This window comes from Euprymna scolopes, chromosome 46, assembly GCF_053919585.1.
Source record: "Euprymna scolopes isolate OS-2025 chromosome 46, ASM5391958v1, whole genome shotgun sequence".
Classification (NCBI taxonomy): Eukaryota; Metazoa; Mollusca; class Cephalopoda; order Sepiida; family Sepiolidae; genus Euprymna; species Euprymna scolopes.
Window position 1 is genome coordinate 161,917,405 of NC_136527.1, and position 72,089 is coordinate 161,989,493.

General features: G+C 31.1%; 1 non-coding gene across 1 annotated transcript; it reads right to left on the bottom strand.

Moving 5' to 3' along the window:
• Positions 1 to 44,048: 44,048 nt before the first annotated feature.
• On the bottom strand, positions 44,049 to 44,211 carry LOC145271503 (U1 spliceosomal RNA). Its single transcript, XR_013865914.1, has one exon. It is a non-coding gene; the product is annotated as a U1 spliceosomal RNA (small nuclear RNA).
• Between the last annotated feature and the right edge of the window lie 27,878 nt (positions 44,212 to 72,089).

Sequence of the window (72,089 nt, forward strand, 5' to 3'; positions counted from 1 at the left end):
TTAAATTTTAAAATCTATCAAAATTTTTCTATTGATTCTATTTTTACGATATTTTCAGGGTCAATGTGAAATTTTATGGTCTTTCCAATAAATAGAAAATAATATTTTAGACTATCGTTTTTTTTTTAATTCACGAACCCCCCCCCATGTACATTTTTCGAATACATCGGTAAACACTGTATGTTTTTCGAGCTGAATAAATATGTTACATTGAATAAAAACACAAAAAATATATCCAGTTGCCTTTGATAACATTTATTTGTTATATATTTGTCTTTTGACAACTTTTTTGAATCTACGTGTACAGTAATACAAACCCAAATATTTTTTTTTTAAACAGTAATGAATTTTCCGAACTCAATATTTTACAATTTTTTAAATTTTAAAATCTATCAAAATTTTTCTATTGATTCTATTTTTACGATATTTTCAGGGTCAATGTGAAATTTTATGTTCTTTCCAATAAATCGAAAATAATATTTTAGACTATCGTTTTTTTTTTTTAATTCACGAACCCCCCCCCATGTACATTTTTCGAATACATCGGTAAACACTGTATGTTTTTCGAGCTGAATAAATATGTTACATTGAATAAAAACACAAAAAATATATCCAGTTGGATAGAAAAGTAACTTATCTTGCCTTTGATAACATTTATTTGTTATATATTTGTCTTTTGACAACTTTTTTGAATCTACGTGTACAGTAATACAAACCCAAATATTTTTTTTTTAAAACAGTAATGAATTTTCCGAACTCAATATTTTACAATTTTTTAAATTTTAAAATCTATCAAAATTTTTCTATTGATTCTATTTTTACGATATTTTCAGGGTCAATGTGAAATTTTATGTTCTTTCCAATAAATCGAAAATAATATTTTAGACTATCGTTTTTTTTTTTAAATTCACGAACCCCCCCCCCCATGTACATTTTTCGAATACATCGGTAAACACTGTATGTTTTTCGAGCTGAATAAATATGTTACATTGGATAAAAACACAAAAAATATATCCAGTTGGATGGAAAAGTAACTTATCTTGCCTTTGCTAACATTTATTTGTTATATATTTGTCTTTGGACCGTCCACTAATGGCGAGTCTTTTTTTTTTTTTTTTTAAATAAAACTAATTTTAAAATTTCCATGTTCGAAAAACAGTCCATAATATGTCAATATAAAAATTCTATTTTTGTTTGATAAAAAAAATAAAACAGTTAATAAATACAACAAAAAAGTCCATTAAGTTCAACAAGCTAAACTCTTTTATTTATAATAAAACTCTTCGACAGTTTAAATGCTTTCAAAATCCTATGTAAGTATATCGTTTTTACTGTACACAGATTCGAAAAAGTTGTCATCAAACAAATATATGACAGAGTTGAATAAATATGTTACATTGATTAAAAACACTTCTTATTAGCATTTTCTTTTTATATGACAACGTTAATGTTCATGAATATTTAAATAAAATACATTACTTCACATTTATTAATATTATCTCTCTTTTAATCACTTTTATCGACTATCAGCCAAATAACCGGGGTCTAAAAGTTGGGAAATTATTTTTCTATTCATTTAAAGAATATGCTATTAAAAAAGAAAAAGTCGATAAAAGTTAGACATAAACAGTAAAAAAAAAGAAGATATTATTATTAAATAACAATAATTATTAAAAATAAATATTAACATTTACAATAATAAAATGAGTTAGTATTAAAAATAATTATTAATATTTAAAATATGTGTTCATTAATAACAATAAATATTAATATTTAATATAAAATAAAATGTGTTTATTAATGAATATAAATATTACTATTTAAAATTATAAAATGTGCTTATTATTAACAATAAATATTAATATTTAAAATAATAACATGTGTTTATTTTAATAATAAACAAAAGTAAATATTAATATTTAAAATAAAATAACATGTGTTTATTATTAAAAATTAATATTAATATTTAAAATAAAATAAGTGTTTATTATTAAAAATAAATATTAACATTTACAATAATAAAAGGTGTTTATTATTAACAATAAGTATTAATATTAAAAATAACATAAAATGTGTTTATTATTAAAAATAAATAATAATATTTAAAATAATAAAATGTGTTCATTATTAAAAATAAATATTAATATTAAAATAAAAATGTGTTTATTATTAAAAATACATATTAATATTCAAATAAAATTGTTTTTATTATTAAAAATAAATATTAATATTTAAAGTAGAATAAAATGTGTTTATTATTATAAATAAATATTAATATTTAAAATAATATGTGTTTATTATTAAAAATAAATATTAATATTTAAAATAATATAATGTGTTTATTATTACAAATAAATATTAATATTAAAATAAAATGTGTTTATTATTAAAAATAAATATTAAGGAAGGTCAACAGGTGGAGGAAAAATAGTCAATGCAGGTCATACCACCTGACCAGCTAAAATCGCCTTTTTATATAAGGCAGACAGTCAGACTATTTGCCTTGAGGGCGGGCTAAGCCCTCCTACCCCCCCCCAAAGCTGAGAGCTGGGGAAACTTCTCTCAGAAGGGGTATGGGAGGACAGGGAGACCTTCCCTCTTTCAACTAAGAGATAGATATCCTTTTGTATGGTTGATTGACCCCCCCTGTCGGTTCCGCTTACTCCATTCGGAAAGAGATCAACCTTACACAAAAAAAAAAAAATATGGGGACAGGGAAGCCTTCCCGGGCCCCCTTTCTGGGAGGAGAAGTTCCCCGGCTCCTACCTTTTTGGGAGTGCTCAGCCCGCCCTCCAGTCAACAACAATATTTGAAGAATAAAGATATTTTTGTTTTTGTGTTTTAGGTGGTGAAGGTGATCTGGGGAGTGTTTTTTTTTTTCACAAAAAAGGTACTTTTTACGAATGGGTATCCAAGAAAATTACAGTATTTTGTCAGAAATTAAGGTTTTCATTGACCACTCTCAATACTATCAGAAATGAACAAAGTTAATTAAACAGTCTACACAATATAAACTAACTGTTTTGTTGGCTTTTTATTCTAACTCCAAACTAACCCATAACTACATTTTTCTTTTATTTTGCAAATTTGATTTCCTTTAGTTTATATTGTGTAGCTGAATCAGAAATTGATTTATCTTTTGTCATTTGTAGTTAACATGCTATCAGCGCAATTACTACAGTGTAATCACACATGATCTACCAAAATAAAAACACTTCAGATAAAGTCTTAAATAGAATTCAGTTCCTTACATGACATCTGATGAAGTCAGTACAAACGTTACAAACTAATACTTGAAAAACAATTTGACATTTACTGTACTACAATATCACATTTGTATAGAAGTAGAAATCTGGATACCTATTCTGATACCTAATAAAAGAAAGGACACTCTTTGGGGCGGATTTTGATGATAACAAGTCACTAATTAGAAATTATAATAAACATTGAAATAATTTAAGAATTTTACCAAAATAAAATTATTTGGTAATCACCCAATTTCTGCCACAAAATTTTAATTGGCAAAACTCATAAGCATAAAATATATATTTTCTAATTTCATCTTTTTTTTTTTTACATAATCTGGTTTGATGTTTTCCTAAATATTCAAATCACTATATTTTGCTGCTTAATATTAAATACAGCAAATGAGTTATTTTTATGCATCAAACAATTACATTTTCTCATTCATCCAAACTAATCACTGAACATCAATTTCATATTTTCTTCACTAAATTATTACTGTGCTTGATGTCATCAAGTAGAGCGGATCATTTTTTTTTACATTTGTTTACACATTTTTTACAAATGTTTTTGAGAGTCCATACAAAGTTATAAGTGTTCAACATTTTTTTTCATTTGAATATATTTTGTCTAAGATTCTTAGCCTATGTCATTGCATACCAATTTGTTTCTTGAAAGTTAAGTTCACTGTAAAAACATCTGATACACCAAAATCCCTGATACCTGTTTCTTATAAGCGCCAAATAACTATCACTATTTCGATTTGTGTTTCATGAGAACAATTCAATATTGATACATTATAAGAAACATTTCCAGTGCTTTTCTCTTTTTAGCAATAGTTGGTTGATAATTAGAGGACACAACTAACCCTATACTATGCTTTACTTTGTTTTGTATATATATTTTGTATTGTGTGAAATTAACAAAGATTCATATGCAGGAATCTGTTGATACATTCCAAGAATCCCAATGCGACCAACAAACTTGAAAGACTACAATTTCTTTTTACTATGACCAATAAGAAAGCTCAAGGACTAAGTTGTTGGACTCATCCTGATCACCATTTTAAATTATTGTTAACAGTAAGTTTAACATTTTAAGTACAGAATAATATTTCTTTTGATATTTATAAATTACTATTTTCTGTGACAGATGTTACTTTTTTTTTTTTTGATTGTACCCTCTTTTGTGTTTTTAAATTTTGCATACAATAATATTAAGCACACGATACCAAGACCACTATTTCAGCATCTAATAAACTGCCTACCAAGACCAATGTTTTCAAGTGACAATGGAGAGTATTCATGTTATGTTTCACATTTTTATGTTTTGAAATATTTTGCTGCTTAATATCAAATTCAGCAGATGTTTACTTTGTTTTGTGTATATACTTTATATTAGGTAGAATAAACAAAACTTAATTTCGCTACCATCATTATTTGTAGTGACATGCACTGTTAACATAAATAAAATCACTGGTGACAATCCCTGATACCTGTTTCGTATAAGCACCAAATAACTATGATAATGTGTTATTGTTGATACATTATAATAAACATTTCCATTGACTGGTCGTTTGCTTAGCTTAGGTTTACATCATTTTTTCACAATGTTTCTCTACTTGCTTTCAGCATGAGAGCAGATCATATTCTGCACATGTTTCATGCATATCACAAAAACTTATAATATTTGATCAACATTTGACTAACAATTTTACAAAAAAGACCTACCACCTTAAGGGGGGTAAAGGTAAGGCTCCCCACATAACCATAAAAGAAAGCCGCCCCCCCATACAGTGGGAAAGAGCTCCCTTCCCATTCTGGGGCAGAGAAGGGACAAGGAAAACTCTTAAACATAAATGGTCAACGGACGGTATACACCCTGGGAAACTAAAAGTCTATATGGAATCTGCATAAATTAAAATATCCTGTTTAAGCGTATTGTATGACAGGGATGGAAGGTCAACAGGTGGAAGAAAAATGGTCTACGCAGAGCATACCGCCTGACAAGCTAAAATCGCCTTTTTATATACGGCAGACAATCAGACTCTGATTGCCTGGACGGCGGGCTGAGCAATGAATGTGGAAGCCGGGGAACTTCTCTCAGAAGGAGGATGGGAGGCCCAGGGAGCCTTCGGTCTCCTCCTAAGAGAGGGATATCCTCTTACTCCCTTTGGAAAGAGATCAACCTTATACAAAACAAAAAATATGGGAAGAGAAGCCTTCCCGGGCCCCCCTCCCCCTTCTGGGAGGAGAAGTTCCCTGGCTCCAACCTTTTTTTTTGGGGGGGGGGGCCTAAGCCTGTCCTCCAGGCAACCAAATGAAAAAGAAATTTACCCATCCCACCTTTGTAGGAAGTGTGCTCAGCCCACCTTCTGAGCCACTGTGAAAGTTTCCTTCCACCAAAAGGGAAGGGAACGAGGAAGGAAAAGTCTCTGAGAATCTTCATGCAATTTCTTTGACAAAGAAACTGTTTTCACTTGATTCCACACAAAATTTTTATTGCTTTTTCATCTATTGTCTTATATTAGGATTTCTTTATGCATGTTATTTTATTTAAGAGTACTAAATAGCTTTTCAGTTTCTTGAGACTCTTTCAACTGTCTGGATTCTGCAGCAACGTTGTGGAGTGATATGTAAAACATAAATTGGTACTTTATAACAATAGGTATGTAGAATTCTAACTCGCCAGTGTTGATCGTTTCAATTATTTACAAATTCACCAGGTCCTGGATATGACCATAAACTGTATCCAAACATGGGGCTTTTTGAAGTGTGAAGCCACCATTTAATTGCTATTGCTACCAGGTCCACTCTGATCTGGAGTAGTAGTACCTGTTAGGGTCCCAATTATGAGTTAAATAGAAACCAACATTAAATAAACAAATATATTCTAGGAAAAAAAATGTCACTAGATTGGGCATGAAATAACCTGATATAGTGTTGATATGTCATAAAACAAAATGAACCAACAAATTCACCAATCGACACAATATCAACAAATGTATCTTTCTTTTCCTTATTCTGTGCTTATTTCTTGGTACTAAGCTTATCATTAACTAACCCTGACATTTCTTTTACTTTGTTTTGTGTATATATTTTATTTTGTGTAGAATAACCAAAAAGACATTTAGCTACCACATTTGCAGCGAAATGTTAGCATACATAAAATCACTGGTGACAACCCATGATGTTTTTTCTTATGAACACGAAATAACCAACACGCTTTTCATTGGTTTTTCATGATAACAATTTAATATTGATAAATTATAATAAACATGTCCATTACTTTTCTTTTTTTATCAATAAATATACTTGGTTGATAATTAGAGAACACAATGTTTATTGTAATAAAACTTGTGATCTATAACATCCAATTCTAAAAATTAAACTTTCCTTTCTCAATTGAAACAAACAACATACCCCACACTATGTTCCTAAAAATGAGGATTTTACTATTGCGTTTACATAATTTTTTAGCTATGTTTCTCTTACTTTCAGCATGAGATCATTTTCTACACGTGTTTCATGCATACCACACAAACATTTTACCTCTGACATTTTTAATTTTTTTCCAATTTCCTTTCACCATGAACATTATCATTAGTACAGTTTTCATTTAAAATGAAGCTGTACATGGTTACTATTACTTGGAAAGCAGATATAAAAAAAAAAAATAACTGTTTTCACTTTGAAAATTTACGATTTATAGATCTCGGATTTGGCCCTTCTTCACCTTTTATCTTACATTTGTAAATATTGTATATATAAACTTTTTTCTTATTTCTCCAATGTTATTTCATTCATGCAATTTCATAATCCACCAACATTGTATAAGATTCAATTCCATTTGACACTTGAAAACAACTTTTTATATAGTAAACAGCATTTATTTCTTTTCAGACATATTCTTATTTTATTTTATTTCCAGTACTATGTTTTATTTCATTTTGTGGACACTCATTTAACTCTCTGGGATGCTGCAGGGAACATGTAGAGTGATATATCAAACAAGAAGTGGTACTTTATGACAATAGGTATCTAGGATTTACACATACCAGTGTTGATAGTTTGAAATATTTACAGACTAACATTTTACACAATATAAACACATGTACCTTTTTTTTTCTTTTCCTTTGCTTATTTCTCGAACCTAAACTTATCATTAACTAACCCGTAACTTTGTTTACTTTGTTTTGCGTATATATTTTATATTGGGTAGAATTAACAAAACTTAATTTCGCTACCATCATTATTTTTAGTGACATGCACTGTTAACATCAATAAAATCACTGGTGACAATACTTGATACCTGTTTCGTATAAGCACCAAATAACTATCACTATTTCGATTTGCTTTTTCATGATAATAGGTTCATCTTGATACATTATAATAAACATTTCCATTCACTGGTCGTTTGCTTAGCTTAGCTTTACATCATTTTTGCACTATGTTTCTCTACTTGCTTTCAGCATGAGAGCAGATCATATTCTAAACGTTTCATGCATATCACACAAACTTATAATATTGGATCAACATTTGACTAACAATTTTTTGCCAATTTCCTTCAACATTCTCATTACCATTACTACAGTTTACATTTTGTCGTTAAAATGAAGCTGTACATGTTTCCTATTACTTGGAAACCAGATTTGTAAAAATCCCATTTTTGTTTCACTCTGAGAATTTTCATTATATTTCTTTGACAAACGATTTATTTTCAATGAACTTCAGCACATGATTGTTACTGCTTTTTCCCCTTTTGTCTTATATTTGTTTTGCTTCATGCCAAATATTTTATATATCAATTTTTTGCTAATTTCTTAAATTTTATTTCTTTAATTCTTAGTCCACCAATATAGTATAAGTTTCAATTGCATTGAACGCAATGTTTTAGATAGTAAACATCAGCATATTTCACTTTTCAAGCACTTTTTCATTTTATTTCAAATACTATGTTTTATTTCATTTTGTTGACACTCATTTACCTCTCTGGGGTGCTACAAGGAACATGTAGATTGATATACGAAACATGAATTGGTGCTTTATAACAATAGGTATCTATAATTTTGCTTAATTCTCTAACCTACACTTATCATTAACAAACCGTAAATTATGTTTTAGTTTTGTGTATATATTTTATATTGTGAAGAATAAACAAACATTCATTTCACCACCACATTTGCACTGTTAGCATACACAAATATCACTGGTTACAATCATTGGTAGCTGTTTTTTAAAAACACCAAATAACATTCACGCTTTCCATTGGTTTTTCATGATAACAATTTAATATTGATAAATTATAATAAACATGTCCATTACATTCTCTTTTTATCAATAAATATACTTGGTTGATAATTAAAGAACACAATGTTTATTGTAATAAAACTTGTGATCTATAACATCGAATTGTATAAATTAAAGTTTCCTTTCTCAATTGAAACAAACAACATATCCCACACTAAAAATGAGGATTTTACTATTGCCTTTTAGATCATTTTTTAACAATGTTTCTCTTCTTACTTTCAGCATCAGAAAATATAATTTTCTACACGTGTTTCATGCATACCACACAAACGTATATGTGACCAACATTTTACCTCTGATACATTTTTTTCCAATTTCCTTTCACCATTGTCATTATCATTAGTACAGTTTTCGTTTTGTCTTTAAAATGAAGTTGTACATGTTTCTTAATACTTCGAAACCAAATATATCAAAAAATAATTTTTTTCACTTACAAAATTTTCATGATATTTCTTTGACAATCATATTTGTTTTTAATTGAATTCAGCATATGATTCTTACTGCTTTATCACCTTTTATCTTATATTTCTTTTTCTTCATGCCAAATATTTTAAATATCAAATTTTTGCTCATTTCTTAAATTGAATTAAAAAAATGGATTTTTTTATTCCACCAATATTGTATAAGGCTCAATTCCATTGAACACAGTGTTTTATATAGTAAACATCAGCATTTGTTTCTATTTTATTTCAAATACTGTTTCATTTCACTTTCTCGATAATCATTTACATCTTTGGGGTGCAACAGGGAACATGTAGAGTGATATATCAAACATGAATTGGAACTTTATAACAATAGGTATCTAGAATTTCCACATACCAGTGTGGATAGTTTTAAATATTTACAAACTTACAATTTACACACTATAAACAAATGTATCTTTTTTTCTTTTCTTTGCTTATTTCTCGAACCTAAACTTATCATTAACTAAACCTAAACTTTGTTTACTGCATTTTGTGTATATATTTTATAATGGGTGAAATAAACAAAATTAATTTGGCTAATATCATTTGTAGTGGCATGCACTATTGACATATATAAAATCACAGGTGACAATCCTTGATTCCAGTTTCGTATAAGCACAAAATATCTATCATTATTTCGATTTGTTGTTCATGATAAAAATTTAATATTGATACATTGTAATAAACATTTCCATTGCTTTTATCTTTTTATCAATACATATACTTGGTTGATAATTAGAGGACACAACTAACCCTATACTTTGCTTTACTTTGTTTTGTATATATATTTTGTATTGTGTGGAATTAACAAAGATTCATATGCAGGAATCTGTTGATACATTCCAAGAATCCCAATGCGACCAACAAACTTGAAAGACTACAATTTCTTTTTACTATGACCAATAAGAAAGCTCAAGGACTAAGTTGTTGGACTCATCCTGATCACCATTTTAAATTATTGTTAACAGTAAGTTTAACATTTTAAGTACAGAATAATATTTCTTTTGACATTTATAAATTACTATTTTCTGTGACAGATGTTACTTTTTCAATATTGATTGTACCCTCTTTTGTGTTTTTAAATTTTGCATACAATAATATTAAGCACACCATACCAAGACCACAATTTCAGTATCTAATAAACTTCCTACCAAGGTCAATGTTTTCAAGTGACAACGGAGAGTATTCATGTTATGTTTCTCATTTTTATGTTTTGCCATATTTTGCTGCTTAATATCAAATTCAGCAGATGAGTTCTTTCTTATGCATCAAACAATTACATTTTCTGATATTCATTCAAACTAATTATTGAAAATCAATTTCATATTTTCTTCACTAAAATATTACTATGCTTGATTTCATCAAGTGGTGCGAATCTGTTTTTTACACTAACAATGTGCACATTTTTTGAAGAATAAAGTTTTTTTTTTAAGGTGGTGAAGGTGATCCGGGGAGTGTTTTTTTTTTTTTTTCCAAAAAAGGTACTTTTTACGAATGGGTATCCAAGAAACATTCAGTATTTTGTCAGAAATTAAGATTTTCATTGACGACTCTCAATACTATCAGAAATGACCAATCTACACAATACAAACTAACTGTTTTGTTGGCTTTTTATTCTAACTCCAAACTAACCCATAACTACATATTGCTTTTATTTTGCAACTTTGATTTCCTTTAGTTTATATTGTGTAGCTGAATCAGAAATTGATTTAACTTTTGTCATTTGTAATTAACATGCTTTCAGCGCAATTACTACAGTGTAATCACACATGATATACCAAAATAAAAACACTTCAGATAAAGTCTTCTTACATAGAATTCAGTTTCTTACATGACATCTGATGAAGTCAGTACAAACGTTACAAACTAATACTTGAAAAACAATTTGACATTTACTGTACTACAATATCATATTTGTATAGAAGTAGAAATCTGGATACCTATTCTGATACCTAATAAAAGAAAGGACACTCTTTGGGGCGGATTTTGATTATAACAAGTCACTAATAAGAAATTATAATAAACATTGAAATAATTTAAGAATTTTACCAAAATAAAATTGCATGGTAATCACCCAATTTCTGCCACAAAATTTTGATTGGCAAAACTCATAAACAGAAAATATATATTTTCTAATTTCATCTTTTTTTTTTACATAATCTGATTTGATGTTTTCCTAAATATTCAAATCACTATTTTTTTGCTGCTTAATATCAAATACAGCAAATGAGTTATTTTTTATGCATCAAACAATTACATTTTCTCATTCATCCAAACTAATCACTGAACATCAATTTCATATTTTCTTCACTAAAATATTACTGTGCTTGATGTCAAGTCACTAAATAGAGATTAGCTGATTTCCCGGCATAGCCCAGGATGTAATAAAGATTGACTGAAATACATGTTCTAGCTGGTTTCTAGGCGTTGCCAGGGATGTAATATAGACACATTATGTTGTATATTACCTGTTCTCTTCTCCCTAAGGTAAAACAATTTCATATACATGCTGTAAATTACCTACGCTAGGGATAAAACATGAACAATACCAGTCCTAGGGTAGATAAAACAAATAATACATAGAGATGAAAGATTCCTCTCCCCTAAGAATAAAACGTATATTCAATATCTGCTTTTGTTTTTTCATTGTTTATACGGTCCCGAGCAACGCCGGGTAGCCCTGCTAGTTATAAATAAACGACAATATATTTTAATACAGATATCAATATCATTATAAATAAACGACAATATATTTTAATACAGATATCAATACCATTATAAATAAACGACAATATATTTTAATACAGATATCAAGAACATTATAAATAAACGACAAAATATTTTTATACAGATATCAAGAACATTATAAATAAACGACAATATATTTTAATACAGATATCAAGAACATTATAAATAAACGACAATATATTTTAATACAGATATCAAGAACATTATAAATAAACGACAATATATTTTTATACAGATATCAAGAACATTATAAATAAACGACAATATATTTTAATAAAGATATCAAGAACATTATTAATAAACGACAATATATTTTAATACAGATATCAAGAACATTATAAATAAACGACAATATATTTTAATACAGATATCAAGAACATTATAAATAAACGACAATATATTTTAATACAGATATCAAGAACATTATAAATAAACGACAATATATTTTAATACAGATATCAAGAACATTATAAATAAACGACAATATATTTTAATACAGATATCAAGAACATTATAAACGACAATATATTTTAATACAGATATCAAGAACATTATAAATAAACGACAATATATTTTAATACAGATATCAAGAACATTATAAATAAACTACAATATATTTTAATACAGATATCAAGAACATTATAAATAAACGACAATATATTTTAATACAGATATCAAGAACATTATAAATAAACAACAAAATATTTTTATACAGATATCAAGAACATTATAAATAAACGACAATATATTTTAATACAGATATCAAGAACATTATAAATAAACGACAATATATTTAAATACAGATATCAAGAACATTATAAATAAACGACAATATATTATAATACAAATGTCAATATCATTATAAATAAACGACAATATATTTTAATACAGATATCAATACCATTATAAATAAACGACAATATATTTTAATACAGATATCAAGAACATTATAAATACACGACAATATATTTTAATACATATATCAATACCATTATAAATAAACGACAATATATTTAATACAGATATCAAGAACATTATAAATAAACGACAATATATTTTAATACAGATATCAAGAACATTATAAATAAACGACAATATATTTTAATACAGATATCAAGAACATTATAAATAAACGACAATATATTTTAATACAGATATCAAGAACATTATAAATAAACGACAAAATATTTTTATACAGATATCAAGAACATTATAAATAAACGACAATATATTTTAATACAGATATAAAGAACATTATAAATAAACGACAATATATTTGAATACAGATATCAAGAACATTATAAATAAACGACAATATATTTTAATACAGATATCAAGAACATTATAAATAAACGACAATATATTTTAATACAGATATCAAGAACATTATAAATAAACGACAATATATTTTAATACAGATATCAAGAACATTATAAATAAACGACAATATATTTTAATACAGATATCAATACCATTATAAATAAACGACAATATATTTTAATACAGATATCAAGAACATTATAAATAAACGACAATATATTTTAATACAGATATCAATATCATTATAAATAAACGACAATATATTTTAATACAGATATCAATACCATTATAAATAAACGACAATATATGTTAATACAGATATCAAGAACATTATAAATAAACGACAAAATATTTTTATACAGATATCAAGAACATTATAAATAAACGACAATATATTTTAATACAGATATCAAGAACATTATAAATAAACGACAATATATTTTAATACAGATATCAAGAACATTATAAATAAACGACAATATATTTTTATACAGATATCAAGAACATTATAAATAAACGACAATATATTTTAATACAGATATCAATACCATTATAAATAAACGACAATATATTTTAATACAGATATCAAGAACATTATAAATAAACGACAATATATTTTAATACAGATATCAATATCATTATAAATAAACGACAATATATTTTAATACAGATATCAAGAACATTATAAATAAACGACAATATATTTTAATACAGATATCAAGAACATTATAAATAAACGACAAAATATTTTTATACAGATATCAAGAACATTATAAATAAACGACAATATATTTTAATACAGATATCAAGAACATTATAAATAAACGACAATATATTTTAATACAGATATCAAGAACATTATAAATAAACGACAAAATATTTTTATACAGATATCAAGAACATTATAAATAAACGACAATATATTTTTATACAGATATCAAGAACATTATAAATAAACGACAATATATTTTAATACAGATATCAAGAACATTATAAATAAACGACAATATATTTTCGCACCTGTGACTTAAAATGAAAGCTACCTTAAAAGACCATATTAGTATCCATTGTTAAGTAACAATTTTTATTAGTAGCTTTGTATATTAGTTTATTTTTACAATGGTATGCTTATGGGCATAGAGAAACGTTTGCATCCATTTAGCCTTTCATATAATAGATAAATATATTTTAAGCTACCTTAAAATATCATATTAGTGTCACTTGTTAACTAAATTATATATTAATTATACAAATATATTTACTATTTAAATTAACTTTTCCTGTGTCATTAAATTATTATATTTTTGTATTAGTAGCAATTTATATATAAGTTTATTATGAACAGTAGTATTCTTATGGGCTTACAGAAACGTGAACCCATTTTGCCTTTCATATAATAAATTAGTGGTACGCTCATTGACATACAGAATGTGAACATCCATTTTCATATAATAAAGTATTATATTTTTGGTATACAAATATGTATTATAAGACGTTAATTAAAAAATAAAATATTTTGGTATGCAAATATGTATTATCAGACGTTAATTTAAAAAAAAAATAACATTTTTGGTATACAAATATGTATTATCAGACTTTAATTTAAAAAAATAATTTTTTGTTGGTATATATTATTATAGACGTTAATTAACAAATATACTTGCGATAACAATGCCTTCAAAAGAAATAATTCACTGAATGAAAAAACTGTGTCATCAGAAGTAAAAAAAATGAGAACCCAATTCTGTTGTATTAACACATGTGTAATGTTCGAACAATACACATTTTAATACAGATATCAAGAACATTATAAATAAACGGCGATATTTCCACACATATGACTTAAAATGAAAGCTACTTTAAAAGACCATATTAGTATCCATTGCTAAGTAACTAGATTATATACTGATTTGGATGATAAACTTAAAACGAAACCTACTTTAAACGACTGGTCCTGGATTAGGTGTATCAGAATTTTTGTAGGAATTTTTGACACCCCTAACACGAAACTGCGAATAAAATATAAAAATCTCGTAATTTCTCTGTTAAAAGTGAGTTATTTATTTTCTTTATGGATTATACTTCCAAAATAAACTATTACAGTTGTTTTAAAAGTAATAGAAATATTTTTTTAAAAACAGTAATGAATTTTCCGAACTCAATATTTTTCAATTTTTGAACTTTAAAAATCTATCAAAATTTTTGTATTGATTCTATTTTTACGATCTTTTCAGGATCAGTGTGAAATTTTATGTTCTTTCCAATAAACCGAATATAATATTTTAGACAAACGTTTTTTTTTAAATTCACGCCCCCATTTTCAAGTTTCTCTTAAAAAGTAAATAATTAATTTATGTTGAATAGTTTTATATATCACAAATTGAAGAGAAAAGGTCAATAAATAATATATTCAAATTTAAAACAAAAAAACCCGTTTTTTAGAAATTTACCTGTAAAGTCCGAAGTTTAAAACCTTTTTTTTTTAAATACATTGTTTTTTTTGTTTTTTTTTAATGAAACCTTGGTCCTTGCTCCTTTAATTAAAAAAAAATTAGGGCTTGAATTACATTTTTCGAGGAGTTATAAGCTTGGAAAGATGGGGTGGAATTCACTATTTTCACGAAATTTCTGATACACCTAGTCCTGGATATGAACCTGAAAAGGGTTGCTTTGCTATAAAACAACCAACCAATTTTACTTTATTAATTACAGAATTTCTTTATCTATTACAAAATACTATAAATAGTATTTAACATTTAAACAATATCAATGTGAATTAAGTGTTTTTCTTTCATTTTTAAATGTTTTATAAAGTTATGTTGGTACGATAAAAATAAACAATATTAAAATATCAACTTTAATTTATGTTTTATTTGCAGATGTTCCTGCTTGAATGTTTTCCATGAATATTAAGGGACCATCATTTACCTTAAACAGTATTTTATAAACAATTATTTCCTGACGTGGCAGACAACAAAAACGCCTGCACACAACTTTATTAGGCATACATGTTTGAAGAGTTATTTTATCTGGATTGTTTAGCAAATAGTGATGAGAACATCATATTTCAATTTGTGAAATTCTTGTCTAATGTTTTTATAAATCATAAGATATCGAATTTAACATTTCAGAAATATCTGCTTATTTACACAAGAGAATATTTATACTTTTACACTACGAAATATCCCTTACTAAATAAATGAAAAGTGATACACAATTGAAATTTCTTTAGCTTAAAATCTGATTTGCATCAACAACTCCAGATAAACTGAAAAACTCAGGATAAAATGTAATATTGCTTATAACTTGGTAGTGAAAATCTTGCTACAGGAGCAATTTAATTTAAATATCAATATACACATATGTGTGAAGAGTTATTTTATCTGGATTGTTTAGCAAATAGTGATAAGAACATCACACATATTAAAATTTGTGAAATTTTTGTTTAATGTTTTTATAAATCATAAGATATCGAATTAAACATTTCAGAAAAATCTGCTAATTTAGAAAAGAGTATTTTAACGTTTACACTACAAAATATCTGTTATCAAACAAATTAAAAGGGATACACAATTAAAATTTCTTTAGCATAAAATATAACCTGCATCAACAACTCCAGATTAAAACTTTGTTTATGACTTTGTTGTGATAATATTGTTGCTGGAGTAATTTAATTTTAATATGAATATACAAGATACGGAAAAGCAATATTCTTGTGAAGTATGTGGATATTCTTAGTCTCAGAAGTCAAAATTAGTGATACATATGAGAAATCACACTGGGGAAAAGTCACAATTTTGTGATGTATGTGTATATTCTTGTTCTGATGAATCAAAATTAGTGACACATACAAGAACGCCCACTGGGGAAAAGCCATATTCTTGTAAAATATGCAGATATTCTTTTTCTGTGAAATCATCGTTAATGACACATATGAGAACACACACTGGTGAAAAGCCTCATACTTGTGGAGTGTGTGGACATTCTTGTTCTGAGAAATCAAATTTAATGATACATATGAGAACTCACACTGGGGAAAAGACACATTCTTGTGAACTATGTGGATATTCTTGTTCTAAAATGTCAAAATTAGTGATACATATGAGAACGCACACTGGGGAAAAGCCACATTCTTGTGAAGTGTGTGGATGTTCTTTTTCTCAAAAATCAAACTTAGTTATACATATGAGAACTCACACTGGCGAAAAGCCACATTCTTGTGAAGTATGTGGATATTCTTGTTCTGTTAAATCAAATTTAGTGATGCATATGAGAACTCACACTGGGGAAAAGCCACATTCTTGTGAAGTATGTGGATATTCTTGTTCTGAAAAATCAATGTTAGTTAAACATATGCGAACTCACACTGGCGAAAAGCCACATTCTTGTGATGTGTGTGGATATTCTTGTTCTCAAAAATCAACATTAGTTACACATATGAGAACTCACACTGGGGATAAGCAACATTCTTGTGAAGTATGTGGATATTCTTGTTCTCAAAAGGCAAATTTAGTGATACACATGAGAACTCACACTGGGGAAAAGCCACATTCTTGTGAAGTATGTGGATATTCTTGTGCTGATAAATCAACATTGGTGATACATATGAGAACTCACACTGGGGAAAAGATACATTCTTGTGAAGTATGTGGATATTCTTGTTCTCAAATGTCAACATTAGTGAGGCATATGAAAACTCACACTGGGGAAAAGCCACATTCTTGTGAGGTCTGTGGATATTCTTGTTCTGTTAAATCAAATTTAGTGATGCATATGAGAACTCACACTGGGGAAAAGCCATATTCCTGTGAAGTATGTGGATATTCTTGTTCTCAAAAATCACACTTAGTTACACATATGAGAACTCACAAGCATACCCGGCGAACCAAGTGCAAGTGAAATACAAACGATTGCACTGAAAGTGACGGCAAGAATCCTGAAAAGATCTCTTGGTTGGACTCACTAAAATAGGGGTAAATGTCAGACATCTGGTTTGATGTCCCATCCCCTAGAAGAAAAAGTTTTAGAAAAATGAAAAAAAAGGGAAAAGCCACATTCTTGTGAGGTATGTGGATATTCTTGTTCTCAAAAATCACCCTTAGTTACACATATGAGAACTCACACTGGGGAAAAGCCACATTCTTGTAAAGTATGTGGATATTCTTGTTTTCGAAAATCAAACTTAGTTATACATATGAAAACTCACACTGGGGAAAATATATCAAATGTTCTTCTGACCCCAAAATAAAAATGGGATATGAGACGAATGGATTCGCCAATCATTTTTATAACCAACGGCTGTGCTAAAAACCAATGAAAACGTCCCAAAATTATTACAAAATATTGTCGAATTTTGGATTCAATCAGTTCGCCGTTTACTACGTCACAGACCGCAATTAATTCTTGGCCGCCATCTTGGTTACTGATCTGAACTACGCCGGCATCTTGGTTACTGATCTGAACTATGCTGCCATATTTGTTCAACACAATATCTCAGAACTTTAGAGGTTAACTACGCCACGGACCGCATTTGATTATTGGTCGCCTTCTTGGTTACTGATCTGAACTACGTTGCTATCTTTGTTCAACACAATGTCTCCAAACTGTACAGGTTATGGGCCCAGCCACCGTCTTTTCTTTGACGGATCGGAATCTAAATTCGAATTGTGGCAGGCAAATTTCTAGGATATCTAAGGATTCGAAAACTTAATAGGTTAGGGGCCCATCACGCTTCCACGCTTGAACTTCTATCAATTAACCACCGTATTAAACATGAGAAATCGGCGCCGTCCCCTCCCCCCTTCCAAAATTGGCACAGCTGAAAGGGCATGGCGAACCCTTTTTGAGATGACAAGATGCCTACATATCGAATCGAAATTAGTGCATAGTTTATGGACATACACTTTAATGGCAGCAGCATATATCAGAAATAGATCGTTCAATAAGAGGCTAGAAAAACGCCGTATGAAGCGTTTTGCACTGTAACACCTAAAAAGCTAAAAAAGGTACTTTCATAGGTGACGATAAAAATAGTCCGGCATACTTAATCTACTTTGCAGCTCAAAATACTATAAAAAGGTTTAGATGTGTAAAATTCAATGATGCGTTAAATTTAAAAAATGGCGATCCACTGAATGAAAAACGTGAAATATTGCCTAGCATCTTAATCGATCACAATAAAAATATTAATAACGACGACAATTACAGTACTTCTGACAAAAACAGTAATCAGACACGTCGATACCTAATAAGGGAGCGAAAAAGGGTAGACTTCTTGCAAATTGAAAAGATACAAGATTATGCCGTGGATTACTGTTATTTGTTGAACAGCATACCGGAAAGTTATAATGAGGCGATTAATTCAAAAAATCACCAAGAATGGGAACAAGCTATGGTATCCGAATTGAAAGCTTTATCTGAAAATAACACATACGAAATAGTGGCAAAACCAACAGATAAAAATATAATTTCTTCACACTGGGTTTTTTTTCCAAAAAAAAATCACAGCTTCTAGCAGTTAAACTTTTAAAGCAAGATTTGTGGCGAAAAGTTTCTCACAAATTCCTGGAGTGGAATATTGTGCAACATTTTCACCAACGACAAATTTAACAACAATTAGAATTTTATTACAACTTGCCACTCAATACAATTTAAAAATACATCAAATGGATGTAAAAAATGCTTATTTAAATGCTCTGATTGACTGTGAAATCTACATTTACCCTCCAGAGGGATGTAAAATGAAAAATAAAAATTGGATGTGGAAATTAAATAAATCGTTATATGGACTAAAACAAAGTGCACACAATTGGAATTTAACACTCCATAATTATTAAATAGAACAGGAATTCAATGTCCCGTAGACGTTTGCATGTATACTAAAAATGTAGGTAATAAATTGTTGATTTTGGGTTTTTGGGTTGACGATATATTACTCGCCTCAAACTGTGACAACACTTTAAGAGATGTTAAAAATGAATTAAATAAAAAATTTTAAATGGCCAATCTTGGACGACTGTGATGGTTCCTCGGTATAAAATTTACCTGTGAAAATGAAACTATAACTATGAACCTATCACGATACATTGAAAAATTCTGCTGAAGTTTGGAATGAAAGATTGTAAGCCGCGTTCAACTCCCGTCGAAATGGACATAAATAAAAAATATATGTCCATGGTAGGGAGCCTCATCTACTTGATGACCGCAACAAGGCCTGACATATGTTACACTGTAACAAAGCTATCTCAAAACTCATCGAAACCGACAATTAAAGACCTTAATCGTGCAAAACAAATCCTTCGTTACCTAAAAGGAACCAAGGAACAAACTTTAAGATTTAAAAAATCTATATATCCTCTAAGTTTAGAAGGCTTTTCGGATTCAGATTGGGCTAACTCTGAGAATAGAAAGAGTATAGCTGGGTATTGTTTTAGACTGTCAAAGACTGGACCTATGATCTCTCGGAAAACTAAAAAGCAACAAATTGTTGCCCTTTCTACTTGTGAAGCAGAATATGTGGCTCTTAATCATTCCGCTCAGGAGGCAATTTTTTGAACACCCTTTTAAATCTATTTTAAAACCAGATCTAAGTAAAAAAAAACCTATAGTAATTCATTGTGATAGTCAGAGCAGTATCTTATTAGCAAATAATTCTATGATTCATCAAAGGTCGAAGCATATTGATATCAGATATAATTTTATAAGGGAGGAAATAACAAAAAAAAATCTATTACCCCTACTAATGTGACGTCTGAGAATAATATAGCCGACATTTTCACTAAACCTATAAAAAGAATAAAATTAAGACATTTTATAACCGAACTTTTAGGAATCTAATTATGAATAAATGAACATGAACAGTCCAAATCACACAACCCAAAAAAATTTTTAGTTGTCCCGGGCACGACATTAAACTGCGACCATTTCTAACTTACTAACCAAATTAACCAATTAATACCTAGCATAATGTGTCTAGTTTTTGTTACAAAAAAACACTTGTTAAAACCCTTTTGTAAACTTCCTATTTGTAAAATAGTTCTTTTTGTATCTCTTTTTTTTTGGCAAACATTTGTTAAACCAAAACAAAAATGTATATTTGTGAATTTTTGTGCATATGTTTATATGTATTTGAAAAGTATTCTATTTGTATATTTATATATATTCAAAAAGTGTTTATTTTTATATGTATCCAAAAAAAATAATGGCTTCTTTTTGCACACATTATACCTATATATTAATACTTCTTTTTGACCGATGAGAATAAAGACAAATTCCCATAAAACCAGAAGGAAAAGAAAAAAATACAATAATTTTATTGGTTTATTTTTCTTTGTTCATTTATTTTTATTTACTTTTATTTCCTTTTCTCAAGTGAAACAAAAATTGAATCTTAAAGTATTTTTTCATTATATCAAAAAAGGGGGGGTGTAAAATGTTTTTGACTTGTGATGGGGTGTATGAGACGAATGGATTCGCCAATCATTTTTATAACTAACGGCTGTGCTAAGCAACCAATGAAAACGTCCCAAAATTATAAAAATTGTCGAATTTTGGATTCAATCAGTTCGTCGTTTACTACGTCACGGACTGCATTTAATTCTTGGCCGCCATCTTGGTTACTGATCTGAACTACGCCGCCATCTTGGTTACTGATCTGAACTACGCCGCCATCTTTGTTCAACACAATGTCTCAAAACTTAACACAATACATTCATCTGTATTGTTTAATAGAATTGTTTGGTAGTGAGGCAATACATTCATCTTTATTGTTTAATAGAATTGTTTGGTAATGAGACAATACATTCATTTGTATTGTTTAATAGAATTGTTTGGTAGTGAGACAATACATTCATCTGTATTGTTTAATAGACTTGTATCACATTTCAATGTTCCTTTATCATGCTTGTTCTTAAATGTATGCAATTGAGTGAAATGCTTTTTATATTGTAGCTAGACAAAATATTTTTTTCTGTATTTGTGAGGGAGTAATCTCTCACTGTTATGCTGAGAACTCTGTCGTCATTCATTTTCTCTGCTTGTGTAGCCTGCATATCAATCAACACAATGGAGTATGAACCAGTATAATTTATATGGAATTATGCTAGTTTCTTCATTCGGAAATTTCGTAAGTATTCCATGCAGGGATTTTATCATACTAGAAATCAATTCAATGATATCAACATTCCAGGAGTTATTCCTGCCTCTAGTAGTTATATTTGTTTGTATTTTATTGAGATATATTAATAATCTACTTGATCTCTTGTTTATTTTCTTTTTATTAATTTTTTTATCATTTTTCTCTAGCTGTGATTACAAACCTAACATTTCTTCATTGTTTGGATATATTTTTGTTCACTAGATATATTTGCCAGATCATTTTTTTGTTAAATTTATCAATTTTATTTAATTTTGATTTGATTTTCTTTTATAATCAATAATTCTTTAAATGATAGATGTTGTTCTCTTTATGGTTGCAAACTGTATTTCCTTAAAAGCTGCATTCCTTTCACAGATCTTCCAATTAGAAACTGTGTAATGGAAGACAGTGTAAACACCATCTGCCAATAGGATTGGTCATCTACACATAAAGTGACTTAAAGGCCATCAGTCTCTGAGTGACAAAACCTGCACTGGTCATTTGTTTGTATTTCTTTAATCCATTTTCATGGCCTGATCTTCATTGGCTAAAATATTCTTTCCTCCTCATCAAATGAAAGTCTTTCACTTTTTAACTGTTGAAGTATAGCATCCTGTCCTAAATATTCTTGGTTATGCTCTCCATGAACTTTCCAACTCTATTATTTGTTTCTTGTTATATTGTTTCTGTCTTTGTTATCTTGTGTTTATTTCTGTTCCTTTTCTTTCTTTTTCTCTTGCTGGTTTATCATATAACTCTACAGTATTTTTCAATATGATTCCCCCAAATCCCAGTAAACATTCTGATTGTGATTTGTACATAGTTATCCTGCACCATTTCCATATCTGTTGTGCTTTTTTATGTTTACTATGCTGGTTTCATATGAATATCGTTTATTTTAGTGAGATATTCACTCAATTCTTGGCGGAATATGTTTTTGTCAATTGTTCATTATTTTTGCAATAGTTTATTTACAAGAAATAATGGACAAGAATTTGTTTCCCCCCGCTGGAGTTACTATTTGATTTCAATATATTAAGGACGCTTACATTAAATTTTCTGAAATGATTGGGATATAAAGATTCCAGATTTTCATATTGTATATAGGCTTTGGTTTTCTCCCTCATCGTTCTGTTAAGACCAGAACCATTAAGAACGATTAAACTGATATGCGAATTACTCCCTCTTGTCCTATATAACTATGTCAGACTAAATTGATCTGTTTTCCATGTATCTAATTTTTTTTGTTAAATTTATCAATTTTATTTCATTTCATTTTGATTTGCTTTTATAACCAAGAATTATTTAAATGATAGACGTTGTTCTCTTTATGTTTTTTGTTAAATTTATCAATTTTATTTCATTTCATTTTGATTTGCTTTTATAACTAAGAATTCTTTAAATGATAGACGTTGTTCTCTTTATAGTTGCAAACTGTATTTCCTTAAACGCTGCATTCCTTTCACAGATCTTCCAATTAAAAACTGTGTAATGGAAGACAGTGTAAAGACCATCTGCCAATAGGATTGGTCATCTACACATAAAGTGACTTAAAGGTCATCTACACATGAAGTGACTTAAAGGTCATCTACACATAAACTGACTTAAAGCCATCAGTCTCTGAGTGACAAAACCTGCACTGGTCATTTGTATTTTTTAAATCAATTTTCATTGCCTGATCTTCATTGGCTAAAATATTCTTTCCTCCTCATCAAATGAAAGTCTTCCACTTTTTAACTGTTGAAGTAAAGCATCCTAAATATTCTTGGTTGTGCTCTCCATGAACTTTCTAACTTGTTTTGTTTCTGTCTTTGTTATCTTGTGTTTATTTCTGTTCTTTTAATCTTGCTGGTTTATCATATATTTTTCAATATGATTCCCCCAAATCCCAGTAAACATTCTGATTGAGATTTGTACATAATTATCCTTCACCATTTCCATTTCCATATCTGCTGTGCTTTTTATGTACTGCTCCATCTTTACTATGCTGGTTTCATATGAATATCGTTTATTTTAATGAGATATTCACTTAATTCTTTGGCGGAATATGTTTTTGTCAATTGTTAATTATTTTTCCAATATTTTATTTACGAGAAATAATGGACAAGAATTTGATTCCCTCGCTGGATTTACGATTTGATTTCGGTATATTAAGGAGGCTTACATAAAATTTTCTGAAATGATTGGGATGTAAAGATTCCAGATTTTCATGTCGTATATAGGGCTTTGGTTTTCTCCCTCGCCGTTCTGTAAAGACCAGAACCATTAAGAACAATTAGTTTAAACTGATATGCTAATTACTCCCTCTTGTACTATATAACTATGTCAGACTAAATGGCCCCGTTTTCCAGGTATCTAACGTTCGTAATTATAGTGGATGGTGTATGACTTATTTCCAACTGTCTTTTCTGGTACATTTGATACCCTAGACGTTCTACTACATTTGATATTCATGTTTAAAGAAATTTTTAGTAGAGATATAATCACACTCTATTGTCTCGCATTTTACAACTGGATGTCAGATGGCTTACACGCTTTAATTCTTTGGGACAGAATCGGCACTTGTTATTATTGAGTGAGTGCTTATGTGTGCCAGTATTTTTTAGAGATAGGATATTCATAGTTTTCAAGAATGTGTCTTTTTCTAAGTGTGCGTTTTCGTATTCGTAACAATAACAATGATTTTATAGGACAAGAAAATTCACACGTTTCTAGCTTTTTCTGTTTTATTTTACTTCAGTGAAATTTTGAGTTCTCATATGTCTTACTAAAGGTGATTTCTCAGCACAAGAATATTCACACACTTCTCAAGAATATGGCTTTTCACTCTTTTTTTTAACTTTTTCTTCTAGGGGATGGGACATCCAACCAGATGTCTGACATTTACCCCTATTTTAGTGAGTCCAACCAAGAGATATTTTCAGGATTCTAGCCAGAGTGCGTTCTCATATGTGCAATCAACGATGATTTTAAGGAAAAAGAATATCCACACACTTCACAAGTATGTAGTTTTTTCTCAGTGTGAGTTCTCATATGTCTCACTAAACATGATTTATAAGAAGAAGTATATTCACACACTTCACAAGAATATGGCTTTTCTCCAGTGTGAGTCCTAATATGATCTACTAACTTGGATTTTTCAAAACAAGAATATCCACATACTTCACAAGTATGTGGCTTTTCCCCAGCATGACGTCTCATATGTTTCATTAAATTTGATTTTTCGGAACAAGAATAATCACACACTGCACAAGAGTGTGGCTTTTCCCCAGTGTGACTTCTAATATGTCTCGCTAAATGTGATTTATCAGAACAAGAATATTTACACACTTCACAAGAATATGGCTTTTTCCCAGTGTGAATTCTCATATGTATTACTAACTTTGATTTTTGAGAAAAGGAAACACCACACACTTCACAGCAATGTGGCCTTTTGACAGTGTTATTACTCATTTTTTCACTATCGTTTATTCATTAAAACACTTCACAAGAATTTCGTTTTTTTAAGTGGATATCATATTTTAGTGTCCAAGAATATTCTACACATATTGTAAGAACGTTGTTTTTTTATTTCAATGTTGTTATTAATTTGTTCAAGTAGGAGATGGGGCAGCTTACCAGATGCCAAACATTTTGTTTTATAAATTCCAACTGAGAGACTTTTTCAAACTGCTACTTCAAAGATTTTTGCATTCATATGGTGTTACTTTTCTATTAATCTTTTCTTAGTTCTCTAATTTCCAGTACTGTAGCAAATATTGTCTTTTTAACAGCCACAAACTTTTTTTATAGTTTCCAGTACTGTAGAAAATATTGTCTTTTTAAAAACCACATACTAGTTTTTAGTTTCCACTACTGTAGAAAATATTGTATTTTTAAAAGCCATATACTTTACTGCAATCGTTGTATCAATCCCTTATTACGTGTTAATGTATTTTAACATTAAACACATTTTACTCAACAAACTACTTTAAGATGTGTCCAGATATCACACGTTTCTAAAAATTAGAAAAATAATAATGTCAGTATCAGAAATCCCACATATGCTGCTGTAGTCTTCAAAATAAAGCAATGTTTGTAATGTTTAAGGAAAATAATATTCATATAGTTTTTTATAGTTTCCAGTAGTGTAGAAAATATTGTCTTTTTAAAAACCATATACTTTTTTATAGGTTCCAGTTCTGTAGAAAATATTGTCTTTTTAAAAACCATATACTTTTTATAGTTTCCAGTAGTGTAGAAAATATTGTCTTTTTAAAAGCCATATACTTTTTATAGTTTCCAGTAGTGTAGAAAATATTGTCTTTTTAAAAACCATATACTTTTAATAGTTTCCAGTAGTGTAGAAAATATTGTCTTTTTAAAAGCCATATACTTTTTATAGTTTCCAGTAGTGTAGAAAATATTGTCTTTTTAAAAACCATATACTTTTTATAGTTTCCAGTAGTGTAGAAAATATTGTCTTTTTAAAAGCCATATACTTTTTATAGTTTCCCGTAGTGTAGAAAATATTGTCTTTTTAAAAACCATATACTTTTTATAGTTTCCAGTAGTGTAGAAAATATTGTCTTTTTAAAAACCATATACTTTTTATAGTTTCCAGTAGTGTAGAAAATATTGTCTTTTTAAAAGCCATATACTTTTTATAGTTTCCAGTAGTGTAGAAAATAGTCTTTTTAAAAGCCATATACTTTTTATAGTTTCCAGTAGTGTAGAAAATATTATCTTTTTAAAAACCATATACTCTTTATAGTTTCCAGTAATGTAGAAAATATTGTCTTTTTAAAAGCCATATACTTTTTATAGTTTCCAGTAGTGTAGAAAATATTGTCTTTTTAAAAGCCATATATTTTTATAGTTTCCAGTAGTGTAGAAAATATTGTCTTTTTAAAAGCCATATACTTTTTATAGTTTCCAGTAGTGTAGAAAATATTGTCTTTTTAAAAGCCATATACTTTTTATAGTTTGCAGTAGTGTAGAAAATATTGTCTTTTTAAAAGCCATATACTTTTTATAGTTTCCAGTAGTGTAGAAAATATTGTCTTTTTAAAAGCCATATACTTTTTATAGTTTGCAGTAGTGTAGAAAATATTGTCTTTTTAAAAGCCATATACTTTTTATAGTTTCCAGTAGTGCAGAAAATAATGTCTTTTTAAAAGCCATATACTTTTTATAGTTTCCAGTACTGTAGAAAATATTGTCTTTTTAAAAGCCATATACTTTTTATAGTTTCCAGTAGTGTAGAAAATATTGTCTTTTTAAAAACCATATATTTTTTATAGTTTCCAGTAGTGTAGAAAATAGTCTTTTTAAAAGCCATATACTTTTTATAGTTTCCAGTAGTGTAGAAAATATTATCTTTTTAAAAACCATATACTTTTTATAGTTTCCAGTAGTGTAGAAAATATTGTCTTTTTAAAAACCATATACTTTTTATAGTTTCCAGTAATGTAGAAAATATTGTCTTTTTAAAAGCCATATACTTTTTATAGTTTCCAGTAGTGTAGAAAATATTGTCTTTTTAAAAGCCATATATTTTTATAGTTTCCAGTAGTGTAGAAAATATTGTCTTTTTAAAAGCCATATACTTTTTATAGTTTCCAGTAGTGTAGAAAATATTGTCTTTTTAAAAGCCATATACTTTTTATAGTTTGCAGTAGTGTAGAAAATATTGTCTTTTTAAAAACCATATACTTTTTATAGTTTCCAGTAGTGTAGAAAATATTGTCTTTTTAAAAGCCATATACTTTTTATAGTTTGCAGTAGTGTAGAAAATATTGTCTTTTTAAAAGCCATATACTTTTTATAGTTTCCAGTAGTGCAGAAAATAATGTCTTTTTAAAAGTAATATACTTTTTATAGTTTCCAGTACTGTAGAAAATATTGTCTTTTTAAAAGCCATATACTTTTTATAGTTTCCAGTAGTGTAGAATATATTGCCTTTTTAAAAACCATATATTTTTTATAGTTTCAAGTAGTGTAGAAAATATTGTCTTTTTAAAAGCCATATACTTTTTATAGTTTCCAGTACTGTAGAATATATTGTCTTTTTAAAAGCCATATACTTTTTATAGTTTCCAGTAGTGTAGAAAATATTGTCTTTTTAAAAACCATATACTTTTTATAGTTTCCAGTAGTGTAGAAAATATTGTCTTTTTAAAAACCATATACTTTTTATAGTTTCCAGTAGTGTAGAAAATATTGTCGTTTTAAAAGCAATATACTTTTTATAGTTTCCAGTAATGTAGAAAATATTGTCTTTTTAAAAGCCATATACTTTTTATAGTTTCCAGTAGTGTAGAAAATATTGTCTTTTTAAAAGCCATATACTTTTTATAGTTTCCAGTAGTGTAGAAAATATTGTCTTTTTAAAAGTCATATACTTTTTATAGTTTCAAGTAGTGTAGAAAATATTGTCTTTTTAAAAACCATATACTTTTTATAGTTTCCAGTAGTGTAGAAAATATTGTCTTTTTAAAAACCATATACTTTTTATAGTTTCCAGTAGTGTAGAAAATATTGTCTTTTTAAAAACCATATACTTTTTATAGTTTCCAGTAGTGTAGAAAATATTGTCTTTTTAAAAGCCATATACTTTTTATAGTTTCCAGTAATGTAGAAAATATTGTCTTTTTAAAAGCCATATACTTTTTATAGTTTCCAGTAGTGTAGAAAATATTGTCTTTTTAAAAGCCATATACTTTTTATAGTTTCCAGTAGTGTAGAAAATATTGTCTTTTTAAAAGTCATATACTTTTTATAGTTTCCAGTTGTGTAGAAAATATTGTCTTTTTAAAAACCATATACTTTTTATAGTTTCCAGTAGTGTAGAAAATATTGTCTTTTTAAAAGCCATATACTTTTTATAGTTTCCAGTAGTGTAGAAAATAGTCTTTTTAAAAGCCATATACTTTTTATAGTTTCCAGTAGTGTAGAAAATATTGTCTTTTTAAAAACCATATACTTTTTATAGTTTCCAGTAGTGTAGAATATATTGTCTTTTTAAAAGCCATATACTTTTTATAGTTTCCAGTAATGTAGAAAATATTGTCTTTTTAAAAGCCATATACTTTTTATAGTTTCCAGTAGTGTAGAAAATATTGTCTTTTTAAAAGTCATATACTTTTTATAGTTTCAAGTAGTGTAGAAAATATTGTCTTTTTAAAAACCATATACTTTTTATAGTTTCCAGTAGTGTAGAAAATATTGTCTTTTTAAAAGCCATATACTTTTTATAGTTTCCAGTAGTGCAGAAAATAATGTCTTTTTAAAAGTAATATACTTTTTATAGTTTCCAGTACTGTAGAAAATATTGTCTTTTTAAAAGCCATATACTTTTTATAGTTTCCAGTAGTGTAGAAAATATTGTCTTTTTAAAAGCCATATACTTTTTATAGCTTCCAGTAGTGTAGAAAATATTGTCTTTTTAAAAGTCATATACTTTTTATAGTTTCAAGTAGTGTAGAAAATATTGTCTTTTTAAAAACCATATACTTTTTATAGTTTCCAGTAGTGTAGAAAATATTGTCTTTTTAAAAGCCATATACTTTTTATAGTTTCCAGTAGTGTAGAATATATTGTCTGTTTAAAAACCATATACTTTTTATAGTTTCCAGTAGTGTAGAAAATATTGTCTTTTTAAAAACCATATACTTTTTATAGTTTCCAGTAGTGTAGAAAATATTGTCTTTTTAAAAGCCATATACTTTTTATAGTTTCCAGTAGTGTAGAAAATATTGTCTTTTTAAAAACAATATACTTTTTATAGTTTCCAGTAGTGTAGAAAATATTGTCTTTTTAAAAGCCATATACTTTTTATAGTTTCCAGTAGTGTAGAAAATATTGTCTTTTTAAAAGTCATATACTTTTTATAGTTTCAAGTACTGTAGAAAATATTGTCTTTTTAAAAACCATATACTTTTTATAGTTTCCAGTAGTGTAGAAAATATTGTCTTTTTAAAAGCCATATACTTTTCATAGTTTCCAGTAGTGTAGAAAATATTGTCTTTTTAAAAACAATATACTTTTTATAGTTTCCCGTAGTGTAGAAAATATTGTCTTTTTAAAAGCCATATACTTTTTATAGTTTCCAGTAGTGTAGAAAATATTGTCTTTTTAAAAACAATATACTTTTTATAGTTTCCAGTAGTGTAGAAAATATTGTCTTTTTAAAAGCCATATACTTTTTATAGTTTCCCGTAGTGTAGAAAATATTGTCTTTTTAAAAGTCATATACTTTTTATAGTTTCAAGTACTGTAGAAAATATTGTCTTTTTAAAAACCATATACTTTTTATAGTTTCCAGTAGTGTAGAAAATATTGTCTTTTTAAAAGTCATATACTTTTTATAGTTTCCAGTAGTGTAGAATATATTGTCTTTTTAAAAACCATATATTTTTTATAGTTTCCAGTAGTGTAGAAAATATTGTCTTTTTAAAAGTCATATACTTTTTATAGTTTCCAGTACTGTAGAAAATATTGTCTTTGTAAACGTCATATACTTTTTATAGTTTCCAGTAGTGTAGAAAATATTGTCTGTTTAAAAGCCATATACTTTTTATAGTTTCCAGTACTGTAGAAAATATTGTCTTTTTAAAAGTCATATACTTTTTATAGTTTCCAGTAGTGTAGAAAATATTGTCTTTTTAAAAGCCATATACTTTTTATAGTTTCCAGTAGTGTAGAATATATTGTCTTTTTAAAAACCATATATTTTTTATAGTTTCCAGTAGTGTAGAAAATATTGTCTTTTTAAAAGCCATATACTTTTTATAGTTTCCAGTAGTGTAGAAAATATTGTCTTTTTAAAAGTCATATACTTTTTATAGTTTCCAGTAGTGCAGAAAATAATGTCTTTTTAAAAGTAATATACTTTTTATAGTTTCCAGTAGTGTAGAAAATATTGTCTTTTTAAAAGCCATATACTTTTTATAGTTTCCAGTAGTGTAGAAAATATTGTCTTTTTAAAAGCCATATACTTTTTATAGTTTCCAGTAGTGCAGAAAATATTGTCTTTTTAAAAGCCATATACTTTTTATAGTTTCCAGTAGTGCAGAAAATAATGTCTTTTTAAAAACCATATACTTTTTATAGTTTCCAGTAGTGTAGAAAATATTGTCTTTTTAAAAGCCATATACTTTTCATAGTTTCCAGTAGTGTAGAAAATATTGTCTTTTTAAAAGCCATATACTTTTTATAGTTTCCAGTAGTGTAGAAAATATTGTCTTTTTAAAAGCCTAATCTTTTTTATAGTTTCCAGTAGTGTAAAAAATAGTGTTTTTTAAAGCCATGTACTTTTCTGCAATTTTTTAATCAATCTCTTATTACGTTTTAATGTATTTGAACATTAAAAACATATTTCACAACAAAATATATTACCTTTAAGATGTGTCATGATATAACACGTTACCAAAAATTAGTAAAATAATGATGACAGAATAAGATATCTTCCCACATATGTTGCCGTAGACTTCCAAATAAAGTAATGTTTGTAATGTCTAAGGAAAAACTACTCCATTAAAATTGAATAGTTATGCTCAATCAGGAACATCTGTAAAAAATATAAAATAATTCAATATTTTTAATATTCGCATTTACATATTAGTATTCTCTTTGTTTTTGTCAATATTATTGCATTAAACTTACAACCTCCACATTCATTTAATATAAATAATATGAGACATGTTACAAAAGGGACCAAATATTTTCGCTCTTGACACCGAGCGAGTTGATACAGCTTTTGTTTAAGATATAGTTGAAATTATATCAAACACTGTTATAATTAGATCCTAGTGAGGAATAAAATGTTTAAACTTATATATTAAATACTACACTATACAATCCTAAAGTACAATATATATATATATATATATATATATATATATATATATATATACGTTAGCCGCACTGATGAGCTGTGAAACAGCGAAACAGTACTGTATGTTGATGACTATATATATATATATATATATATGTGGATGACTATATATATATATATATATACATATATATATATGTGTGGATGAATATATATATACATATATGTATATAGTCATCCACATACAGTACTGTTTCACAGCTCATCAGTGCGGCTAGATAGGCAACTGCCTCAAGCCAGGATCGAAACCCGACCGCCTAAATGACAGTCAAGGCTTCTCACTATTACACTATATGACTGATGCTGAGTGGGTAATGAATTTATGATGTTTTGATATATATATATATATATATATATATATATATATATTGTATTTTATAATATTGTATATATATTATTTCATATTTACATGTATATATATAGTATTTCATATATATATATATATTACTATAAAATACAACATATATTATATTTTTTAGTATTATATATTGTAATATTTTTCCATAAGTGTAAACGTTATAACGTATGTATACATATATATATATATACATATATATATATATATATATATATATATATATATATATATATATATATATATATATATATATATGTTAATGTAAATTATATATCCAATATATGCATATGTATCCTATGGTAATAATGAGAGTGAATAACAAAAAGTTATAATTTATTTATTTTGCATTCAAGTCCAAACTTATAATTTATTTATTAAAATAACTACAACGAAATTCTATACATTTTTATTTTTCTATTTTTCAAGGTTGGATTTTTCAACATTATAATAAAATTGCTTTTAACTGAAAGTATTCTAGACGTCTACAAAGCCTACATCAGCATATGCATTGGTGATTGTTGCCATATATGGGCGGGTAAAACTTTGAATGTTTTATTTATAAATATCTGTTCACGCCTAATCATATGAACGTAAAATATATAAATCAGATGCGTTTAACTTATAAACATGTTAAATGTTAGTTCTGTAAACATTCGTAAGATTAAATATTTAAAATTCTATGAAAAGATTATGAAATTTATATCAACCTTTTTATTTAAGTATTCAATACAACTAAGGCGTGTTGATTGATGCTGGCATTTTCTTTACTTGGGAGACCTATATTTTCTATTTATATATTTAAAATCCTATCAATGAAAATTACTTAATCTTATCTCCAATTCAACTTAACATAAAATTATTTGTAACTATAATCGTTTACCTTACTAGACTGTTAATGTTTTATCTTTCATGATCTCATTTCTATTATTTAAAGAAGATATATTTTTTGTATATATTTCTTAGATGATTGTAACAATGTACTATTATCTTAAAATATTTTTTCATATATTTCTAAGTTGATTGTAACAATGTATTCTATTTATTTGGTTTTTAGAAATCATGTCAATTGAATTAATTAAAGAGTCAGCTTGTTGATATTAAGTCACTACATAAAAAGCACAAAATCTCTTGATATAACTAATACAAAACTAAAGTTAGTTAAAGCAATGTCAGCTGATACCTTTTTATCTTAGTCTAGAAAAGACGTAGGTAAAAGGTAAGAAAATCTAGGTTTGGCAGACCAACTACTCTTGTGGAACACCAAGCAGTTTGTTGACAGTCTACTCACATTTGACACCCTTCTCAACTGATCTATGGATGTGTGATCCCAAAGAGGTAAAAGTATCTAAAAAACGACTAAGAGAGTGGATTATGTGATTCAACTTTTTCTATTGATCTTTTTTCCTTAGGTTCAACAGTTTGAAGGTTTTCATAACGTTTATAAAGCAATGTATTGAGACAGTTTTCATTTGCTGCTAACAGTTTTTCACAACTAACGTTTATAAAGCAATGTATTGAGACAGTTTTCATTTGCTGCTAACAGTTTTTCACAACTAACGTTTATAAATCAATGTATTGAAACAGTTTTCATTTGCTTCTAACAGTTTTTCACAACTAACGGTTATAAAGCAATGTATTGAGACAGTTTTTATTTGCTGCTAACAGTTTTTCAAGTAGTTTACTGGATGCGGCAACATAATAAACTCTTCTACCTAATTGGATGAGATTTTTGTGTTTTAAGTTATTTTTAAGCGTTTATTTACTTTTAAAAAATCTGTACCGTGTCTTATGTTAGAAGAAATAAAAATGGGTGATATAAAACAGTCATCTAAGATGTCACGATAATCGCTCAAAAATCGATACTTAAATAAAGTACTGGTAGAAAACCACAAAATTAACACCTTTGAAAAGTTTTGTTATGCCCAACGATTTTTTTACGTATCTTTAGTTAAATAATTTGTTAAGTGAAATTCCAAATAACTATTTGAAAAAAAAACTAAAAACAAAATCTATTTAAAAAAAAAAACAACACAAAAAACGTAGGAAATCAAAAAATAAATAAATAAAATAAAATTAAAAAATGATATGAGCCACCTATCTCTTCCACATTCAACCAAAAATTGAAAACTGCAAATGATTACAGGTATTTTTTTTTACACGGTGGTCACCACTTATTAAGTCCCGGAAGCCACTCAGGGATAAGGGTTATTGCAAGTATAGTACGTTGGTGTGGAGATTTAATGAAGTGTTTACTTAAGAGGGCGGTTCATTAGGAATTTGGTTGGACTTGAAGACATCCAGGTTGTAGTCAGGTGGGAATCAGGGGGACGGAACAGAGTATTATTGCCTGCTAACTGGTCATTAACTCGGTGCTTATTTTATGTTAAATTTATATAGGAAAGTGATTCCACGTCCTAAAATCTTAAATATTTATTATTATTTGTCGTGTCTTTGAACGATATTTTTTTATTGTTGAAACGTAATAGCCAACATACTTAAATTTTTATTTTATTTATTTTTAGAGAGTAAATAACGCTGGGTTACATTGTAAAGATTTACAAATATGTGTTTCTACATTAAGATAACATTAATTTGTGATGGCCAGTAAATATTTGATCATTTTATATATACTTTATAAAAGAAAGTGATCCCCATTCTAAAATCTTAAATATGCGATGAAATATACAAAATCAAACGAAATTCTCTAGCGACATAATAGGTAAGTGTAGACAGAAAACAATTTTTTATGTTAAAACAATTAGGTACTTGTGCACTTATGTTACCCTGCTGAAATAACCTTATTATTCAGAAAGCCATTCTTAACATGGAGAGAGTGTTTTGTAACTATTCTGTACTTCCACCTAATAATTTAATAAAATATGATCTCATAAAATTCGAATTTAACTTAAAAATACGATTTTTAAAAATAGAAGAGAAACATAAGTGGATAATCAATCATTTAACAATTAAAGACTGGAAATTATTTTTTTTTATTATTTTTTTTTGTGTGTGTGTGTGTGTGTGATCATAAGTTGATAATCATTAGGGGCTGCCAATTAAATTCTGGAAAATTAGTTTTTTTTTGTGATCAGTTTTCTTCGAATTGAATTATTGTGTTTACGGTTCTCAGAAATCACACAAGTGTTTTCTTTTTTTTTTTTTAAAGATTTTTTTTTAGATTTTTTGTGTAAAAAAAAAGAAAACAAAAACTTATCTTTTATCCTATAAATTAAAAATAAACCAAATAAATTGGAAATTCACATTTTATATTCACGTTTGTTATAAATTATATAGAATCAATATTTTATTGCAAAATAAATTTGTTTTTTAAATATTTTTATTGCAAAAAAAAAAAAATGAAATGAATAAGCATAATTTAATATTTAAGGTTATTAAAAAAATCGGATTAAAATATTTTTATTGCAAAAAAAAACAAACAAATGAAATGAATAAGCATAATTTAATATTTAAGGTTATTAAAAAAAAATTCGGATTAAAAGTGTAAACAAAAAACGGTACTTGTACAGTTTAATCAAGACATTAAAAATGAAAATATCGAAAAAAAGGTTATATTGTATGATATTCGAAAAAAAAAATTCACTCAATTTGATCAATTATTATTATTATTTTTTTTTTTTTTTACAGCGGAAAAACACGTTTTTATGAGAGCGCGTTGAAGGCAGACATCTTGTTTTGTATTTTTTAAATTTTGTTCGAGTTTATAAACGCAACGGGGAGATAACTCTATGTAAAGTGCCGACACTCCGTCCCCATCTTTGATACTAGCTTTTCTTCCTAAAATTCGAACCTTTTTGCTCGGTATCATAACAATTTTTTTTAAAAATATTTTTATTGCAAAAAAAAAAAAAAATGAAATGAATAAGCATAATTTAATATTCAAGGTTATTAAAAAAATCGGATTAAAAGTGTAAACAAAAAAACGGTACTTGTACAGTTTAATAAAGACATTAAAAAATGGAAATATCGAAAAAAGGTTATATTGTACGATCTTCGAAAAAAATGTTTCACTTAATTTGATCGAGTATTTTTTGTTTTTGTTTTTTTTTTTACATCGAAAAAAACACGTTTTTATGAGAGCGCGTTGAAGGCAGACATCTTGTTTTTTTTTTTAAATTTTGTTCGAGTGTATAAACGCCACGGGGAGATAACTATGTAAAGCGCCGACACTCCGTCCCCATCTTTAATACTAGCTTTTCTTCCTTAAATTCGAACCTTTTTGCTCTGTATCATTACATATTTTTTTTTCGCTGTAAAGCAAACACTACTTGATGAAATTAAGTGATTTTTTTTCTCGGAGAACTTCATTCCATAACAGATACGTACAATTAAAATTTTTCGATATTTTCCTTTTTTTTAATGTCGAAAAACATTTAAAAACTTACCTTGTATTTCAGTTCCAATACGAAAAAAAAATCGGGTTCAAGTCTTTGTTCTTTTTGTTCAAAACACAAAAATTGTTTTGTTTTTTTAAGATTTCTTTAGTAAATTGATACAACTTTTGTTTTGTGTGTCCAATTCATTAAGAAAAAAAATATATGAAAATATAAAAGAATCAAAATTAAAAGATGAAGAACACGATTTAAACGTGAAATTATTTAAATAGAAAATCAACTGCTAAAGAACAAAGAAGTTAAGGTCATCGTAATAACACGGTGAAATCATTATTTCGTTCCTCGTGTAAAAATGTCTGTTTATTATTAAAACGTATCGAATTGTTTTCCTATCAAGTTCGGATTATATTTGTCAATGATTAAAGCTTGTTTTCGATATCTTTTGTAAATTTCTCTTTTGTATGTCTAATTCATTAAAAATTAAAACATAAAAATCACATTTATAAAAAAAAAACTGAACATTTCATTCTTTTTTTAAATAGTCAAACTACTGTTAACATCCGAAATGAAAATAGGAGTGTGAATAATTGAATAAGTCAAACCGTCCTTATATGGAAAAAAAACAAACAACAAAAAACGTGAAGTTAGTTAAATTACAAAAATAGATTTGGACCAAGAAAGTAAACTATAATCTTTACATTATGAAACTTGAAACTGATTCGGTTAAACTTAAGATGACCCGCCCGATAAATGTCACAGTAACATTTATTGAGTGGTTCACTGGTTTTCTACCAACATTTTGTTTTATTTCTTATTTTTGAAGCGATTATCGGGTCTTCAAAGACATTGCAGTAAGATTGTCTTGCTCTCCAACAGCGTTCAACATTACTTGTTTTTCGAACGGAATAAACATTATACATTAACTAAAAACACTGAAAACTTAACCATTCGCCCATGTATGGAGTATTGTTGTCATATTTGGGCTGGTGCATCTGTTACTAGTCTCTCGCTCCTAGGCAAGGTCCTGAACTGTCATCTAAGCTTACGCCTCTCTCCCATCGACGAAATGTAGCATCCCTCTGCCTGTTTTACAAGTACTTTAACGTTGAATACTCTGACGAACTGCAAGCACTTGTACCCCCTCGACGTAATTACCCTCGACAAACCCGACAAGCAGCCAAACCCCACCCCTCCACAGTTGTGATCCCTAAATTTAAGAAAGCCTTCTACTCCAGTAGTTTCTTGCTCCTTGGAATTCCCTTCCGAGTTCTCTTTCCCCAACTGTACTGACATGCAGAAGTTCAAGTGTAATGTGAACCGACATGTTGCTGTCCAACTCCCCACCTACTACCCCTGTAACTTATGTCCCTGATAGTAGCCCCCTACATCAAAATGACAATGTGACTTGTTTGAGGTGATAATGTAATAAAAGAAAATCATAAAAAACACAGAATTATACAGAATGGAGTTAGTGCACATTTAAAAATGTCCTCAATGTAACGTTCTTTGTTAAGAACAAGAAAAAATTGTCTATTGCCATTTTTAAAAAATTTGATGGAGATTTCCCTCTTTCAGAAATGGCTGCTCAGACCATCACTGATGATGATTTCTTCATTTTGAAAATCTTTTCTGCATTATCAGGTATTCTCACAAGGACTTTTTCATTTTGATGCTTGTTGGATGTTGAAGTGAGAATAACTTTTCATCTGTGAAGATGATGTTATTGAGCGTGCCTTGTCTGATAATAAGGTTTAACAAGAGTCGATTTCTGATGAGTTTCTTTGCAATTGTGGTTGCATATCCTTCACATCGTCCTTGGTGATGTGTTATATAGGGAGTCTTATAAAAAGAGAGTCTTAGTGAGAGAGTAAGAGTCTTATTACAGTGATGGATGTTGAAGACTCAGAGAGAGATAGAGTTCTAGAGAGGGATGTTGTTGTAGAGAGACTTAGAGAGATTGTTCATGTTATGAGAGATTCTTATATATTAAAGTTCATTCCTTAATTGTGTAGAATGGAAGAGAAGGAGAAAGCTCTTAGAGTGAAGGGATATAGTGTTCAGACAGTTCGGACATTGTGTAGACATGATGATGTTGAGACGTGTATGTAAAGACATATATTAACACAAATACATAATACAATTGGACTTTACCTTTCTGTAGGAATCATAAGACACAAGACGAGCTTTACAAAAAACATAATGGTTTATTCTTCACGGCCGGCCGTTCCATCACCAAGAATTCAAAGTCTCACATTTTTCCTTGAAGTGACGACTCGCTTCCAAACATCCGACTCCCCTGAGTTTCTTCACTGACTGTTTTCTAACTAAAGTTTTTCTCTATCCCTCGAACTTTCTATTTTCCGTGACGTCATACACATGTTAAAACGTGTTCTTCTTTCACGTGTCCTGGACATACGTGTCCAAAACTTTTCCTATTTCTCAGTAACCTATTTATCCAATATTTAAAAACATTATCTTATAAGCTGCATTCTTTCAATTTAAAATTTCATAACAAAACTTGAGTTAACATTCTTTCCTTGAAATATTTATCTATATTCTAAACAAATGTTTTACATTTTTAAATTCTCACACGTAATCCATTTCTAAAACCTAGATTACGAGGTTCGAATTTCGCCTATGCTATTCCATTTTCATTTTAAACTAAATTCTCCATTTTTATACTTACATGAAAAGGGGACAGGACTTATCATGTAACATCCCTCTCTTCCATATTTTACAAAATAAAAATGCATGCATTTTTAAATTTAGTACATTTTTTATTTTTACATCTACACAACAACACGGCTAGAAAGATCAGGCTAAAAAACGAACGAAAAAAATTCTCTTTCAGTCAGCCCTTCACGGCCGACTTCACAATTATTTATTTTTTTATAAGATCAGAAACTTTCTGATCTTTGTGGCATTTACTTTTTTTTTTTTTTAGGTGTAGGGTCTTTACCTATGATTCACATCAGCTATTTTCCAGCTACCCATATGCCGCAAACTAGAGGTTTTCACCTTTCTTGAAATGGACGACTTCCTGCGTCCCTAGTGTCCTGATCTCTCTTTCCTCATGGTTAGTCTTATCAAGTATGGCTTTGTTTTTTTGTTTGTTTTTTTCAATAACTATCTTATACGGGACATACAAAAGCTCATATACTTAAATCTTTGTGGTTGGCTTCCGAAGTTTAAGATATACCTTTTTTCTCTCTCTCATACAGATTCACTCGGAATTCCTTGCTTGGATTCTTGAAACTTCGACGAGGATTTAGAAATATCACCCCTAACTAACTAACACCTTTCCTGCGCCCAACAACCTTAATAGCGCTCTAAATACTATCTAATAGCCCGATTGTTTTGTGATTTTCTTTTTCTCTCACCAGCTTCCAAGATCCAGCAGATATATCCCACATTCATGCATCTCTAAAAAAATACAAGGTTATATCTTTCTTACGTAATCTACGGCATATTTTTACTTGTCTCTTACTTAATTATGCTATATGTGATTGCCTCGGGACTACCTCTCATCGGTTTACTGGTCCCCTTAAGAATTTTCGTATTCTTTCTAACGCCTGTTTATTAATTAAGCCAAGACTTACCACTTTGCTTGGAGTCGGTACGTGCAACCAGCTTATTTTAAGCACTTAATTAACCAGGTTCCAAAATTTTTCGTATAGGGGCACTTCTTGTGCTTATCGATCCCTACCAAGTCACTTTTCTTGAAGAAAAATTTTTAGGATCTCTAAAAAAAAAAAAAACAACAAAACAAAATGCTAAGACAAAACTTCTTTCTTACGGCTTATCACATCTAAAAACTCCCCAAATACCTGTTTACGTAATTTTAATTCTTGTCCCCCTTCTAAAATTCTAACTGAATCTGTAAGCCAACCATATGTCTTAACTAGTTTTATTTTCACCTAGACTGTTTTAAATCTAATGTATATTTACTGATAACTTTGAATTCTTGCTGTGAAAATCAAAAACATTACATACATAAGACAATTTACAATATTTGTTCAACATCATAAAAACATTTTCAAAAAAAATACCTTAATACATTTAAACATTTTGCAACAGTTATAACTTTTTTCAACAACAAAAAAATCATCTGTAACAAACAACAATTCAACAGTCTGTCCAAAGCAATTGTCCCTTTTTCTTTTTTTTTAAATTCAAATGAAACACACAAAAAAATAAAAAGCCGAAAAATTCAACTATGAACACAAAACTGCATTTCCAAACAAATTTTACACGCTGTTTCAGAGAGTACATGCGACCTGTGAAAAATTCCCGTTTGATTGACAGATTAAATTCAACAATTCGTCCAAACGCCTTCATATTGACACACATTTTCTAATGACACTTCTACCAATTTCAAAACAATAATGGGTGACCCAATCTCTGCCTCTTCGTGTAAGGGTGTGTGTGTGTTTTTTTAACAACCCAATTCGCTTATCAATGAATTACTCATGGTGACTTGTTTACTATTTTTCCATTACTACGAATTTCTTTTACGAAATATCGGCACTTTCTTCTTTTTCTTTTTAATATTTCTTGTATCTTTTGTTCTCTGTATGCGTGTGTGTTCAATTTTTTTTTCGCATTTCTGTGATCGTGTAATTTTCATTTTTTTTCGTGGTATTATTTATTTATTTATTTATTTTAATTATCTTGGACCCTTTTAAAACGTTGTGTTTCTTTTTCTTTTTCGAATTCTGTGATCGTGTAATGTTTTTTTTTCGTGGTATTATTTATTTATTTTTTTAATTATATTGGACCCTTTTAAAACGTTGTGTTTTTAATTTTTTTTCTTTTTTTCCGTGGTATCTACCCACGGTTCGGTTTCTTTTTTCTTTAAACCCACCCATGCTGGGTGGTCTGGTCATTTACGGCACCAAAATACTGTTTGTTATATAGGGGGACTTATTGAGAGAGAGAGAGAGAGAGAGTCTTATTACACGCACAGTCTTAGAAGATTCTTATTATAGTGAGGGATATATTAAGAGGGAGAGTAAGATGTTTGTTGTAACTGACTTAGATAGATTGTTCATGTTATAATTCTTATATATTAAAATGTTCTTTCTTAGATCTTGCTGATGGAAGAAGGAGAAAGCTCTTAGAGTGAATGGATATAGTGTTCAGACCGTTCGGACATTGTGTAGACATGATGATGTTGAGACGTGTATGTAAAGACATATATTAACACAAATACATAATACAATTGGACGTTACCTTTCTGTAGGAATCATAAGACACAAGACGAGCTTTACAAAAAACATAATGGTTTATTCTTCACGACCGGCCATTCCATCACCAAGAATTCAAAGTCTCACATTTTTCCTTGAAGTGACGACTCGCTTCCAGACGTCTGACTCCCCCTGAGTTTCTTCATTGACTGTTTTCTAACTAAAGTTTTTCTCAATCACTCGAACTTTCTATTTTCCGTGACGTCATACACATGTTAAAACGTGTTCTTCTTTCACGTGTCCTGGACATACGTGTCCAAAACTTTTCCTATTTCTCAGTAACCTATGTATCCAATATTTAAAAACATTATCTTATAAGCTGCATTCTTTCAATTTAAAATTTCATAACAAAACTTGAGTTAACATTCTTTCCTTGAAATATTTATCTATATTCTAAACAAATGTTTTACATTTTTAAATCCTCACACGTAATCCATTTCTAAAACCTAGATTACGAGGTTCGAATTTCGCCTATGCTATTTCATTTTCATTTTAAACTAAATTCTCCATTTTTATACTTACATGAAAAGGGGACAGCTCTTATCATGTAACAGATGTTTGTGCTTTGTTCGCTATTTTTCTCATGCATCTTTTTGGATTTCGTATGATTTTTCCCTAATTTTGTTTTTACACAGTGATCACCACTTATCAAGGCCCGGAAGCCACTCAGGGATAAGAGTTATTGCAAGTACATTACGTTAGTGTGGAGATTTGATGAAGTGTTGAATTAAGGGGGCGGTTCATTAGGAATTTGTTTACATTGAACTTGAAGACATCCAAGTTATAGTTCGGTGGGAAGCAGGCAGACGGAACAGAGTTCCACAGGCGTGCAGTTCTAAGAAAGACCTTTGTTCATGGAATCCGCGTTTTGATTTAGACACAGATATAGAGTGGGGGACATTTTTCACAGTGGATTCAGCTAGACGGGTGTTTTTCGTGAAAGATTTGCGAGGAAGGACAAGAGATTGGAGTTCAGACGAGCACCTGCCATGGAAATAACGATAAAACAAGGATAGGCTCGCAAAATCTCTTCTGTGGGAGAGAGGTTGCAGGGTGGAGAAAAGGGCATCCCCACTAAGCCACGAAGTCTATTTTGTACTCTGTCAAGGCAGGATAGGCTGTTTTTAGCAGCTCCTGCCCAGATATGGCAACAGTATTCCATTCTTGGACATACTTGGCTTTTATATAGATAGAGAATTGCATCAGTAGTGAGATATCTTCTGGAGCGGTAGAAGGATCCCACCATCTTTCCAGCGACCTTGGCAATAGACTTGATGTACGTGTTCCATTTCAGATCAGGAGTAAAGGTCAAACCCAGAAGCTTGTCAAAACACGGGATCTCACCCAGACGAGAGCCATCCATCACAATTGATGCCAGATGGGGATCAGAGCGTTAATATTTTTGATAAGTTTAGGTGTTCTTAAGGTGTGGGGACGTTGTCTATCTTTGATCAACGAAATTTCCAGGCAATTAGTAATCGCCCTTTTTATAAACATTTTGTTGATTTTGAGGGTTTTTTCCCCAACTTGAATATTTCTTGTGCCGTACGTCATTCTCATGTTGATCTATGGTTAATCTTCTCTCCAATTAAACAGACATTGTTTAAAAATTAACATCTTTTTTTTCTAAAAATAATTAGAAATCATACATTACATTATCATATAATGACAATTAAATATTAAATTTATTTTAATATTATCATAATAAATAGTTCAGAAATTTTGTAACAGGGCTTATGTCTACACTGTATATCGAAAGAAGACACTTTCAGTAGCTGTAGGCGACAGCTAGACGAATTCCTCACGATTAAACGTTGATTCCATTTACATGCAAATTAGATACAATCAGAACGTTGGAATTGAAGTGGATAATAAACTGGTCGAGAGAAATGGCGTATTTCTTGGTATTACAGAGATTAAGCGGAGGGAGTACAAACCTACGAGTGAGAGGTACTTGGAAGAAGTAGGGAAGGATTTCTGATTTTGATTGTATTATCGGGGTGAGCGCGAACGCAGACCCCACACTTAGAAATAGCATGTCCGAGTCATCCACATTTGGGACGATCGCAAAGGTCAACCCAACCGCAGTGCAATGGATGGGCCTCGCTCTGGGGGAACGACCTTAATGATCACCGTTACCCCTACATCAGGTAAGTATAGTTTTTCATGTGCCCACCACTGTTTTTATATCACACTTCTATACTAACCACCGACAAACACCAATAAAAAAATAAAATACCTCCACATAATTCTCACCAATATCAGTATATCACCACATTTCATTCACTAATAACAACAATCATAACAAATAATTTACTATCATTTAAACTTACCAACATTTTCACAAAATAACTCAATTCTTAACGGAACAAAAATTATATTGTACGTACCCGTTATGGAATGAAGTTTTCTGAAAAAAAGTAACTTAATTTGATCAAGTACTTTTTTTTATAGAGGAAATCAACTTTTATTGTAATCGATCTATCACCGCCATTTGGCTATTTAGGGACACGAGGAGGGGTGGCTTTATACAAATGACAAAATGAAAAAATGATTTTAAAAAAACACAGAAATTCTGTAAAATAAGTAAAAAATATATATCTAAGCATTTTTTCTGCTCATGTTTCAAAACAAAATAATCTCGTCAAAATTTGACAAACTAAGCGATGATTGGAGTTATCTTCTCCTGGCGTTCCTTTCTCCTAAGCGAAAAAAAAAGATGGCCGTTACCTGATCGATCTCATTAAAATTTGATTTTCCTTCGTAAAACAAAAAAATAAATAAAAATAAAAAATAACTGCTGGACCAAATCAAGTGATTTCTTTTTTCATGAAAACTTTAATCCATAACGAGTACATACAATATATTTTTTTCAATATTTTTATTTTTTGATGTCTTGATTAAAGTGTACAAGCACCCATTAATCATATCAAAGCACGGATGAAACAAAAATAAAATAAAAATTATGATCTAAAGAGTTATTTTCTCTTACATGAGCAGTAATTTAAAAAAAAATGCCAATAGACGCTATATATATTTTTTCATATATTAATCTCATAGAATAATTTGCGTCGTCGTCGTCGTCGTCGTCGTCGAGGTAATCGATAATATAGCATAGTTCCTGGCTTTACTATAACAGTTATTTTAGGCAAACAACGCTTATAATTAATGTAAATGATATAAAATATACTTTTAAAAGTTGTATTTGTACCGACAGAAGGAAAACAGGTTTAGTTTATCAATTTTAATGTAATTACGAAAAAAAACACCAATTATTTATTCTGCTAATTTGCTAGCAATCTTTCAGAAACAAATTAAAAATAACCCAATTTTTATGTGTAATTATTTTATACACTAGAATCATATATACAGATTTTTGTACAAATAGATTTTATTCATTTTTTATTTTTGAGAAAAAATATTTTTCTCAGTACGCCACACACAGTTTTATGTACACACACACATAATCGGACACCTACTATACACACACACACACACACACACACACACACACACACACACACACACACACACACGTGTGTGTGTGTGTGTGTGTGTGTGTGTGTGTGTGTGTGTGTGTAGTAGGTGTCCGATTATGTTTGTTTCATTATATGATACAGGATGAGCCTTATTAAAAAAGACACCAGAAGACAAGAAACATTTAAGCGTGGTAAGCCATGGAGCAAGTCCATGTATTTATTTTTACTAACCACAAGGGACGCAACTCTTGTATTGTTTTATATTAAAAAGTTGACCGAAGGGGACATAACTCATAATATGACATCGCTCTTTTCCAAAAAAAAAATAAATAAAACGAAAAGAATAAAAATTACATAAGGAAGGAACGTTGACACTAGTACAATAGTGTGAGAGTCCAACTAAGGGCTGTTCTCATCATAAGAAAAATTTTTGAGTGGTCTTATTATACGACCGGATCTGGATACTTTCTGAGTTCCAGGATGAGTGTTCAGTGTTTTGTGGGATGATCAGATTTTAGGACGATGTGGTAGTCACTTTTAAAATGTCATATGCGATCGAACTGACTTGCATATGCATTTTTTAATTCGATGACGGAGTTAATCGGATCTTTCTTTTGTTGAATGGTGCAGTGGAGGCTTATCAGCTCCAAGTATCTGAGAGAAGGTAATCCTATGATTGTAGGCCCTTCTGTTGTGACAACAAAGAATTTTAAAGTGTTCAACTTGTCTTTGTGCCCGCATTGTATGTAGATCGATCCATGCTGTATTATGTTTGAGCCGTTGTATGCTGTCAGAATCGTGTGCTCTTTCTTTGTGGAGCTTGGAATGGGTTGTCCTAGGTCATAAACTCTGTTGGGAAACATGTTTCGAAAAGTTCGTAGAGGAAGCGTATTCCCTTTTGCACCTGTGTCCACCTTTGCTTTGACTATACGAGTGCCTGGTCTATTGGGAAACTTTATTTTAAGTTCCGTTATTATTTCAGTACACTCGTCTTTTGGCTGAGGAATCGCATTAAAGTTTAACTGCTCAAATTCTCTATACATCTCCTTGGGCTCAGATTTCACTGAGCAGATTTTACTGTTCCGCTTTCTGTATCTGTTTTCTTGCGGCTGCTTTTGGCTGTTCGTCGTTTTTGTTTGGCTGTATTTTCTTGTGCTCTCCTTTTTGTTAGTGCAGACTTTCGCCCAGTGGTTCTTTTTGCCACACGCTGAGCATGTGGTGCCCCAGGCTGGACATTTTTCTTTTTCATGTTTATTTCCACAACGTCGACATTAGCTTGTTTTTAATGCACTAATTTCCTGACAATCACCTCGAATTTCATCCATTTGCCGCATGTGGTTAAGGGACGCTTCGTGCGTTCTACCACTATTTAAGACCTCTTGGAGTGTAAGCTCCATGCCTTTCAAAAGTAGAAGTTTTTGTAACTCCGGGTGTCTAGTGCCGGTAATCATTTGTTCAATGAGACGTTCTTCAGTGTCTTGGTTATCCCTAAACCTGCATTGTTTTGCCTGTAGTTTACATCTCGCCATGAAGTCGTTGATGCTTTCCATATTCTTCTGTTTATATTCACGCAGATAGAAACGTGCAATACGAAAATTGGTTTGGGGCTCTAGACGCTTCTCAAATTTACGCCAAATTGCCTTCGGGTTCGTCCGGTCAGCATCATCGTCAAATGTCCAGGCGTTATATCGCCGTAACCCTTCATCACCAGAAAGCAGTACAATGTGGTCGACCTGCTTCTCGACGGGAATGTTTTTTTTACTGTGAAATATAATGCGCACTGTTGCTTGAAGAATCTGAACGCTTCAAATAGATTCTCAGACCCCCAGTGCATAACTGGTTCGCTTGCATTAGAACTCATTTTACTTTAATTCAATTATTGTTTTTTTTTAATATTAGTATTATACTAATACCCACCTTTTTTTAAATAAAAAAAAAACAAAGAAAACAAAACAATGACATGACTGAATGAAATTGACGAACTTACTTCGTGCATCGATTTTTTTTTAAGATGGTGCTTGTCGTCGTCACCACGTGCGTTTACGCGCAACACGCAGACTGATGTTTTCTTTTGCGTTCATTCTATTTGTGGATGGATTTCTTTTCTTTCTTTTTTTTAAGAAAATCCCCGTAGCTGCCACCATGTCCGATTATGTTTGTTTCATTATATGATATGGGATGAATCTTATTAAAAAAGACATCAGAAGACAAGATACATTTAAGCGTGATAAGCCATGGAGCAAGTCCATGTATTTATTGTTACTAACCACAAGGGACGCAACTCTTGTATTGTTTTATATTAAAGAGTTGACTGAAGGGGACATAACTCATAATATGACAGTAGGGTGCAAGCAAATTACACGGCGATCTGAATGTTGTTCAGTATCGATTTGTGTTCTGCATATTTTTCCCATATTCCCATCTGTGAGTGGGGTCATTTTACAACATTGCACTACTTCTTTATCAAAGGAGGAGGTAATACATGGGATGGCGCAAAACATTACAAGGAAAGCCAGAATGGTGACAACGCGACACATGGCTAAAATGCGCAAACAAACTAGAAACTGGTACTACACTTCCATCGTTAGTCGTTGATTGCATGTAAAACATCAGATTTAAATCTGGAATTATAAGTTAAGGTCATCGTAAAGTTAACGGAATCGAACCTGATAAAAATAAGTCGCTATTTTCATAAGGTAATCATGTGATTATTGTTTTGTTTCTTGTTGGTTCAAATCTAGTTTTTGTTATTTGATTGACTTCGTTATTTGTTCAATTCCTTCCTTTTTGAATTGTTTATGTGAAATATTCAGTTTTGCATTTTTTTTTATATTTGGATTATTTGGATTACTGTTCTCATCTTGGATGTAAACAGTAGTTCGACTAATCCAAATCATAATGAAATGTTAAATCTTTTACACGAGGAACAAAATAATGATTACACCGTTTTACGATGAACATAAGTTCTTTGTTCTGAAGCAGTTGATTTTTTTCTTCTTGTAATAATTTCACGTTTAAATCGTGTTTTTCATCTTCTAATTTGGATTCTTTTATATTTTCATATATTTAATTGCTTAATGAATTGGACACACAAAACAAAATTTGTATCAATTCACTAAAGATTATATTAAGAAATCCTAACAAACAAATTTTCTGCGTTGGACACAAAAGAAAAACGATTTTTTTTTTTTCGTATGAAATTCCTGGAATGGAAGGTAAGTTTTTTTTTTTTTACTTTACAACAATATTATTCAACAACTTTAAAATAATCTTAAATATTAAAATGAGTTTTTTTTTTTTATTGCAATCCAATAAAAAATATTGGTTTCGTGAATAAAATATATATGAAATGTGACCATGTGGGTCTGGGTCAAGTTTCTTTCCAACTCCTCAAAAACCTTTAAACTGACGACTTTTCTAGGTTTTCAATGGTGCTGAAAACGAATATCACATGTAAATTTGGGGCAGATAAGTAGTTTTCATGATATGAAAAAATTACTTTTTTTTTTAAAGTATTGTGGATATCACTATCACTGTCTTAGATAAATTTAGCGTAAAAAAAGCACCCGTCTTCTGGTCACCTAATAATTTGGTCATATAAAACAAATTTGAAAATGAAAAAAAAAATGAACGAATCTCTTAGTAAAAAATAGCGCCGGTTTTCGGGGGTTCTGAAAACGAATATAACACTTAAAAATTGCTTTATGATCTGAAGAAATTACTAAGTGACCAAAAAGTGGGTGCTCATTTCACGTTACTTTTATATAGGAAAGTGATCCCCCACTTATTGAAAAAGTAATTTCTTCATATCATGAAAACTACTTATCTGTCTCAAATTTAAATGTGATATTCGTTTTCAGCATCACCGAAAACCTATTCAAGTCGTCATTTTAAAGTTTTTTTTAAGGAGTTGGAAAGAAACTTGGCATTGACCAAAATGTGTTTATTCAAGTAAAATTTAAATATTAAAATAAGTTTACAATATGAAAGGTAAGTTATTTTTTACGCTTGAAAAGTCATTTAAAATATTCCGAAAAATAGAATTAAAAAAAAAACAACAACATTTTAATATTGACGCCTTTGTTTCATAAATTAAACTGAAAATGAGCACCCACCCCTTCCTAATCTTTCTAATAATAGATGATTCAATCTGATATTTGGATTTTTTTAATCAAAAATGAGTTTATTTATTTTCGTTATTTCTGAGAAAATAATAATGTTTACCATAAACAAAATAAGTTGATTCAAAGTTTGTCGACAACTGAGCACAAAATGTTTTTTTAAAATATTTTTATTGTTTTTTTTAAATATTTTTACAAATACTTTTCTGTCCACATTTATCTAATATGTCGCTAGAGAATTGTTTGAATTTTGATATTTTATTCAATATTTGGGATTTTCGGATAAAGATAATTTTATTTAATAAAGTTTACATAAAATGATCCCTCATTTATTGGGCATCACTAATTAACAGAAACTTAATATAGAACAAAATAATTTGTAAATATTTACAATCACAACCAGCATAGTTTTTCGGGTTTTTTTTAGAGATTTTTTTTTGTTTCTTTTAGATGTAGTTTTATGTCCACAATTATTTATTATGTAACTAAATCATAATGTGTATCATAAACACAATACTTTGATTCGATTTGCATTTCTAAGAGTACTAGGAGTCGGAGTCGGAATTATTTTATCAGACTCCAACTCCTTAAGTCTAATAAATTTACTTTTTTACATGGGTCTCCTGTTTTATTTTACCTGTTTTTTTTTTAATTACACAAAATACGGCACATTGGCACTTTGATGTAGGGGGCTACTATCAGGGACCTAAGTTGCAGGGATACTATGTAGCGAGTTTAGCAGCAAAATGTTTGTTTACATTATACTTAAACTTCTGCATGTCAGTACAGTTGGGGAAGCAGGAAGCCAGAAGGGAATTTTTAAGTCTAGCAGTAGGTGTATCAGAATTTTTGTAGGAATTTTTGACACCCCTAACACGAAACTTTGAATAAAATATTTAAAACAAAAACTCGTAATTTCTCTTTTAAAAGTGGGTTGTTTATTTTCTTTATGGATTATACTTCCAAAATAAATTATTAAAGTTGTATAAAAAGTCATAGAAATATTATTCTTTATTTAAAAAAAAGAATCAGTAATGAAATCGAGTTTTACGAGTTCAGCATTTTTCAATTTTTAAACTTTTAAAATCTATCAAAATTTTTCTATTGATTCTATTTTTACGATATTTTCAGGGTCAATCTGAAATTTTATGCTCTTTCCAATAAACCGAATATAATATTTTAGACAATTTTTTTTTTAATTCACGCTCCTCCCATTTTGAAATATCTATTACAAAGAAAATAATTAATTTACTCACCAAAGTTTATATATATCACAAATTGGAGATAAAGATCAATAAATAATATATTCAAATTTAAAACAAAAAAGTAGTGTTTTTTTAGAAATTTACCTGTAAAGTCCGAAGTTTAAAATCCCTTTTTTTAAACCACGTTGTTTTTTTTTAATGAAACCTTGGTCCTTGCTCCTTTAATTGAAAAAAAATAGTGGTTGAATTACATTTTTCGGGTAGTTATAAGCTTGGAAAGACAGGAGGTCGAATTAATTCACGCCCCCACCTATTTTGAAATGTCTACTAAAAAGTAGATAATTAATTTACTCATCAAAGTGTTATATATCACAAATCGAAGAAATAAATAAATAGATCAAGAAGAATTTACTCATCAAATCACAAATCGAAGAAAAAAGATCAATAAATAATATATTCAAATTAAAAAAAAAATAGTGTTTTTTAGAAATTTACCTGTGAAGTCCGAAGTTTAAAACCTTTTTTTTAACACGTTGTTTGTTTCTTTGTTTTAACTGAAACCTCGGTCCTTGCTCCTTTAATTAAGAAAACATTAGGCGTTTAATTAGATTTTTCGAGTAGTTATAAGCTTGGAAAGACAAGGGGTGGAACTATTCAATATTTTTCACCAAGTTTCTGACACACCTAGTCTAGAAGTTCCAGGGAGGAAACTATTAGAATAGAAGGCTTTCATACATCTAGGGATCTCTACTGTGTTGGGGTGGGACTTTGCTGCCTGTGTTACTTATGTTTATCATAGAGGTTCTCACTAGGGTTATCATTGAGGGGCACCATTTACGTGTGGGTGTATAACATAAAAAAATTCCGTGTGCGTATGATTGTCTCTAATATTAAGGGTTGTGTGTTTGATTATCATAAAGGGAATCGTGTGTGTGACATGTTTTTTCAGAACCTACCTCTGCTTCTTCGATGTTGGACCATCTGGAAATTTCTCATCCTGGAGGGAGACTTGATACCTGTTTGACGAAGATTTATCACTCCAAGACGATGAATGGGTTTTATAGTTTTTATTTCACTTTCCCCAGAGGTCCTGCAGAAGGTGGAAGTGAAATCGGCCTGTGTGGGGGTTCTTCTTCTACACACGTCAGCGTTCGTCTCCCCCCTCCCCAGTTAAGAGGGGGAGACAACGGAAAGCCGTCCATCTTCTTCAAAGCCCAAATCAAATCTCTCTGATCTAGCCAACCTGACTACGTCACTCATACGTAATCTGGTCAGCTGACCTTCGGTTCTGGTAAACGTGTCTACCTCCACGTTTACTCACCTCTCTCTCTCTCTCTCTCTCTCTCTCTCTCTCTCTCTCTCTGTAACACCTGTCGGGTTTGTCGGTGGTATTTTCATTAAGGGGATACAAGAGCTTGTTGTTCGTCAGAGCATCCGCCATTAAAATACTTGTAAAACAAGCGGAGGGATGCAATATTTTGTTGATGGGACAGTGGCTGAAGCTTTGATTACAGTTCAGGATCTATCAAGTTGGCAACTTTCTTTTGAACCCTGCCTAGGAGCGATAGACTACTAGCTGATGCACCAGCCCAAATGTCACAACAATACGCCATACATGGGCGACTGTTAGCTATGTAGAGGTATAGGATATTTTCAAGTGTAAGTAACTTTCTGGCAAGGTAGAGAGAGCCCACCTTCTTTGCAGCAGTCTTGGTAATGATCTCAATGTATCTATTCCAACTCATGTTCTCTGCCTTGACAGAGTTAAAAGTAGACTTCGTAGCTTAGTGGGTGATGCCATTTTCTTTTTCCTGCAAACTTTCTCACAGCCTGTCTCTGCTTTATCATTATTTTCATGATACATGCTCGTCTGAGCTTCAGTCTATAGCCCCCCTCGCCAAATTTTAATGAGAAACACTCGTCTAGCTGAAAAAAATTATCAATAATTTCCCCACTCTTTATCTGTGCCTAAACATAAACATGGATTCCATGAACAAAGTTTCTTCCTTAGAATTACACCTGTGGAACTCTTCCATTTGCCTGCTTTCCAGTTGACTATAATATCGTCATTTTCAAGTCCAACATAAACATGTTCTTAATGAGCCGTTCCCTACAATTACTACAACAGTGTTCCATTCACCACTGTATGCTTATTAACCCTTATGCTCGACTGGCATCTGGGCCTTGATAAATGCGGACTCTTTTGTAAAATAACATAAGTCAAACGTAGGTATATAAAATTTCAAACATAAAATTTTCACTGACTCCAAAAAATATAATAATTTAAAACTTTTCTTAAACTTGAAAAATATATTAATTATTATGTAAAAGCAACTTAAAAAATATAAAAATTTAAAACTTGTCTTTAACTTGAAAAAATATATTAATTATTGTTTAAAAACAACTTTTAAAAAATATAATAATTTAAAACTTTTCTTAAACTTGAAAAAGTATATTAATTATTGTGTAAAACAACTTTTAAAAAATATAATTAAAACTTTTCTTTAAATTTAAAAATATATTAATTATTGTGTAAAATTACTTTTGAAAAATATAATAATTAAAAACTTTTCTTTAACTTGAAAATATATATATATTATTGTGTAAAAAAAACAACTTTTAAAAATATAATAATTAAAAACTTTTCTTAAACTTGAAAAAAATGTATTAATTATTATGTAGAAACAACTTTTAAAAAATAGCAATTGTTAAAAACTGGGGTCACAAATTTAAATCCAAAAAGTTTCAGCACTTTGTAAGTACATATTCTGTAGAGATCATAAAATTCTCTAAAGTTTCTCCCGTGAACAACTTGTGCTCTAGTTCTAATTAAATAACTGGATATCTATTAAGTCTGCACTTTATAAACCACACACAAAATGAATTGTGCCAGCTAAGAAATGTTAGGTAAGCCTACCTAATCCATTTTACAGGGAAGTACAACCGCACAATATATATATTGTCTGATTATTATGTGACGATGAATTAGTATTGATACAAAACATAAACATTTTAAGGCCAATCGATTTGGCAGGTGAGTTGTTACACATTCCTTACACATAATACAATTTAATGTCCGGGTAAAGTTTGCTATACAAACAGTAAAGATGATATTTAATGACAATATGGATACTCAATAGTAATGATAATCATATGAACTCCTATTTAATTCAATACATCAAACTCAATAATAATAATCATATAAAATATTACTTAATTCAATAAAAACTCAATAGTAATGATAATTATATGAAATGATATTTAATTCAATATAACAAACTCAATAATAATAATAATATGAAAACACAACTCATGGCCGACAATTAATTTTGTGGTCGTTTGACTTGTTGATCTAGTGTTACTCTTCATCAATTCTCTGTTTAGGTAACTCATTATAATACATCATCATATTCCAGTACGTTTTATTCAAAGCTATAGACTTATATGAGTTTTTTGTTTGTTTCTCAAGTCACAGGGAATGCCTCTGCTAATATGGCCCATAATCCATAGTATCTCATTATGTTTCAGTTGCAATGTGTGTTGTTTTTGAACGCCAATAAGGATACTTTTTCAGTATATTTTGTTTATTAAATTTTTACATGAAATTATAGAATAGTAAACGACACCTGGCTCTTATTCTCCCTCAAAAAACGTAAAAAAACTAAAACCGATACAACTCCCTCTCTGCCACAATAAATTGTAACCATATTGTTTTTCATGTTAAATGCATAAAATATAAATTACATGCCAAATTTGTCTGACCAATATTTAAATGTAAAACATTAAACTCGCTTAATATAAAGGATTACAAATCATTTTAACGTTTGGATGAGTAAAAAATTAACAAATATTTTAAGATATAACATTCCAATCCAATTTTAAATTTTTTCGTCTCAAACAATAGTAGCCTTACAATCAACAAGGGAGAATGGTTGGATTTTGATGTTTGTCCGATTGGTCGAGAGTAGGTATGTTTGTGCAGAGCGTATATTTGAGACTCTCTTACTATTTGAATTGTGTATTAAAAATATTTTGTTTTAATCAATAGTTAAAGATTAAATATTAACTCGCTGACGAGTTTAAGACATGTAGCAACAACAATTTCTATGTTCAAATGAATTAGCGATAAACGGATATCCTTAAACAATTTATAAATTTTAATAATATGCTTTACATTTTATAAATATATACGGAAAACAAAAAATAACTAATAAAAAATAAATTTACAGATTTTAATGTAGGTTTTCGAACCGAATTAGTTACGTTTTCGGCATTAAATAAATCCATTATAAGCAATTGTCGATAGTTTTGATAAATTTACATATTTTATATACAGTATATGCATGTGCTTTAGGAAGGCAGAAACAAACGTTTTCTGATGAAACTAGATATATTTCTCTCATTATAACAATGACAAATATTACATCAAGATTGTCACACAGACACATGCGCACATGTACATTTTCCTTAAAAGAATATACGTTTATAATGTATTTATTCAATAAACATATCTTAAAATGCAACGGTTTATTTAACTCAATGAAAATGATTTCCACTTTCAGAGCATATGTAACTTTATTAAGCATTTAAATTACATTCATATTGTTTAAATTACTGTGTCTTACACGTGTTTCATTGCATGAACCAAAAGAATCATGAGGCTTTTCATCAGTTCATCAAAGAAGAAAATGTTCACTTTTTTCTTGGTTCAAAAAGGAAATTTAATCTTAAAGCTGATTAGAAAGGTTTTAACGAAATAAAAATCCAAAATCGATTAAAGGAAATTTAATTTTAAAGCGAATTAAAAACAAAGTTTAAAAAACAATAAAATATCTACTGGTTATCAATACAACATTAATATGCAGAAGAAAGAAGTTTAGTTCGTATATCATGAGTTAAATAGGCTCCTTTTACAGGGGATATTTAAATTCATACAAAGCTTTCAACATTAATATATTTTAATAATTTTTACAAATAGAAGGTGAAAATAATTAGGATAAAAATCATAAAGAAACTAAAAAAATATATGAATAATAAAATACGCAAAAATGGTGGATGAAATTATTTCTTAGATTTCCAAAATAAAAAAAATATTTACTCAAAATTAAAATAACTACTAAAAATATCAATTCTGTTAAATTTGGTAAGGTAACCAATTCACAGTTTTCGAGAGCTTTTTCGCTATACAAATATGTATTAAACCGTAATTTTTAAAAATAAAATTGCAATAATCGATTGTTAACACATTGTTTATTAATAATAAAATATGTGAATGATAATAATGCATTCAAAAACGTTGGATTAAATAATTTGTTGAATGAAAAAACTGTTAATTTCTAAAAATAATAGTAAAAAAATAAGAACCTTATTCTGTTTCATTAAATTCGCTATTATCAGTATTAACAGACGTGTAATGTAAGGAAAATATCCAGTTAAATATCAAACACATAAATAAGCAGCTATATTTCAACACAGAAATACAAACAAAAACTATTTTGAAAGACCATATTAGTATGCATTGCTAAGTAACTAGATTATATATTGATTTGTATTATTCACTTTAATTTACTGAGTATTTTAATTAAATTTTCATGTATTATAAAATTATTATATTTCTATTGTTAGCAATATATTTTTTATTAATTTCAGTAGCAACTACGGTATCTGGATGTATATTAGTAGCAATATATTTTTATTATTAATAATAGTACTAATGTTCCTTAAAATTCTTACTATATTATTGTTTATTTCAATTTAATTATTGCATAATTCCTTTATCTATTACAAAATACTATGAATAATATTAAGCATTAAAACAATATGAATGTGAACTAAGTGTTTATTTCTGTGATTTTTAAATGTTTTATAAAGTTATGTTTCTTGTTTTCTTGACACGATTAAAATAAACAATGATATTAAAATATTTAATTTCATTTATTTTTTATTTGCAGATGTTCCTGCTTGCATATTTGTAATAAATAGTAAGGGACAATCCTTCTCCTTAAACAGCATTCTATACACAATTATTTCCTTAAGTGGAAGACAACAAAAACGGCAGCACACAACTTTATTAGACATATATGTGTGAAGAGTTATCTGGATTGTTTAGCAAATAGTGATAAGAACATCACACATATTTAAATCTGTTAAATTTTTGTGTAATATTTTTATAAATCATAAGATATCGCCTTTAACATTTTAGAAAAATCCTTTAATTTCCAAAATAGAATATATTCACTTTTACACTACAAAATATCTCTTATCAAATAAATGAAAAGTTATACACAATTAAGAATTCTTTAGCATAAAATCTAACTTCAATAAAAAAAACTACAGATTAAAACTGAAAAAGTCAGGATAAAATCTCATATACCTTATTACTTGGTAGTGATAACCTTCGCCAGGAGCAATTTTATTTAAATATGAATATACACATTACAGAAAAGCCACATTATTGTGAAGTGTGTGGCTATTCTTGTTTTAAAAAATCAAATTTAGTGATACATATGAGAACTCACACTGCGGAAAAGCCACATTCTTGTGAAGTGTGTGGATATTCTTTTATTGAAAAATCAAACTTAGTGTTACATATGAGAGCTCACACTGGGGAAAAGCCACATTCTTGTAAAGTGTGCGGATATTCTTGTTCTCAAAAATCAGTATTAGTGACACATATGAGAGCTCACACTGGAGAAAAGCCACATTTTTGTGAAGTATGCGGCCATTCTTTTTCCCAAAAATCAAATTTAGTGAAACATATGAGAACTCACATTGGGGAAAAGCCACATTCTTGTCAAGTATGTGGATATTCTTGTTGTACAAAATCAACATTAGTGACACATATGAGAACTCACACTGGGGAAAAGCCACATTCTTGTGACGTGTGTGGATATTCTTGCTCTCAAAAATCAGCATTAGTGACACATATGAAAACTCACACTGGGGAAAAGCCACATTCTTGTGACGTGTGTGGATATTCTTGTTCTCAAAAAGGAAACTTAGTGACACATATGCGAACTCACACTGGGGAAAAGCCATATTCTTGTGAAGTGTGTGGATATTCTTATTCTCAAAAGTCATCATTAGTTAACCATATGAGAACTCACACTGGAGAAAAGCCACATTCTTGTGACGTGTGTGGATATTCTTGTTGTACAAAATCATCATTAGTGACACATATGAAAACTCACACTGGGGAAAAGCCACATTCTTGTAAAGTGTGTGGATTTTCTTGTTCTGAAAAATCAGTATTAGTGAGACATGAGAGCTCACACTGGGGAAAAGCCACATTCTTGTAAAGTGTGTGGATATTCTTGTTCTCGAAAATCATTATTAGTTACACATATGAGAACTCACACTGGGGAGAATAGAATGTCTACTAGACACCAACCTCGCGTGTCTTCGATCTCACTCTACAGGGGGTTACCAGAGATTCTGGTATGAGGATTCTTTCAATTTTTAATTTAACACTGCTGAATTTGCTCAAGGTATTAGAAATGAGGGAGATGTCTACGAATAAAGAGGTCTTATCAATGTTGAACAAGTCGAAAAAACAGGAGCACAACACACAGACAAATGAAAACAAGAAGCACGTTGCACCTCCAATACGTGGACACATTATCATCAGAGACGCATGAAGATTACACCTATTAGGTGAATACAATAAAACCGCCAAAGACAAAACAGTAAAATGAGGCCGAATGCCTTATGCTTTTGAATAAAAAGTTATTTTTCAGATTGACACAAGGGCATTTATTAATACTCTCACTGAAAAGTTTTCCAAGAGGATGAAATCCTATAAAGAGGTCTCATCAATGTTGAACAAGTCGTTGATGAAACAACTCGTTGTAGATCATCAAGATATTGGCATGTTGAGCTCGATGATGCATCCACCTTTCAGAATGCTTTGACCAATACTGTTGGCGTCGGTTATATTTGACCTGAACTCCTCAGCAAACATATTCCACAGAAAGCTGAATGAACAATTACAACTCATGCAGGGAGTAGTTATTGTAGATGATCTAGTAATTTATTGGAAATTCGAAAAAAAACATGACAGGCAGCTCCCCAAATTACTCCAGAAATGGTAAACAATAGGAGTAAAACGTAACCCAGAAAAACTAGAGACCCGAATAAACGGGATCACTTTCATGGGCATCATATCACCAAAAATGGCATAGAATTCGACCTAGAAAAAGTGAGGCCTATCATGCACTTGTTTAACGTTGGCAAAAGTGTTGATTCTAATGGTTTTTATTTAAATCAATATTTGTTTTATTTAGCTCATCTGAGTTTAAACGTTTAAAACCGCAAAAACTTTCTTGTCAACCTAATAGTTTTCCCCACATTTAGAAGACTAGTGTGTAACTGTCCTCGTACGAAGGCAAATAAAATTTATTTTATACAATTTTCGCTTTTCTTTTTGTTTTTAATACTGCATATAACACGATTCTTATTCTTTTCTCAAAAAAGCAAAGAAAATTTATTTGCTTGTTTTATTTTAACTCCAAACTCTCTTTTGCATTCATGGTTGGTATTTTTTTATTATTAACAATATCAATAAATTTAGTGTATTCGTATATAAAAACAACTATCAAGTTTAATCCGAAATTTTTATGGAAAAAAAATTTTCATTGTGTTCTTTTAAAACTATTGTGTTTCAATAAGCATACCCGTTTATGATAATCAAATTACAATTAAACGAAATTATTACAATTCGTGCCATCCATAATTTTTGTGAAATTTATTCTATTTCAATAAGCATAACATTTATGATACATAAAATTGCAATTAAACGAAATTATTACAATTCGTGCCATCCATAATTTTTGTGAAATTTATTCTATTTCAATAAGCATAACCTTTTATGATACATCAAATTGCAATTAAACAATTTTTTTTCATTCAATTCTCACCCCAAACAAGGCACAGTGCCATTTTGAAGTAGGGGGCTACTATCAGAAACTTAATTAGCGGGGTCATTTTGAAGGGAGATGAGTAGTAAGATGTTTGTTATCATTACACCTGAACTTCTGCATATCAGTGCAGTTGGGAAAGCAGAATCTCGGAAGGGAGTTCCAAAGACCCGCAGTTCTGGGGAAGAAACTATTGGAGTAAAAGGCTTTCTTGCACCTAGGGATCTCTACTGTAAAGAGATGAGACTTAGTAGCTTGTCGGGTTTGTCGGGGGTAGTTACATCGGGGAGGTACTAGTGTTTGCAGTTCGTCAGAGCACTCACCATTAAAGTATTTGTAGAACAAGCAGAGGGATGCAACATCTCGTCGATGGGACAGGGGCTGAAGCCTAGATGACAGTTCAGGACCTATCAGGTTGGCGACTCTCTTTTGAACCCTGTCCAGGAGCGAGAGACAAGCAGCAGATGCACCAGCCCAGATGTGACAACAGTACTCTATACATGGGCGAATGGTGCCCTTATAGAGGTGTAGGATACTGTTAGGCGTAATTAGTTTTCTAGCACGGTAGAGGGAGTCAGCCTTCCTTGCAACAGCCTTGGCAATGTATCTATTCCAGTTCATATTCCCTGTAAACGTAAGGCCTAGGAGTTTAAAAGAAGTATTTTCAGGCAATGTGTTCTTGGCCATTGCTATTGGTGGTAGAGAAGGTTTCTTGTAGTTATTGAAGGAAACAATCTTAGTCTTAGCAGCATTGAATGTGACCATCCATTTTTGTCCCCATTCCACTACAGATTGCAGGTAATCCTCTAGTGTTTCTGCCATTTCCTTGGATATGTGTTCATTTGTTTTCCCCTCATATCTGTTATAGAGTGTGGTGTCATCGGCAAATATACCCATCTCCGAAACAATTTTATCAGGGAGGTCATTTATGAATATCAGGAATAATAGAGGTTCAAGGATAGACCCCTGAGGTACTCCCGCATTTATGTCATATTGTTTAGATGTAGGACCGTCGAGGACAACTTTGATTTTTCTATTACTTAAGAAGGATTTAATTACATTATGAATTCTTCCAGTGATTCCATATGATCTAATTCTCCTTAGAAGACCATCGTGCCATACCCTGTCAAAAGCCTAAGATATATCAAGGGCTCCTGCTCTACCATCCCCTGTTTTGTCCAATGAACGGTATATATGTTCAGAAACTACAGTTAAGATATCTGCTGTTGAACGGGTTTACAATTCGTGTCATCCATAATTTTAGTGAAATTTATTCTATTTAAATAAGCATACCCTTTTATGATACATCAAATTGCAATTAAACGAAATTAAATTGTGTTTAAATAAGCATAACCTTTTATGATACATAAAATTGCAATTAAACAAAATTATGACAATTCGTGTAATCCATAATTTTTTGTGAAAATTATTCTATTAAAATAAGCATACCTTTTTATGATACATCAAATTGCCATTAAACGAAATTAAATTGTTCAATGAATTTTTGGTAATATGCCATATAAATGTATTTTTTATTTTTTTTATTTTTAGATAAAGTTTTTTTCGGTGATTATAGCTATACATGGATTAGACAGAAGTATTTGGTTGTCTGAAATCTCAAACTAATAAATATGTGACTGATTTTTGATATTTATTTTTAATAAGAATAAAACATGCAATTTAGTATCAGTTCAAAGTCCAATCAGTTTTAAGATTATCATGAAAAACGTGTTCTAAGAGATTCGTTATATAATAAGATCACGACTAAGAAGTCATTGCTGTAAATGATCAACTTCCTATGACAAATAGTACAATTATATCTATTCATAGACTGCTACAATGTTAAACTGATATCAACATAAAAATGTATATTTACTGATTTTACAATGAAAATCTCATCAATATTCTTATACAAACAAGAAGTCTCTATTATTGATTTAGATAAACGATTAAAAATCGAACAGCATGAACAAAGTTATTATTCATCCGTAAAAGTTTAATCTTTTAAAAATAAAGAAACAAAGTTATACAGTGATAAAATAATTTTATTTTCAAACTGTCCAAGTTATTCAACCGAGAAATAGTTATAAAAATGGAATTAAAAAATGCATACAAAAATTTACCAAACAATTGAAACATGACAATTAAATTAGGAAACATGTGAATTTTACAATAATTGTAGAATAATATTGCCAGAATATCGATTGTATCAACCAGAAGCATTAATATATGTGTGGTATTTGTTGGCATGTAGTATGTTGTCGTTTTCTGCAATGCCAATGTATTTCTAGGGTTCGTGTTCTTCTTGATTTCTGATGTCAGTGTCTTCATCTTGCTGCATATTCTCGGTATAGATCTTTCCCCCCAGCTCTGAGCATATACTTAGCACATTTAACTAGGCCAAACTTCATTCCGATGACATTGGAGGAGGTGTGTACTACCTAGCATACGCCTTAAGATCATCCATGAAATGCGGATGGTTAACTGTATTGCTTGGAAGTCAACGACGGTTCTGATTCAAGTTGTAAGTGCTCAGACTGTTATTCAGTGCATCTATCGCTATGTAAAAAAAATAAGAGACGTTTACATAAGAGATGGTTGTATTTCCTCTTTGTGACTTCGTAATATGGTTGTTTCCCACACCGGATGGATCTTGCATATTTCAAGGCACCAAAGTAATAATGACTGTCAAATGCATCATGGTTATCGATCCATGACATTCTAAGGTTTATTTGCCTCCTCCTTGTAAAAACAGTATTTATCTGGGCGTTATGTCTCCTTCATCTCGGATATGAGGCTGGTGTCCCCCTCTGTCAGCCAGTGAGAGAGCAGTCAAATGCTTCACAAGTATGTAGCGTTTAACTCTTTTTTTCATTTTTCTTAAACATTTTCTTCTAGGGGATGGGACATCCAACCAGATGTCTGACATTTACCCCTATTTTAGTGAGTCCAACCAAGAGATCTTTTCAGGATTCTAGCCGTCCCTTTCAGTGCAATCGTTTGTATTTCACTTGCACTTGGTTCACCGGGTATGTTTGCTATGTACTTTTTAAAGTTCTTTTTCATAAGCCCAGTTGCTCCTATGATTACTGGTATAATTGAAACGTCTTTTAATTACCAATTTCGTTTCATATCATACATAAGTCCTTGATACTTTTTATCTTTTCCCTCTCAACTCTGTTAAGCCCTGTATCATTGGGTACACTGACCTCTATTACGGTCGATTTTTTGTTTGCTCTGTCCCAAATCACTATATCTGGTTTAACAGCTGCGTTTTCAAGATATGTAGCAGTAGGGATTATGTAGTCATAGTGAATAGTGTAGTTGTCATTCCCAACTGTTCGTTCGGGTATATGTTCCCAGAAGTTTTTACTACACTGAATGTTGAGTTTCTTACATATCTTCCAGTGAAGGTATTTGCAAACTCCGTTATGGCGATCTGTATAATAACCGTCTCCAAGTAGGACTTTGCAACCAGAAATCAGGTGGCCCACACTCTCAACCTCAGTGCTACAGAACCTGCATTTAACCAGTGTGAGTTCACAAATGTGTCACCAAGTTTCATTTTTGAGAACCACAAACTTTACAAAATGTGATGCTTCCCTTTTTGTTTTATTCTCTTTCAGCTGACATTCAAAGAAATCAATGTTCCGTTAGAATTCTTTACCTCTCAAAACACGGAGCTTGTAAAGAAATTGAGAACATAATTTCCCGCCCCCCCCAACTAACCATTTTCATATCTTTTTGTATATGTTTTGTTTTTGGTCTCTTGATTCTGGGACAATAATTCATCTAGTCTGGTTGAGTATCCAGCTTCGTGCTATTACTTTGCGTAACATAACTTGGAGATGGAGCTCCGTTCTTCATAAAAGCTAATGTGAGTTAGCCAGTATGGGTAGATCTTATTTGGGCAGCAAATACTATGTGATATTGAATATTTAGTCAAGGTTTATTTCTATAGAAAAAGTATCCTCATGCCAGGTTGTTCTGACAAACTCCTGCTTAGAAAGAACTTAGACACTCAAGGATAGTGTCTAGTAGGTATTCAAGTTCTTTTTTTTACTGGTTTTGTTTTTCTTTTTTCTTCTAGGGTGGTTGGGACATCCAACCAAATGTCTGAGATTTACCCCTATTTTAGTGACGCAAACCAAGAGATCTCTTTAGCCGTCCTTTTCAGTGCATTCATTTTTATCTCACTTGCACTTGATTCCCCGGGTATAATGGCTAAGTACTTTTTAAAGTGTTTTTTTATAAGCACAGTTGCGGCTATGATGACTGCTATCTTTTCCCTCTTAGCTCTGTTAAGCCATGTATCACTGGGCACACTGACCTCTATTATGGTCGCTTTTTATTTGCTCTGTCCCAAATGACTAGATCTGGTTTAACGGCTGCGTTTTCTAGATATGTACCAGCAGGAATTATGTAGCAATAGTGGATGGTGTAGGTTTCATTCCCAACAGTTTGCTCGGGTATTTTTTACTACACTGAACGTTTAGTTTCTTACGCATTTTCCAATGAAGGTATTTGCAAACTCAATTATTGGCGATCTTATTATAATAACCATCTCCCAGTGGGACTTTGCAACTAGAGATCAGGTGGTCCACCCTCTCAACCTCAGTGTTGCAGAACTTGCATTTATTGTTATTGCTTAGACCACTCATCTTTTTGAAAGCGTTCGTCATGAGGTCTTAGTCTTATGCAGCCAATATCAACCTCTCTCTCGGTCGTAATGAAGGGATCATCTTTTGAGCCAGTCCAGGGAACCATGCCTATCAATATATTCTTGGGATAGTTAAGTCATTAGGAATTTTACCCATTTATGCTTGGCCATTCTTCTCTTTTAATTCTGTGCAATTGGCTAGTGTGTTTTTTCCAGCTTTTGTGGGCTATGTCAATGGTAAGCTTGTTTGTGTCCTCTACGTCATTTGTGGGACAGTCCTTTCCAAAATGAGTGGCAAGTTGTGTTATGGATGTTGTACTACCTGCTTGGTTCTCTAGATGATCTTTAATTTTCATCAGGTATGTTTTTTTTACATGGAGGTCAACACTTATAAAGGCCCAGGAGCCACTCGGGGATAAGGGTTATTGTGTGTACAGTAATCAATGGGACAATATCGTAGTAATCGTTAGTAATGGAGATCTGATAAAATGTCTTAAGTAAGACAAGGGTTGGTTTATCAGGATCTTATTTATGTTGGACTTGAAGACATCCAAGTTGTAGTCAGGAGGGAAACAGGCAAACGGAAGCTTTTTTCATGGAATCTACGTTTTGATTTAGGCACGGATAAAGAGTGGGGAAAATTATTGACAGTGGTTTCAGCTAGACGGGTGTTTATCGTGAAAGATTGGCGAGGGGATAGAGAATGGAGCTAAGACGAGCACTTGCCATGGAAATAACGATAAAACAGAGACAGGCTCGCTAAGTCTCTTCTGTGGGAGAGAGGTTGCAGGGAAGAGAAAAAGGTATCCCCCACCAAGCCACGAAGTTTATTTTGTACTCTGTCAAGGCAGGATAGGCTGGTTGTGCAGCTCCTGTCCAGATGTGGCAGCAGTATTCCATCCTTGGACGTACTTGGCTTTTATATAGATAGAGAATTGCATCATTAGTAAGATATCTTCTGGAGCGGTAGAAGGATCCCTCATTTTCCCAGCGACCTTGACCACAGACTTGATGTATGTGTTCCATTTAAGATCAGGAGTAAAGGTCAAAGCCAGAAGCTTATCAAAACATGCGGCCTCCCCTAGAAGAGAGCCATCCATTTCAATTGATGCCAGATGGGTATTAGAGCGTTTATGATGTAGAGATAGGAGCTTATTCTTAGATGCATTAAAGGTAACCAGCTACCTCTTCCCCCACTCTACCACGCGCTCAAGATCAGAGGAGAGAGAATCAGAGAGAACATAATCATTTACGGCCTTTGATGTGTTGCCATAGATAGTCGTGTCATCAGCATAGATGTCAACGAAAGATTTTAGTATGTGTTTTGGGAGATCATTGATGTAGATCGGGAAGAGAGTTTGGCTCAGTATGGACCCCTGAGGGACTGTAGCATTAATACTTTGGGCCTCTGATTTCTGCCCATCAACCACTACTCTTATGAGCCTATCAGAGAGAAATGATGTAATGATCGAGAAAACATTTCCAGTTATACCGTAGCTGGAAATCTTGTGTAGTAGGCCTTTATGCCAAACATTATCGAAGGCCTTTGATATGTCAAGAGCAATTGCCCTAGAAATGAAGCCTTTGTATAGAGATTCGCTAATCCTATGAGATATAACCGTTAGCACATCTGCTGTAGATCTTACAGAACGAAAACTATATTGCGTGTCACTAAGAAGGTTATTTCTGCTGAGGTGATTGACTACTTCTCTGTTTAATACGGATTCCAGCAACTTACTCCTGACACACAGGAGAGTTATTGGTCTATACTGAAAGCAAGATGACTTATCACATGAATTCTTAAATACAGGGCATACTGATGAGGTTTTCCAGGGTGTTGAAAAACACTTCTCCTTAAGGCAACACTTAAACAGTTTCGTAAGTATGGGGGAAAGTTCTGGTTGTATTTTTTACACTATAATTGGAATACTGTCAGGTACAGTTGCTTTACTGGAGTCAAGGTTCTTGATTAGCTTGGCGACCTCACACACAGATATTTGTATGTTGCATAGCCTGTTGTCTATTATAGGAAGGAATATGGGGAGTTGATGCCCTTCGTCGCACAACCTAGAATTTGCCGCAAAGTTCTTAGCAAATTACAGTTTTATTTAAATGTTATTAAAAGTAAAATATATGAAATAATAATAATTATTATTATTATTATTATTATTATTATTATTATTATTATTATATTAACAACAATAATAATATTTCTAAAAATTATGACAATAATAATTATTATAATAACAATAAAAATAATATTAAAGTAATAGATTTTTCTACAAACATGTATTATACAAAGAAAATTCAACTGCAAAAAATCTTATTATTAGTTTATATGCACAAAAAACAACGTGTGATTATAAATAACTATAATCAATGGAGGAATGACAGAAACAGGATAAAAATTACTACCGAAACAGTAGTAGAAACTAGCTATGAAGCAAGCGAACAACATAATATATTGTATTTGAGAGAAACAGCTTACCTTATAGGCTTGTATATACTGATGTTTATTAGCTGTTTTCTTTTCGGATAAAGTTAATCTCAAGAGAGAGATAAAGCGCCTTTCTAGGGCTTTCCTCCTCTAAGTTTTATAGGATGGTGAATTTGCGCGGGTATTTCATAGCATATCTTTTAAAACTTTATGTAGTCATGTTTGGTGAGTATTTCGTCTTATAGATAATATTGGGTCATCAGGAGATAATATGCACCGTTTCGGGGCCTTCCTCTCTAAGGCTTGTTTGCGTATCGGCCCCCTCTCACTGATGTGAGGCCAAATTATCTGTTCAATACAGTTAAAAGAAAAGACGTTTGATAATTAAACGGCTCTTGTTACGAGCAACGGCTTTGTGCATGTCGTTCAATGTTCAAAGGCTACGTCTGACATATTTGTTGGGATGTGCACATATCGAAGAAAATAATGATAATATTAGTAACAATAAAAAACAATAATAATAACAACAACAGCAATAATAAAAGTACTATCTATATGCATATATATATACGTATATAACTAAAGGTATATATATATATATATAACATTAATAATGATAATAATAATAATATATATATATATATATATATATATATATATATATATATATATATGTACACATAAAAAATAAATCTACTCACATTAGACCCTGCGGACATATCATTCGGTATTCCTTTTCGCCTAGATTGTAACGTTAGCTCTCTCTCTCTCTCTCTCTCTCTCTTTCTCTCTCTCTTTTGTTTCACGTATTAATGTTGTTTCTACTCGGCTGTTATAATATTATTGAATTATTTTATTCAAGTATTACTGAAACAATAATACTTGAATAAAACAATGTTATTACTTATCTGTTAACGTGTAATAATATCAGAACCACGCATGACAAAGACGACACCAACAGGCCAGAGCGTCGCTCTGCCCTGATTGCACTTGAACTGTCCAGACTGGATATAGATATCGCTGCCCTTTGCGAGGTTCGCTTTTCGGGGGAAGGCAGCCTTTAGGAACATGGCGCTGGATACACACTCTTCTGGTCAGGGAGGCCTGCAACAGAGGGGAATCACTCAGGCGTTGGCTTCATGATCAAAACATCCATCGCTTCCACACTAGAAAGCCTGCGAACTGGTCATTCTGACCGCATTATGTCCTTGCACCTCCCACTAAAGAACAAAGAATATGCCACTATTCTCAGTGTGTATGCCCCAACTCTTCAAGCTAAATCTGAAGAAAAGGACAGATTCTACTCAGAGCTCCGCCACGTCCTGCAGCGCACTCCTCCAGCGGACAAGATGATTATCCTTGTCGACTTCAACGCCAGAGTGGGCCAAGACGCAGATGCATGGAGGGGTGTATTTGGCAGGCATCGCGTCGGAAACTGCAACGACAATGGGCGGTTACTGCTGGAGATTTGCATGGAGCTGCAACTTGCCATTACCAAGACCATCTTCCAGCAAAAGGACAAGTTAAAGACAACCTGGATGCATCCTCGGTCCAGGCATTGCCACCTCATAGACTATATTCTAGTTCGCCAAAGAGATCTCAGAGACGTCTTACATACCCGAGTGATGCCCAGCGCATAATATCATGCTGATCACCGCCTAGTGCGTTGCAGAATCCGCATCCGAATACGCCCTAAACCCATAACAAGGAAGGGAGGACTACCCAGAAAAAAGTACAACCATAGCAGGCTACAATCAGACGAGGTAAAAGCCGTCTTCCAAGCAAGCTTGCAAAATAAATTTGAAAACGACAGTAGCCAAATAGACCCCTCACCTGAACTACTCTGGGATCAACTGAAAACAGCTATCCTGCAGACATCTGAAGAGGCTCCTGGGATTCTCTACCAAAAAGAACCGGGACTGGTTTGATGAGAACAACATTGAAATAAATAACCTATTAGCAGAAAAGAGAGCGGCCCATCGGGCCCAGCTGGCTCGACCATCCTGTCCTTTGAGGAGAGCAGCCTTCCGTCATAGCTGCAGCATCCTCCAGCAAAAGCTCAGAGGTATACAAAACGAGTCGTGGTCCAACCTCGTAATAAAAACTCAACAGTGCGTAGACACTGGTGACTATAAGGGCTTCTATGAAGCCCTCAAGTCAGTGTATGGCTCCACACACCGTGTGCAGAGTCCTCTGCGCAGTGCAGACGGCCAGGTACTCCTCACGGACGTAACATCCATCCTGAGTCGTGTGTCAGAGTATTTTCAGACCCTGTTCGGAGTCGACCGTTCCAATAATGACTCAGCAATACTCCGTATTCCTCAGTTGCCAACTAAAATGGGATTGGATGAGCCTTCTTCCATGGAGGAACCCACTGAGGCCATTAGACATTTGAGGTGTGGCAAGGCTCCAGGAATTGATGTGATCCCTCCAGAGATCTGGAAATATGGAGGTCCCGAACTGCACATCAAGCTCCATGAACTCCTTGCGTGTTGTTGGGAGCAAGGAAAACTCCCACGGGACCTCCGCGACTCAGTCATCATTGCCTTATACAAAAACAAGGGGGAAAGATTGACCTGCTCAAACTACCGAGGAATCACCCTGCTCTCTATCGCAGGTAAAATCTTTGCCCGTGTGCTCTTGTGCAGACTGATACCTGTTATCGTGGAAGACCATCTCCCAGAAACCCAGTGTGGCTTCTGAGAAAACATGGGCACAACAGACATGGTTTTCGTCCTCAGGCAACTCCAAGAGAAATGTCGAGAGCAGAACAGGGCACTTTATATTACGTTTGTGAACTTGACCAAGGCATTCGATACAGTGAGCAGAGAAGGGCTTTGGCTGATTATAGAGCGCCTCGGCTGCCCCCCAAAAATCCTCCACATGATTATTCAGCTGCATGAGAATCAGAGCGTCCAAATCAGAGTGAACAACAACCTATCAGAACCCTTCCTCATCAACAACGGCGTGACACAGGGATGCATCTTAGCACCGACTCTGTTCAGCATCTTGTTTAGTATGATGTTTAAACATGCAACCGAAGACCTTGACGACAATGACAATGCGATCTATATCCGATATCGCCTTGACGGCAGCTTGTTCAACCTCAGAAGGCTGCAAGCCCACACAAAGACTTTCGAGCATATGATTCGAGACCTTCTCTTTGCCGATGATGCAGCCCTTGTTGCCCATACCGAAAGAGCCACACAGCATCTCACATCCTGCTTCGCAAAGGCTGCCCAGCTCTTTGGACTCGAGGTAGGCATGAAAAAGACAGAGGTCCTCCACCAGCCCGCTCCTCGGGAAGAGTACAACCCTCCCCCCATCACCATAGGTGAAACCGAGCTAAAGACAGTACACCAGTTCACCTAACTGGGATGCACTATCACCTCAGATGCAAAGCTCGACAAGCAAATAGATAACCGACTAGCCAAGGCGAACAGTGCTTTTGGCCGACTATACAACAGAGTCTGGCGGAATAAACACCTGAGGAAGGACACAAAAATCTGTGTCTACAGAGCCGTAGTACTGCCAACCCTTCTTTACGGCTCTGAGACATGGGTAACCTAATGCCATCACATGCGACTCCTCGAGCGTTTCCATCAGCGCTGTCTCCACACCATCCTCAATGTACTCTGGTATGACTACGTCACCAATGTTGAGGTCATCCAGCAGGCGAGGACCACCAGCATCGAGGCTATGCTGCTAAAGTCACAACTGTGCTGGGCGGGGTATGTCTCCAGAATGGAGGAGCACCGACTGCCCAGGATAACTCCTTACAGCAAACTATCCACCGGCTCCCGTGATAGAGGAGCTCCGAAGAAAGGTTACAAGGACTCTCTGAAGAATTCACTTGAAACATGCCACATTGACCAACGCAAGTGGTCTACTCTTGCCGCAGACCGTGTCACCTCCTTTGAATTCTCTTGCATAGAGATCATGCGCGAAAGGCGCTACAAGACGAAGATTCGGGAAGGCTCAGCAACCGCACCTGATGGAACTTTTGAATGCAGCCGCTGTGGCCGAGCCTGCTTGTCTCGCATTATGCTCATCAGCCACAAACGTGCCTGCAGTTGACGTGGACAACCACCTTCAAAGAATCTTCGTTCGCCAAGTAAAGCCATTGAAATGATATCAAAGAAATAAGTTCATGGTGACCATAATCAACTATAATTTTCATAGTCATAAAATGGTCAAATCTTCATCTAATACAAATAAAAAATGGAAACGTTTCCGGCATATCAAACAATAACTAAAAATATAAAATGGCAACCGATTCGATTAGTTAATATCCAAGGTGTTTTCGTGTCGATAATGAGGTTTGACTTGTCCCCCTTTGCAAATTGGCTGTTTGGAGAAATAGAAAACTAGATGGCTCTGGTTGATAGTCAATTTACATAAGTGGAGAAATGGGCAGCATATAAACGGTACTTTTTTAAGCAGGAGAAGAGCGTAGAGAGTGAAACGACGGTTGGAAGAAGTGACGGCGAATACTTTTTTGTGACGGTGAATTATTTATGCACGTTGAAGAGCTCGACCTTTTGGAAGGAACAGCTGTGTCTTATATATTTTTGTTTAATTTCTTTTTTTTTCTACTTCACTACAGATAACTAACATTTCTTAACTGTAAAGTCAAAGATACACTACATAACATAGTTTATCTTCTTTTTCTGAATTGATTAAGAAGAATTTCTGAAAATATAAAGATAAAAAAACAATGAAAATATTTAATCCATCGCTGAACACTAATAAGTGTCTCCGGCAGATCAAACAATAAGTAAAAAATATAAAATGGCAACTATCCAATGTGTCATCGTGTCGATAACTAATATTTTAAACTGTAAAGTCAAATATACACTACATAATATAGTTTATCTTCCAACAGTTTTGCTACAACTTGGTCTTGCAAAAAGTTGGTAAATTTTTCATTAATTTAGTTGCTTTTATGACAATAATTATATTACTTACAAAATGAGGACTGGGGGTCAAATAAGGAGAAGCGAGAATACCGGAAGCTGTCGATAACGCATCCACAATGCGTTGTCTACTCTCCATGACTTATGACAATAATTATATTACTTGCTTGAAAGTTTACTTTATTTTGAAGTCCTTCAAATATATTAAGAGTGAGTGTTTGTGATCCATCTAAATAATACTTTATTTTCAAGTCATTCAAATATATTAAGAGTGAGTGTTTGTAATCCATCTAAATAATACTT